This window comes from Trichoplusia ni, chromosome 19 (genome assembly GCF_003590095.1).
Source record: "Trichoplusia ni isolate ovarian cell line Hi5 chromosome 19, tn1, whole genome shotgun sequence".
NCBI classification, from domain to species: domain Eukaryota; kingdom Metazoa; phylum Arthropoda; class Insecta; order Lepidoptera; family Noctuidae; genus Trichoplusia; species Trichoplusia ni.
The window spans coordinates 2,106,723-2,178,811 of record NC_039496.1 but is presented as its reverse complement, the minus strand read 5'-3'; the positions used below and the strand labels follow the sequence as shown (position 1 = coordinate 2,178,811).

General features: G+C 34.7%; 2 protein-coding genes and 1 long non-coding RNA gene across 3 annotated transcripts; all 3 read left to right on the top strand.

The window, feature by feature from the left end:
• Positions 1-14,010: 14,010 nt before the first annotated feature.
• On the top strand, positions 14,011-19,258 carry LOC113503353. Its single transcript, XM_026885241.1, has 6 exons — positions 14,011-14,586; positions 14,909-15,215; positions 16,193-16,289; positions 16,944-17,054; positions 18,416-18,589; positions 18,966-19,258. Exons 1-6 carry the CDS (start codon positions 14,133-14,135, stop codon positions 19,017-19,019), a joined length of 1,197 nt encoding a protein of 398 aa, XP_026741042.1. The 5' UTR covers positions 14,011-14,132; the 3' UTR covers positions 19,020-19,258.
• Positions 19,259-49,896: 30,638 nt separating this feature from the next.
• Positions 49,897-50,952, top strand: LOC113503352. Its single transcript, XR_003401445.1, has 2 exons — positions 49,897-50,269; positions 50,698-50,952. It is a non-coding gene; the product is annotated as an uncharacterized LOC113503352 (long non-coding RNA).
• Positions 50,953-62,317: 11,365 nt separating this feature from the next.
• Positions 62,318-69,666, top strand: LOC113503351. The gene is made up of 6 exons (XM_026885240.1): positions 62,318-62,807; positions 63,282-63,591; positions 63,830-63,926; positions 64,792-64,899; positions 67,557-67,736; positions 69,571-69,666. The coding sequence occupies exons 1-6, from the start codon at positions 62,354-62,356 to the stop codon at positions 69,625-69,627; spliced, it is 1,206 nt and encodes a 401-aa protein (XP_026741041.1). The 5' UTR covers positions 62,318-62,353; the 3' UTR covers positions 69,628-69,666.
• Positions 69,667-72,089: the final 2,423 nt, after the last annotated feature.

Below are 72,089 nucleotides of genomic sequence, written 5' to 3'. Positions count from 1 at the left end.
TGAGAGCCGCCAAGATTACAAGTTTGTTCCGAAGATTGTCGATACAATGGTGCGCCATCGAGCGATAAAATAGTTGCGTTCCTTTGTTGTGTACACACAATAACTTAATATTGGAGTTTGGCTTTACCTAAATAAATAATGTTCGGTCAATACATTGTATCAAATAGTTTTTGTTTACTCGTTGTCAATGTTTGTCTGCACCCCATGTAATAAAACCGAAAATGCGAATGATGTATACCGTAGAACCATGCGTCAAATAAACGATATGTAGTATAATGTATAGCATCTAGACCAGGGTAGGCGAACCTTTATGCATCAACGTGCCATTTTTCTAAAAAAAAGTTTAATGGGGTCATTCGCGTGCCATCAATCAATTTTGACTTTCTGATTATTTGGAAAATAATAATTATAAATACTATCAAATTGATCGTCTTAAAATACCTAATTCTGCGACGTGCCCAAAATATTGTGTCGCGTGCCATCAATGGCACGCGTGCCATCGGTTCGCCTACCCTGATCTAGACTGTGAGTGGTAACACGATTATTGTTAGTGATGACTGAGAGTCTCCTTATTCCAAACATTATGTGAAGCTCTACGTATTTTTCCTACAGAACATTTATCGTTGAACTCCTCATACGACCTACTTTACCACAAAGGAGACATGCCAACTTCGTCAAAATCAGATAATTTCTTTTGCGTTTGGTGTAGTTAAGGCGGGCGAGGTGTCGGTACAATCGTGTTGGATCATTACTCTTTGTCAAAGTTCGCCGGTCGCTCGCCACGATCCCGTGCGCTCAATCTCCGGTGTCGGCCGAGCTCACGTAGATTGCTGCATCGCAAAACCTATTTAAACTTAAATAAGAATTGCCAAGCACTGTTTGTAGGCTCCATCTTGGTCCGTACTTTTTGACCGAGCGTTTACGTTCTGCTGAATAGTGGAGTTTAGTTTACTGAAGACTGCTAACTGGGAAACTTTGTCCTTTTCTGTAGATAACTTTGTTTAAGATATATTTAAAAGGAAGGAAGGTGAAGATAATTCTATAGTTAAGAGAGAAACGCTTCGGAAATTCCGAACTCGAAAACTATTAAAAATGCAACTGTTATATAAAAAATAACAGTTTTGGTAATTTGAAAAGAACTAGAAATTGACATCTTTCTAAAAGGTTCAATTCTGAACCCATTAAAGACCTTCATACTAGAAGCTAAACACTACATTCAGGACGTTCTGAAAAAAGCCTGTTTATGTCCAGTCTTCCTCATATTTGAAGACGGGTTAAAAGAAATACCCTTTACAAATATACTTACATACCCCAAAAGAGAGCATAACTTTCCCCAACTTATTTATACAAGACAGGTGGAGTCGGGAAAGTTTTCAGTAAGTTTCGCGGTCGTGGGTAGGTTCGACTCAAAAAGGTAATTTTATGAAAATAATATGTATTTCGATAAGGTATTGCTTATTTTTGGAGATTCTTGGAAAAGTGTTCTACTCTTAAATTATAGTTTCTTTCTATAAAGAATATCTTATCTTATATAAAATAGACGTTTTTTTTTAAAAAAATCCTTTTTGTTCAGAGAGATAAGAATTTAAACAATTAAGAGTTTATACTCGTGGCTGCTTTGATTTCTGAATGTTTGTGATACCCTAATTCAGCGTCTTTCACTAACGGAAAGGATAGTCCACAAATCGAAAGTTGCTGAATATACCATGCTTGGAGTTACATAATAATATATTGAAGGATAAAATCGGACATTAGTTTATCAGGTGAAAAATATTGAATATTATTTTCATTTTATCACATCATTAAAAATAAAAAAAACTATTAAAAGAAGCTCATGGTTAAGAAATGTATGGCAGTGGAGGCTAGTAATATCACTTGCTAGTTAAAAGTGTAGGTACGGGTAAGTGACGACACACGAGATTTAAAATCACTGTATCCCTTTTATTTTATGTTTAGGACATAAAATAAAAAATAAGACAAGTCTGATGGACTAAACGGTTTTTGTTGTCAAATGCCCTATTGATATCAGTCTTAATTTAGATCTAATATTGTTACTGCTGGTGAACAGAACACAATCGAAATAACCATCTAGGGTATATTGCAAAAACGAAGAAGAAAAGTTCAGATTTTTTCTTACAATTTGAATTAATCTTGCTGAATTGACCTTGACCCCTTGACCTCCAACATTATCGGACTACATTTACAAATTGAATAATTTAATTCGCAACAGATGTTAACTAACTGATTTGCATTCTGGCTGTATATTGAGTGTTAAAACCTCTAAAGGGATTCGTTTTATGTAATTGGATCCCAGATTACTAGGGATTGGTTTGTCACTCAGCACTGCGTGTAAAATACTCGTTAATACTATCACTGGCTATATGGGATAATTTAATTAAGTGAATTACACAAATTGTTGAAAATATAAGGAGACTGTTATGATTTTTTTGTTGAAACGAGATTTAAATAAGTCATTCTTCGGGCAATCGGCTTCTATAATACTATAAACATATAATCACAAAAGATACTAAAATAATACTTATATTTTCATAAACTATATTTTTTCATGAAACGCATTTAGTATCTACCTACTCAAAACTTAAACACTAGACAGTTTATTGTGTAAGCGATACATTTGGATGCAAACAGATATTCGATAGGTAAATATTTGTGTCACTCACGATCAATTTCCGGGTTGAATATTCCTGACAACTCGTTTCAATATTTAGGTTAACGCCAAATGTGTTGGCTGAGGTACCAGGGGGCATGGAAGTATATTGAAATTGCTCTGGGGAAACAACGTGAAATACAACAGATTTTGCAATATTTTTAATGGGACTGTCTTCCTTTGATATTTATTCAAGAATAATAAAATAAAAATATTACTGAACCTGTCGCATTGCATCCGAACAAAAATATTAACTTATTTGAATGCTGCTAAACACAAGTATAAACTAAACACGATTGGTGCAGTCAAAATAGTTACACTGTCTAAAGTACTAAATTTCCAAAAGTATCAAAATAATATTTCAATTCAATATGGATGTTAAAAGAAATGCAAGTAAAATAATTCAGGCAGTTTGTCTGAGAATTAAAGATCACGAACGGGCTCCGGACGTTTTTTTGGCGCTAAACGCGCACTTCACGCCGTGAAATATTCAGGCAGAGTGCATATTCAGTGCACATTTGCTGGGAATGTGCAATAACTGGCGGAATAAATCTGCGCGGTTCTTGCTTTCGGCACTGGATTGGCGTCGACTATCCGATACCAGGCCCATTCCGCATTTTCCGCATCGAATGTGTAAAATTATTTCCACATTTGTTTATAGGGATCCAATTTACGAGCACAAGACCAAATGAACGATAAAAGTATTTTTTATATTGAAAGCAATAAAGGCTGGACAGCTTTACACGCGGATGTCTTTTGTAGGTTCACAAACAAAAATTAAAACCGCTTTTGTGGTTATACGTGTCTACAATAGAAGGCTATATAGGATTATACATTTACTCAGATACGGATGAAAGCATGATGAACGAAATGGGCACCCAAATAAATATCGTAATCACAAGTGGCGATCTTTACGGTATCGTAAGGAATAAATTTACCTATCTTCTGGTATTACCCTATTAAGTAAGGGTATAAGAGCTTCCGAATTCCTAAAGTTATGATCGAACACACACTCCCGTGTTACTTAATGATACGTAAAATTTTACTTTACATAAATATGGCTGTCCCCGACCACTTTATGATGATGCGTGCTTGGAGTATTGCGAGCTTGCCTGTTTGGGTATTACGTCATTTACTTAGAAAAGGTAAGACTAATAAAAAACCTTTTCTAATTACCGTTTTGCTTGTGTGTATTGAACAAAAAAACTTGAAGAGTCCAAAGCAAAGTCAAGTCTCATCACAGATGCAAATAAAACGCTCTTATGTAGATCGAGTGCTACTTGGTTTACTAATCCATATACCTACTATTCTATAGACAAAACTACGTCCGTGTAAGATTAGAAAGGCAAATAGGGCATGATGTGTCCACATATTTCCACTGGAGTTGGGAAAAAGCTATTTAAAAGTTAAATTAGTTTAAAGTTTGCACATTTCGATTGCATGCTGCCTTTCCACGGAGTCGACACATTGCGCCGCAAAAATGTCAAACGGATTGAATATTTAAGTTGGCTTAAGCCTAAATGTACAGCTGAAATACTTTTCTCATTGGATGAAAGGTATTTAAATTAATATTAAAGTAACTCAGTAATATTTAATCATAAATGCTAAGTTTGGCTATTTGGAGGTAACTCAATCTCGCCGAATCAACATTAAAATGGATTAGATGGAGTTACATTTAAAGGTGAACCGATTGGGTTTGGTTTTGGTCTTCTTGCTGAAATAATGAAGCCGCAGTTTGTTTATTTACTTTCTAACCTAGCCAATCGATTACATTCTTACCTTGTGTAACTTTTTCTTAGATGGATCGCCGAATTTATGGTTTCCCACTTTCATAATTAAACATTTTACTTATTCCCCTTCTAAAAGTTTCTATGCTCCAAATAAACAATATTGGTGGTGAATAAACGACTGAAGTATTATAGTGGTATATTTGTTATTCTAAATTGGTTTTTAGTCGACTTTTAAACTGGCTTTTTGGACAAAAACACTTGAGTGAACTTTTTAAGTACCTAAACAAAGAGAGTATCTTTATCTATGTATTAGCAAAATTAATTTATACCATTTTACTCATCTTTCAATCTACATACTTACGACCAGTAGCAGCGAATTCCGAAAATGAATCAAACTGCTTTGAAATTCGAGTCCAAATTTCAAAACGAGCTCAAAATATACCCAAATTAATAGTGTAAATTCTTAGAAAGTGTTTATAATACGACTTTGTTACACGTGTAGCTAAGCTGTGATGTTCGGGATTATTTACGCTCAGCGCACACGGTGTACTAAGCCTTCACGTTTTCGCAAGAGTCCTGATTTTGCGACTTTTTAAACTGAGTTGAGCTAATTAAATTAGGCTTTATCTAAACATTTCTTGCTTTTTAACGTGAGTATTTTTGTTAAAGGTGAAGTACTATTACAATAAATTTTAGTGGTAGATACTTGTTGATTATGTTGAAGTTCATTATTGAGTAGCATCAGCTAATAAATTCGGATAGTATCAGATCTTTCAGGCTATACAATATTTAAGTATAAGGAAAAAATAGTTTAAAGGCTGAAATTTAATTGAAGACCACTTTTTTATATAGGTATTTACAGTTCGTGAATTTGAATTTGTTAATCGACTTTCATTGTTAACCACACCAACAAAATCACGAACTTTTCCAAATCTTATTCGATTCAAACTATCTTAAAATCTTCCATACATATACAAAGGGTGTTAACAAACAGTCACCACTACACTCAATATCTCAAGCGTCGTCCGGCGTTCGATTAAGCTTTCGTTTGCTTCGCCTTCAGAAGGCCGTGACACGTCCATAGTGACCCGGACATGTATCCTTCTCACGTAATACCTCCTTCAGGGTAGAGGCCGACAAGCAAACACTACACCCTATACAAGTATACCCACACTGGATTCTGCTCGCTTACCATGTCTTAAAACAGAGTGCCTAAGACCATCTATATACCTACGAGTATATAACATGTACTATAAATAGGTATCTACATATATTATTATAAAATCGTTGAAATGTGAATCGTGTTTCACGAATATTCAAGTCTCAGAACAAGCATTCGTGGGTCACAAAAATGCTTGTCGAACCTGCCACACGTCACGCACATTGAATTTCGCTTGTTGACCCTTGAAACTTGGCTTTTTGTGCATTCTAAATGATCATATTCTCCATGAACCCAATATTCATAACTACTAAACAATACAATAGATATGTATATACATTACTTTTAATCGTATGTATTCAAAAACAAGTCAAGTGAACAGAAGTAAATAGTTATATGAACACATGAGTAAACTTAAGCTGTAAACACAATAACTTAAAATTATTAGTTTTGTATTAACTTTGTTGCGAGTTTATAAGCATGACGTCATCAGTTTTATTAGCTAGAAAACTTACGACTTAGCAACAGTTGTTTATCCGACAGAACTTAATGCAACTAGTATAAGACTTCTCTTCTTATCGTTTGCTTGTTTTAGGTGCAGACAACGTTGATCTTAATAAATACATAGGTATTAATACGGTATTGTTAATTTCTTACTTAATTCAGTCTTATGTTGAGATGTATAAAAGTGTGAATCTGTTTTATTGGCTGTTTGAATATTTCAGGTACCTTATACGGCGGTGAAGCTTGTAGTATTTCAAATTATTGCTTCATGTTTGGAAATACAAAACTTTCTTCAAGAAAGGGATCTAAAGACGAGTCTATTTTGTAATAAGTATTTGTTTGTTTATTATCACCCTAATCACTTTAATGATAGAAATCAATTAGAGACTAGACTTCATAAGAAAAGAATAAAAAGAATCAATCTTGATAATCTCAAAACAATTTTTCATTTAGTGCATTTTTTAGGATTGAATATTAAAAAAAAACCGTTCTGTAAGAGCTTTTCCCTAAAAAAACAAAAGAAAAATCATTCTCGATACTTTACTAGGAATGCATACACCCACATAATGTGTATGTTAAAATCTAATGGATGGAAAGCCTCAGACCGCCGTAGGGCAGACAAAAGGGTTTGTCGGACTGGTAGCGGCTCACACCACTGTTCCCCTCCCTCTAGCCCAAGGCAAGGGACTCGTTCATCCAGTAATGAGGTTGCAAATGAGAATCATTTCATGTCTATGTTTCTGTTTGTGTACATTCATGTGCAACAAACTCGGTGGATTTTGAATGACTATAAATTAATACGATTGAATAAAAAAATATACATTGCTAGCTGATGGTATTTAAAACCGATACTTTTTCCAAACGCTTTTAATGTAATTTTGTTTTACGATATAGTTTAATTTGTAAAAACACTGAATCTCGAAAATTGATGCCGAACTACAATACTGTTACACAATACAGGCATGGAACATTTGAAGTGGAATCAGCATAAAAAGAAAGAGCATTTTTTTCCTATTTAGGATTATTACTTTACTAGCTGTTGCCCGCGACTTCGTCCCCGTGGGTAGAAGATATAAGTTATGATTTATACCTGCCCTGTTTTTTTTCACATTTTCCATTGTATCTTCGCTCCTATTAGTCGCAGCGTGATGTTTTATAGCCTAAAGCCTTCCTCGGTGAATGATCTATTCAACACAAAAATATTTTTTCAATTTGGACTTCCTGAGATAAGCGCGTTCAAAAAAACAAACAAACAAACAAACTCTTCAGCTTTATATATTAGTATAGCATTGCATTAGCATTGTCTTAGTCTTGGAATGCTCCATCTTATACTATGCGTTTTGTGTATTTACTATATTATCAGTTCAAATTCGTGCCTACCTCGTGCATGCTATTGTCAAGAGTACGCGTGACGGTAAGTGCTTATGTATGAGATGGCGACAAGTTGATAAGTAATTATTCAATTACCTCTTACGGATAATATAATAATTAAAAGTATGTTATCGAAAACGTCTTATACATATACTAAACCTGTCATTACTATTCATAAATATCGTGAATGAAGTAGGGTCGCCCAAGACCAAGTGGAAATAATGGACGGGAAAGTTTATAAACAAAGTCTTATAGAATGTTCCAGGAAATATGTAACCTCACGTATCTATGTGGTTGTGTTTTGTTTTGGTCTTTGTACCAACTAACTGTGTAAAAGGTAATAAATGTCTCATCGTGTGTATCTAAAGGTACAATTTTTTTTATGCGTTATTTTTCAAGAACTTTGAAAAGAACTTATTAAAGAACTTTGTTGCTGACCGACACCACCATTCTATAAAATAAACCAAAATGTGTATTTTTTTTTATTGTAACTCTTTTAGCTATCTACACAGAGCTTGATATTATTTTAATAAATTAACATAAACTTGTAATAAAGTAGGTAGGTACAAAAAATACAAAATCATTTTTCAAGGCACGATAAAATTGAAGAGAACATTAAAGAGTTTCACAGTTCACAGCGATTCTCTTAATCTAACTAACTTTCAACTGTAATAAAATAATATTAGTTACCCGAGTCTGGTTTAAATAACCTCGGCAAGGGATAAAGCGGAGATCAAGTCATAAATAGGCACTAAAATAATTCCGTTTAACCTAATCTAAATAATGTTTGTGGAATACTTTTGGCGCGGAACTTTTTCTCTCACCTCGGTAATTTTGGGTTCGAAAAACACTTGTGATACGTGACCCCGCACTTTATCCTTAGGGGAACCTCTCATTGATATATTGTATTGGATAGAGTTCTCAGTGGGGGCCTATCTCACCCAACTATTCTTGTGGAGTGTGTAAATCTTGTTGCTACGGAGAATTATCGCTCATTAAAGGCATTTGGAAGGTTAAAATGGTGTGTTTTGTTTCGTTTCGCCAGCTGTTTGATAGACGCTTAATTCTGATCGTCTGTCTGATCTGATCGTTCGTATAGTAGTAAATTGAGCTTTTTATATTGTTTTAGATTTTTTATTCGGTCAAGTACCTATGTATTAACGTGATTGGGTAAATAAACTATAGGATTGAGGTCTGAGAAAATTTACTCAAAATGATTGTAATTCTTGAAATACAACGACATGACATGATGTGTTAAATGAACTTAAGTAATTAAATACTACTATGGAGAGTTTGTTTCTTAATTTTTGTTTCCGCTGTTTCATTGATCTATACCAAAAATAAATATGTAATGTGTATTATAAATACTTAAACAAATCGCAAACTACCAACGTAACATGGAGATTAAATTACAAATAATATGCTCAACAAACGGTTTAGTTCTCAAGCATTTCTGCGGGCAATAATGTTAATTTATGTCTCTTTATTGTTATTCAAATAAATTGTTTTTAAGGCGTTTTATTTTATTTTAAGTGGCCATTAAATGTTGTAATCTTATTTGAAACATTCGCAGTTGACTTGTTGATTTGAATTTCTAACAATTTGCACTTTCATTTTAATTGATAATATATGCGTTATTTATAATTTATTAAAATTTATATTCGTTTTGATAAATAGTAGATACCTACGGGAAAGAGCCACAGAAAAAAATAGTACGTATAAAAAAAAACATTTTAAAGACTATTTTTTTTCTTTTACAACTATTTTCTTTTATAGTTGCGTTTCGTAATCAATCGTCCAGCCAGGTCTAGTGCACTATCGACAGTGGCTGGTGGAATTAAACCTGTATCCCGTATGTTGCGGAGTGATTTATAACTTTACAATGAATAGGCGCCCAACTGGGATGTGTCGAGATCGGAAGCCCGCTAAATATCTTGCAATTGAAATCCCTAGCCGACAACGCTCCAACTCAATCGCTTTATACCCCTTTGTGCTTTACGCTTTATAAATCAGTCTAGTTGTATACAAAAGCATTGCCGAATAAAAAAAATAGATAATCTTATTGAAACAAGAATGTTTGCTCAACAAATTTCGTAGAGGCTTTACGCTTTGTGTTCGCGTAGCTCTATCTATGGAATTCATTTTTAAGTGCACAATATTATGTTATCTTTTTCATACAAATCGCGCTTTGATCTATCGATATTGCGGCTGACAATGTTCGCGAAATTGAGTTTCAATACAGATTTATTTCTATTGTGCGGTTTTGGCAAACTCTTTGTGTGGTATATATATTGAAGTATAGATATACATATCAAGAGATATACGAATTATTATTTAAGGCTATGTTTACCACTATTGTTTACGAAATGAATATGAACAAAATAAATAAATGTATCTCTACATGTTTTAGGTACTTTACTACTATAATGTCAGGATCATAATTATTTATTTAATAACGGTTTATTCACGCGTTTCTATCGGAATAGCTCAATCAGACTCAGACCAACCGGAGTTCTTAATCATGAGTGGACGCGGCGGCAGAGTCTGCTGGCGTTACGACGAACGTTATAACCGTAACCTCTGATTGAAAACAATAAAATGTTCGAAAACTATAAAAAAAAAACATGGCAGTGACGTTATGCCCAAAATGAAAGAGATAGATTATAAATCAGACGGAGAAAGGTGGGACTGCAGCCACAGATTGAAAACAATTTGAATGTCTGCAATCCATACAAACAAAAGACACGTCATTGACGTCATTACCAAAATGAAAGAGATAGATTATAAATAAGAAAGAGATAGGTAGAACATGTCATTATCTGAAGGTGATGTCAGAAATAGTTTAAATGTTTACAAACTATTAAAACAACGATTTTAGTGACGTCATGGCTAAAACGAAATGATAATACTTTAACTTAAAACTTATTTAATGGCTCTCCATTTTTAAGTTTTACAGATAAATCTAAATTGCTATTGAAAAAATCAAAATTATTCTTCAACAACCTTTAATTTTTAAACCGAGAATAATATATATGACTGATTTTAAAACTGTGACAACAATAATAACACTATTTTACTCATTAAATAAAAAAATATTTCAAATCTTATCACAAAAGCTTGAACTGTAAATAGAGAATTAACTAAACGTTACACATTTTATCTCTTACATTGCACCAGAGATCACAATTTGCATCCAATCAATTAATCCACCGCTTGCGTTCGTTAAATCTGTTGAAAACGTGTGTACGTATAAATATCCGAATGGGTTTATTTTCCGCGTGCCCTGTTTGATCCGAAGCGCGCCAAATAGTGCCTCCACATGGCGGGCATAGGCGGCTTAGCCCCGTTCCATGGCCGCTCTAATAGATAAAATATAGACGAATACCAATAGCCACAATAGAATTTCGTTGCATAGTTTAGAAGCGGTTTTAAATACAGCTTTTGTGTTTCTAAACGAATGAATGATTTTTTAGAAACGTTATGCAACTACGCATCAGTAGACAGAAGAATTGAAACATTTATGTATGGTGTATTTTTTTCTGCTTCTAGTAACAAGGAAAATTAAACTTTTCGAATGTCCCAGATATTAATAAATTAATTTTTAATCAAACTTTTAAAGCACAAAAGCCTTTAATATAAAGCCGTTGCCGTTGTAGTAAGTGAACAATCTTAGCATCGAATTCCATTTATAATATTGCAAGTTCAATATTTCACGGAAAGGAATTTTCCATCGACATCACAAGAAGAATATTTACGTTGTTTGAGGAATCAAGTAATTAAAATAATGAGATCTTATTAAGTTCTCAGTAAAATTGAAACAATATTTGACTTGAGACGGGAAGCGAAGGCTATTATAAGGATAAATATAGGTTCAAGGAAGATTGTGAAATACAGAAGAAAAACCGTTGCTTAGTCAAGTGATCATTATTCAACTGTTAATGTTAAAGGAATCATTTAAAAAAATTAAAATCGAAAGAAGAAGTAAAGTTTTTTTTTTAAATAATGTGATGTCAACCTCATTACAAATGTCATGGTTTTTTTTTTAATGGAACGCAATGACACCCGCCCAACATACATAGTTTTCAATACAGCCCACTTGAAAACTGGGCCTAACACCAATAAAGGCGCTAAAGCTGTTTACAGTCTCTTGCCAAACTCAGTTTTGTAATCCTTGCCGGGTTGCCCTACCCGTCCTGAATACAAATTAGTTAAAGGGTAAAGGTGTATTATTGGTCAGGCAGATTTCCTTCTACGTGACCAGCCACCTTAATATAGTGCCGAATACTAAGTGTTTTTCCGTGTGACTTTGCTATGCTAAGGATACTTAGAGGTATCGTAACTGGTCAATTAAAAGACCCTACCTTTATTATACATGGTAAGGGTATGTTGTGGAGATCGTTACTAGGTTATTTAGTGTGAGATTTTATTTTGTTTTTGGAAATATTTTCGTGTAAGGAATTCAGTGTTCTAATGAGTAAAGTAATAAATAATGATTTATGTCAGGCTCATTTATTAATTGCTAATATTTAAATCCATCTCAAATATTAGTGTTCATAAAATTTTCTGTAGCATTCCGTTGCATACCTAAGTTCGAATTTAGAACTTTTGTAAATCTGGAAGTGTTTATTCACCTTTAGACTAAATTAAAATTAACTTTTGGACGTATGCATAACTGAAAAGTGACATGAAATATACTTTAAAGATATACGTCCCTTGACTATGTATTAGACGGTTATCGAAAAATGGCGTTTTTTATCTAGCACCAACTATCTATCAACGACTAAACCATCCAATAGGTAAACATTAGATACTGGTTTTGTTAGAAATGTAACCTTACATAACTCTGTTAAAGCGGAAATTTCTTTCACCTTAATAAGATGGATTGCTCCCATTACTGAGCTTATCATTTGAGCTAAGTATCAAATCTTGTCAATTGTCTTTGCGATTGAGAAAAATGACGGAGCTATGACGTCATAGGGAGGTAAAGATCAAAGTAGGTTGATCGTATTTTGCATTAAGAAATAAATGTCACATAAATTCTGGCAGTTTTTCGTTTTGTGTGTTTTTTAAGAAAAAAGTCAAATTAAACATGCCGAATGGGAAGATTCCTGTTTAAAGATAATAAAATTAAGAAATTATAAAAATAATATCGGCCTATATACGTCCCACTTCTGGCCGCAGGCCTTTTATTTATTTATTTAATACGTCTTATACAAATAAGTTCAATTGCGGATTTAATGCGAGAGGCATTCTCTACCAGTCAACTAAGAGGTGACATACAGTTTACAACATTTGGAGTTCAGATTTCTGTTTTAAAAGTAAAAGGTAAATTGAATATTCGGAATCAAAGCGGGGGCGGTAAAATCCCGTATCAAAGCTCAGAAATTATGAAACAAATTGAATTAGTCAAAACTGTCTGGGTTTTTGTGTAAAGACTTTTTTAGAACTTTTTACGAAATCGGTTCATTATTTTAAGCTTGTTGAGGTTACTTTCGATCTATTGTATACTTCTACTTAAGCCGTTAAGGAGCAGTACCTACACAAGTGATTGGACTTGAAGGAAACAGAGCAAGACTGAATGTTCTCTGTGTATAGACTAGTATAGAGTAACTACATCTGTGAATTAGTTTACTGCAGCCGAGGTGTCTGATCTATAAATGTAGGTTTCATTTATGTTCCTTAGTTTTAGAAGTTCTTTTTTAATTGGGACGTACCGCGACTTCTTTAAGAAAATCTTTTGCTGATGTGGAAGCATGAAAGTGGTATAGACGTGTATCTTTTGAACAACTACATTAAGATTGCTTAAAGAGTTAGAATGTCTGAATCTGATCGAATGTAAATATTCTAGCATATTCGAAAAAAAATCTTGCACAATCATACAAAAATACACGAACATTTTTGTAACCCACATTTTATAAAAGTATTATTATTCGTAAACGATATATATTTTTCCTTGGCTCGTCTCTCTGATGTTAACGAGACAACTGACATACTACGGCATTTTAGATCTGTTGGGAATACACGAACATACACGCTCTTCAAATTGTAAGTAGTTGTGTTCAACGCGTGGATTACACGTGTACCTACTGTTTATTTATACATACAGATTTATGTCTCCTCCATTTTCATACAATCACATCAGCTCCCGTATTGTTTAATCATTTAATTACGATACAATTTGAAACACACAAGTGCTGCAAATAATTAACTTTATTCGGGCCTTTTCAGCATGCAAAGTATTCCGTAGTAATCAGCGTTTATTGCTGCAATATTCAGTAATAAAGGATACTAATATAACGCTCTTCACATTAATTAGTCCGGTAATTAATTAATCATAAACAATATGTTACCTTCGGCGAACTTTCTCAATTTTCGGCTTATACAATGCCGGGGAGCATCATTAACAACAATGAATATTTTAATATTTTTAATTTGAACCAGCCTTATGGTACTCATTAAAGGTAACTTTCACAGTTACTTTCTATTGTTCACGTATAAAATATTACTTTCGGTAAAGGTTCTTTTTTGTTTTTATGAAACAAGTTTTTTAGCTTCAGTGTTTATTATTTTTAATGAACAGGTAGACTTCTTTGCGTAATACGGCGATCGTTTTTCATAAAGTTGTCCAACATTGTACTGTGACCACGTGTTAAATATAATTGCTTGGGAATATATTACTGGAGGTAAAGATTGGAGGAAAATGCCTAACAAAACGAAGGATTTACTGAGGAACGCGTGTCGGTACGTTTATTACGCCGGAGCTAGCAATTGTTGGTACGAAGACATTTACAAGGAAAGTAAATATTATCGGCTGTACAGTGTGATAACATTCTCTATTTACACAATCATGATTTTTCTTGAGAACCTCGCCGCTTTATTCGGGAAGTTTCCTGAAGTGGAAAAAAATTCGGCAGTCATGTTTGCCGCAATACACAATATTGTATTAACAAAAATGTTCCTGCTGCTATACCATAAAAACTCCATCAGGAAATTAAACTACGAAATGGCTACCATTGGTGAGGATTTTGAAGAGGATTATGTTATGAAGAAACAATACCGTAAGGCGAAAGTTGGTATTTCTTTGTATGTCATTTCGGTGTACTTATCTCTTACGGCGTATGGAGTGGAGAGTGCAAGGCGGTCGATTGTGGAAGGTTGGTATCAGTTACTATTGCATATTTAACTGTGGAATATTTTTTATGTAGGTATGTGAAGAAAAAACACGACGTAGCTTATCATTATGATAAAAAATCAGCACTGTGTAGTCAATATTGTAACAAAATGGGGTATGGCTTATTATTCACCCCGGCGGCGGCGGAGTCATGTTTAAACTTATGCATATTACACGTCCCCACACTTCATCATCATTATTATTACCATGCATTCAACTTAAAGTCGGTTCCACGGTATCATCCGGGTTACCAGATCAACAATAATCGTAAATTGCAATTGTTTATTTTATCCGTTCCTTTTCAGGGGCCCCTTTTTATACGGTGGTCACATATTTACCGTTTTACGATGACAATTCGGTAGCGGCATTGATTTTCCGAATATTTTTCTACATAACATGGTTATACATGATGTTGCCGATGATGTCTGCTGACTGCATGCCAATCACGCATTTGATTGCCCTGACGTACAAGTTTATAACGCTGTGCCATCATTTTGAGCGGATAAGAAAAGAGTTTGATAGCAATGTATTAGTGATGAACAAAAGAATGGCCATAGATAAACTAAAAGCTGGTTGTTTGCAAGGTATTCGGATGCATCAGAAACTTCTGTAGTAAGCTCTTTTGTTGAACTTTTGTTATTGTATTATTTAGCGCACCTATTGTTCGCCAACAAGAAATAAACAGGATTTACTGACATAATGAATGTGATTCTAGGACGGAATTGTATCTTTGTTTTTCTTTGTAATACTTTATCGAATAAATACGACTATGTAGTTATACAACAATAGAGGAAGTAAAAGGGATAGATTGTATCTCAGTTGTAAATAAGTAACCGATTGAACAAAGACACTTGTTAGATGAACAAGCGTGATGATCAAAACTTGTCTGTATGAGAAGTAGGCAATATAATGGCGTTATCTTGAAAAATTTTGACTTTGAAAAATTTTACTCTATCGAGACTCTTTCTAAAGATGGACGTAAATAAAAATATTTTTGATTAGCTGTACAAGCAAGTTCATCGGTAGGGAATTAAAAACAAATCTTTATTTATCTAAAATATGGAAGTTTTTTAAATAAAGGCAGCATTTTATTAGTTACTGCTTATTACCTCAACCAATAAAAGTGCCATCAACATCTGTCCAGACATTTCAGAGATTAGCCCAAACAAACAGACTCACGGACGATAATTGTATACAATGTTATTTCGGTGTATGCACCATACACTGACATAATAAGTACATGTATTTAAAAAAATGTATGTAATGAATCACATAACATACGGAAAATATTTTTTTAAAAGCCTTGGTTATGTCTGAGTATGATTACTAAAAGAAGCTTAGACATAACGATTATAAAATACATAAAGCCCATTAGTTGAAAGAAAAGACACAAGCACATCAAAAACATAGAAATGTAGACGAATAAAATGATAAAGACAAATTCGGTACAAAATCGTCAATCTGACAAAGTTACCGAAAAATGAAAAAAGACTTTCGTAGCAATGAAAGATCGTAGCATTTCGGTGCTACGAGAATCTTTCATTTCTTGCGTAGACTTTCGTAGATCTGATATTATATTCTTTGTTTAGTTTAGCAGACGAGATACATCGTGTTTTCGGAATAATAATGTCACTCCAAGTGTGTGAGAGTTCTGCCGTCGCTGTGTTGCTATTGCTGCGTTTGGCGGTATGTAAAATCTTTTTGACGTCTTTCATATATTATCTTACTGAATTCAGTAAAGTTTTAGATGCCTTGTAAGCATTCGAAATGTTTTGCTGGTAGCAACTAAGTTGTTAGGGTAGTTGGTTTAATGAATGTTTTAGTTCTGTTACTCAGTTTTTCTTTTAAATCTCCGCATAATTTTGTAGAGAACACAATAATAAATACAAAACACGATACTACAAAAATAAGTGTTTACTTAAAAAATCGTTAGTATTAAAATCTTGTACCTTTTAATCCCAAAGTTTCTTTATAAATTGTTCTTTATAATTGTTATTCTAAACTCACTCACATAAAACTGCAACTCTTTTTACTAAATCAGGTATTAGTTAGGTATAGAGACCAACTGAAGCATGCATCAATTGAATTAAATTGCATTATCAATTCAATAGACCTACCACTACCACTTAAAGTAAAAAAGCAATTGTGGAATAGAGAGAGCGCTGTACATCCTATAGAGCACTATCTCGTTCCCACAAGTGTATACCTCACTTTACTAGCTTGTGGTACCCACGTTTGCTACACGTACACTTACCGTTACAGTAACATGCTGTCATTAGCCTCCTCGTTCGGTCTAATTCCGCGTATTACCGCATTATGAGACGTTCCGGTTAATTCCAGTTGTCTCCGCATCTGGATCTGACTAATGCCTTCATGACGTACACGTTTGTTGGCTCGTTGTTCCTGTTGCTGGCGCTGAACTTGTGGAATGCGGGGGAAGTCACGTATCAGGTTAGTGTCATCTTAATTGTGATCGAGAAGTAAACCAGTATAAGTTGATATTTAAGTTTTGTCTTCATGTATGTGAACAATAATTAGTACAACCTGATGAGTTTATTGACTAAGACGTAGTATTGTATTTTTTTTTAATAATATGAGTTAGCTTCTATAATAGCTTCATTGAAAAAACCTGTTGCTATTTTTAAATATTAATTATCATATATTATAGCAAAAACGATAAAATCTTTGTTAATCTTAATGAAGCTTTAACTTCAAACGACTTAGCAGAATCTTAACCAAGTCGATCCAAAAGAAACCTAACACAAAATATATTGAGCTTAATACCTGAAATATCTAAGATACGTTAGATAGACTAAGCGCTTTGAAGAGAGCGAACTTAGCAGAACTAGTAATGAATAATTACGCATAGAAATAGCTTCATCTCAAGTTTAGAACAGTCTGAATAACTGTCTAAATACAGGTGCCTACCACGACGTCTTAAAGATATTAGCGGTTGTGAGAACGGGACAGAGTTATACACAGCGTAGAGCAGCATCTCTTTTCTTTACTGCTCTATTACTTTAGGAGTTGATGGTAGGCCCTCAGGTGAGTAATCCTGTCGCATTTAGTCATTTATCTTCAGTCTATTGACTCGATACGAAATGAGTCGAGGTATGTGAGTATGAGGTGAATATTATATGAATTAGAAGCGGCTTTTAGCCTGCAATGGTTTTAACGAGTAACGACCCGAGATCGGCGAGGTATTTACTATGCAAACATGTGTCTTTGTAGTGGGTACGCTTTATACAGTGATTTAAAATTAAAATGTTATTTGGCTTCTAATGACATTGGCTCAGAAACATCGTGAGCTAATTTGGATTTTAAACTTAGAATGTGGAATCGCTAGCCGAATCGAGTAAGAGAGGTGATCATGCATCACCAAGTTTTCATTATTATTTGTATCTCTTTTAATTCTCGGGATAATTTCATGAGATGAGACCCGCTCCACTTTAAAGGCATGCACGGACAGATCCAACATGCAGACGCCTTGTTGAGAACTTTAATCTATAATGTGATGGGGAACCAAGGGCTAAACACCCCTGTTCTGTGAAAAAACAGACATTTACGGCCCAAGGTAGCTATTAATATAATTGTGAAGATTAATAAAAAGGGCTATAGGTATAAGATTTTTTTATGTAGTCGTGTTCTTCGCAAGCTATGAAAAACTATTGCGCCTGCTTTAAACACATCAAAGTGGAATAAAAAAATAAGATGGGGACTCGTTATTATTGCATTTACTATTATTTTCCGTCTACAAAACTGTTAATTTGATACTTGGATTATTTTTCTAAATACACTTGGTTTCTGTTTAGGCATCTCTCCTTTCGAGTGCTATGTTCTACTCTGGCTGGCATTTGTGTGAGATGGAAAAACCGTCTCGTGGTGACATAAGATGGCTGACGCTAATCGGCTGTGCCCAGGCCAAGAAACCATTGATACTCAAAGCTTTTGGCATCCAGGATTTGTCATATGAGACTTTTGTTTCAGTAAGTATTTCAAGTAAAGAAACCTTTTTGATTTTGGTTTAATGAGCTGGCAAATGTATGAAATACAATTTAAAATATGAACTTTAGTTGTAGATAGATAACCAAAACAAAGATCTCCTCCAGCCGAGTTGGGTTTGACTTATCCTTCAAATTAATTTGCAAATTCAATTAAAATACTTTTTTTATCAAACCGTAATGGAATAATAAATCCCGTAGTGCTGCAATATTCAGATACTTTTCAATTCACTAAAATATTATAAAGTTTTCGAGTGTTTTTCTCTCCTGTGAAAACAGCCAGTTATTGTGAGTTTGGTAATTAAAATGATGAGGTGTTTCTCGGAATTGGTATAAAGTTAATACTCGAATCTGGTTTCAGGTGGCTCGAATGACGTACTCGATATTCGCGGTATTCTACCAAAGAGGCGAGTAATATTTAAAGGTAATACTGGCTGGTTTGATGGACGTCAAAAGTAATTCATAAGTGTGAAACGTAGCTTCTATGTTTTTTTCCTAATAGTAATAATTGTAGTGGATAAATTGAAAAAAAAATCAACTTACTTCGAAGATTACATTACATTAGATGTGCTTAGTAAATAACATTAATGTATCATGTATAACTATGAATAAAGTTTTCTCATTCTACGAGTATTTATGCTTACTATTTTTACATGACCATACAATCCAAGACGTTGCACAGCAAATAGAGACAGTTAGTACTTAGTTACTAATATAATTGAAACATAAAGACGGGGCCAGTTAGCAGACTATTTAACACGCTAAAGGGAACATACTCAGAATTAGTATTCCCGTCTCAAAGGGTTCACATTATGCGCCAGGGAAACTTTCAATAAATCCTTCATCGGACCTCGAGGTATTTCGAATGACAGGCGTGTGTAGCTACGCGAAAAGGTCGCATCACTAATGTATTTAAATTAGTTTAAATTCCATTAGTTTTCGAGATGTAACGCATTAGTGTAACAATGAAACGTACATTTATCGTTTGTGTCAAAATTAATTGGACCAATAATAATACATGATAAACTATTTTGATAAATGAATCGTAATTACCATGGAATTATTCGTAACCCGTATACTTACAGTAACTGTCACCGAACTAATAAATAGTTGTTTATGTGTTTGGCAGAAACACAAATCATTTTCATGTGGAAATGAAATGAAGTGAAAATATCCGGTGTTTATGAAACGTTCCAGTTAATGTCATTGGAAGGCAATTGGCTCGTGATTTGATTGGAATATTGCTGTTTTGGAGTAATTTATGATATCGAGTTTTGTTTTTAATTATCATTCAATTTTGTACTTAGCCAACTCCAAAAAAGTATTGCATTTTTTTTCGGAATCCTGTGAAAGGCGACTGTTTTTATAGGAAAAATATGACCTCAGGAAATGTGGAATTTTAGCCTCGTTATACCGTCGGTTATTTTCAACCCAAAGAGTCTTTATTGCAAGAATATGTACTTAGGATCGATTACCTTTGTGTCTTATATCTGTATTTTATTCATTAGAATAGAGTCATATCACTGGTAGAGGCGATTCTTATTTCTGTATTTAAGAAAAAAATAAACAAAAGAAGTTATAGTTCACGAATAGGATCTTCATAGCAAAATACAAAAAGACAAATGTAAAAAGAATTTTCTAAAAAATAATAATCACATTGAAGAATATCTCATCTAATGCAGTCAAGTGGATTGCGGGGTGAGTGACACTTAATATAGATTTATTAACAAAGTTTCCAAACACCTGTCGAAGCTGCGGCACTCCGTTTTAAACGAATTGTGAATTAAATTTTAATATTAATAATTCCTGAAGCAAAGTTTTGCTTTGAAAACATGTTAGATAGGAAATGATTTCTTATTCTGCCTAACCTGAAATTAATGGAGTTGTAGTCACTAGATGCTGTTTAGGAACAGTATTTAGTTATTTTAATATCAAGGCTGGCCTTTTGTTCTTTTTATTTTAATCAAATCGATGGAACCTTGTTACTCAGGATCCTTGTGCGTCCGTCTGTTGACAAATAAACTTGAAGCTAAGGGTGACAAATAAATTTGTGGTTACCCGACCACAAATTATTTGTCACCTAACCAATTTGTTTTTTTAGCCTATTTGTTCGGAAGCCTCTGTTTGGCGTGTCCGACTTACACCAGGCTGGTTTAAAATTTAATAAGTCGTTTGAAATACTTCGCAGGCCTCTAATTATCCCAGTTTTAATACTTTACCGGTTACCGAGCATAAAGGAAACCTCAAAAAGAGCGGCCTAACCTTTATTTTCAGTCCTTATTAGATGCTGTCTGATTTATATTCATTTGAAACCAACCTCCCTAGTCAAGTAACATTTCTACAGCCGTTAGCGTTAAATGACGTTTGTATGTCACGTGACATAAACCTGTCATCTCCATACAATCAAGCGTTATCTTTTAGCGTAAGCCATTGTGGAAATGTCACTAACCTAGAAGGTTTGATATTAAATAAAATAAAATTAATATGCATAATAGGTGTTTGTGTAATTCACACAGCTACCTACTAACAGACTGAAAACATACAAATGAGTTTCATTTGTAAATCCTGATTTCTTAAGTAGTCGTTTTGTAAATAACTAAACCCTATTTATTTTTTATTACATTCTTTATTTAGGCCATAATTTAATTTTATATTCAAACTTTACTTATTAAAGGCGTTATAACGATTTTAATGTTAATATTTTTCAAGACACAAAATTTCACGACCTAACTTGTTTGTTCTCTTTTAATTACCTGCTGAATAAAACCCGAGCTTCACACCAGCGCTGTACTAGCTTTTCGAAGCGCTATTCAATGCAAAATTTCCTAAAATCAATATGTTAGAGCCTCGTTAGTAACAGCACAAAGACATCGTAAATCACATGAGACAACGGAAATTTAATATCACCGGTAAAGATATAATTTTACGCTAAACTTTTGCAATAGATAGCCAAGTTTGGCTCATTGGGACCTCAGTTTTAGATCGAGCGGTTATTGAGTACCAGTTTCCACCTAAATCAATATGCTTTGAGGGAACAATACCATTGACTTGGTTACCGTTTCAATTTAAATCACAACTTATGTTGTTCTTTGGAGATCCTCTTCTAATATTAAAGCATTTGTAGTCGATGCTTTGGCTTTCGAACTAGGTTATGTTCTTTGTACTATTTGATTTGAAGACTTGCCTTTTTGTGTAGAGTCGGGATCAGATTGAGGCACCGCTGTCTGTCCGTTAATCTGTCCTTCTGACTCCAGGCTATATCTCATGATAGCTAGACAGTTGTCATTTTCAACGGAGATTTCTATTGCCGTTTCCACAACAAATATGAAAATTACAAAGGTTACTATCAAACTTATTTGACACCCAACCAATAAGTATTAAATTACCCTATTTCGCGTCCGATTCGCACTTGGCCGGTTATTATAATACTCCTAGTTGTCTTCAGAGACGTTTCATGAGTGATTGATCGTTTTAGCAGAAGAGTTTCTACATTACTGCTTAAGTACATTCTACCATTTATTCAAGTAACCGTGTCTAAATATAAACACACACAATTCACTCTTCAATTGTTCACAATTCAAATGAGAATTTTTTTTTTGTATTAGGGAAAACAAACAATTGTACAATTTGTCTTACTTGCTAGATACATAACAACTTAAATAAATGTACAATCCACGGCGTTTCCACATATTACCTTAAAATGTATAGTTAAACCTATTCGAATCTTAAAACTAGTGAATTCTTAAATCTAAGTGTTTACAAAAAGATTCACAGATGTTTATATTATTTGTTGCTGATGACGTAGTGTTTGTATAACGTTATTTTTAAATTCGTTTCTTTGTCTCTTTTTTAAATTCGAGATTTAAAAAAGAGACAAAAAAACTGTAATTTTAATTCGTGAAATAAAATAAACAATAAATACCAACTTAAACATTCCTTTATTTCAATTAAAATTCATAAGTATTTTAGCATCGTTATCAATCATTTAGACCGATTCGTATTTAAGTGCGGACTCCAAAAAGATGTGATTACGTTGACAGACATCGCGTTTGTTGCTGTGATTAATGGGCGAGTCAAAATGTTCTGTTTATTGCTTACTTTCGTTATATGGTTTTAGCGGTGGAAATTGGGAAACCGATGTGGATGAAAATGGTTCGGGAGTTCGAAAAACTGTTGCAGGTGTTTTTATTTACCAATTTGTATCACAAAATAAATACATGGTTGTATGAAAGTGTATTTTTTGTAGGATCCTGCTTTTAATATTTTTTCCACGTCATACATTATTTCATTGAAATGAAAGGATCGATGTTTATTTATACCAGATTTTTAAGACATTAAGTAAATCTCTATAATTAAAACTATATCTCGTTTGCTCGTAGTTCGTTTCTCTAATTTTTCCCTTGTTTTTTTTCACGCGATACTCTATTTTCATTCCAACAAACCTGTATACGACACCCACATGAAAAACAATCAATTATAAATTAGACTACTAATCACACTTTACCAACAAAACTTTTAAATAATAACGATGTTAACACTCTCTAAACAAATAACAAAGTTGGACAGTTTCTATTCAAAATTATCTTTCAGCAAATGTAAACTGAATGCCACAAATTTGTTCCAAAGTAGTTGACAACAAATTGAGAGATCAAAACTAACCAATGAATATCATTACTAACTGTTATAGCTCGGTATTGAATGTATACTCTGGTCAGCCCCACGGGATTTAAATCGACTCCGCTCGTTCTGAATTTTGGCACTGAATCTCACCATTATATTATCCTATAGCAACAAGTGTATATAAAAGGCAAACAATGATAGATGGCAATTTTTTTTTCGAAACAAGTTCGCGCTTTGGACGTCCCTAATTGATTGATCGTCTTTGCCAAATCTTTAAAATGATGAATAGTTGTCTGCTACTTGAACAAAGACTTGTTTTCATTTTTGCGGTAATAAAATTGAGAAGGAAAATAAAAAAGTTTGTTCTTTTCCTCCTAATACATGCTCAAAATCGCGAATAAAATTCTACTTGATCTAAGTATAGGTTTTGGTTTCTTTCGTTATTCGCTTTTGGTAAATAAAGAGTACATCATGACAAGTAATGTTTATATTCCGTAAAAAAATCATAAAGCCTGCTCGATTTTGGCGGGCCGATGACTACAAAAAGGTAAAGATACACATTGTGTTCAGTGAACCGCTCAGCGAACTGACACGTGAGCATGAATAGTGAAAATGTAGCCAGCGAACAGAAACAATCATAATGTAGCATTTGTTTTTAAAGGATACGAGAAGTAAGCTTTGAATTTGACTTTTAATTTGATTGCATGGATAGCCGAGTGGTAAAGATCATCACACTAAACCTTATGTGCGCGACATGTCGTTGATTCGATCCCAGTATAGGACAAACATTTCTGTGATCCGAGAATTCTTCTTCTGAGTCTGGGTGTCAAGTGACTATAATGTTGCCGAGATCCCCAACGACACAAAGATTTAAATCAAAGAGTCGATTTTTCAAATCTCAAAAAAAGGGATCGTCCTATTTGTAATAGGCATTTATCCAACTTCATTTGTCAAGACCCAAAATTAACCATATTTCCAGTTCTGAAAATTTTGGATGGAGCTTATAAATTGCAATTCGAAAATAAACATAACATGAGCACATTAACGGCACGCGACGCCCCACCGTGCTTATTGATCATTTAATAAAATATGGCCTTATGCCGGCCATTGTTGTACTCATAAAGGTAAGCGCATGTTATGGGAAACTGTGTAATCAAAATATGGTGTAAAGGAATTTTCAAAGTTTGTATAGACTGTTGCAATACTGTGTTTGTGTAATGACGTCATATAAAATTGTATATTACATGGTTATCATTAATTGTCATCATCGCAGAGTACCTACTCAAATTCCTTAAATAAGCGCGCAGCTCTTGAATCTGGATCTTTTTTACTGTAAAAGTGAGATGCTGCGCGCAGTGTAATATCTCTTCTCTGTCTGTCTTTACCCTGGCAACACGTACTGTTTCAATTTAATTCAAAAACGAAAGTTCTCACTGGCTCTTATTCTGGACTGGACTCTGACCACTCGGTAAGGAAAGAGAATCAAAAACAACATTTGGTAGCTCGCAGCAATATTGGAACAGCCCGAAACCGCAAGGCGAAGTATACATTTACATTACATGCAGTCTTGAGATGCAAATCAAGTTAGCTTGGCTAAAAATCCTTTGCACAACGGATTTTCAAAGACCTTAAAATGGTAAAAGCTGTGTATTAATATTAACAAACTATGTTACGCCATTATGTTGCAAAACTTTCAAGCGAATTAAATTCCGTAACGTGAACTACAAATAACATTAATTATAACTTACGTTTCAAAAATAAACTCATTACCTGCCTAACTAATTACTCAGTAGGATCTAAAGCTTGTAATGTACATTTTATCCGGGGATTTTTGGTCTTAAACCTATTAAAAAGTTGCGTCTCCTGCGGGATTAATACCGACGGTGGCAAAGCATTTTGTAAGCGCGCCACCCAGAATTTTAGTTTCATCCAAGTCAGTTTATGAGCGTTTTGTGTTTATATAGTAACTTTAAAATTTTATTTTCGAGATAATTTTCTACTTGGGAAGTGCTGTGCTTAAAATTAATTAGCTTGAGGCCTTGACGCAGGACTTTATATTGTTCGCTCGCGGAAGATGCTGTCGCTAGAATAATGTTTAGCCTTCATCGATTAACTTACTTTGTAGTGTAGTTTTATCTAAGGATATAATATATTTTTGTCCAAAACTGCATGAAAAAGCCGTTCAGGAAACTGGTAAAATGAAAAATAATTCTTGATATTGGAAAAGGTTGTTTTTCTTGCATTTGATATTTTGGGATGTACAAATGAAGGCATTCATAGTTTTCGTAAACTATTTACAGTTAGCTTTCAAGTTGTGAAAGAAGTAATTTCAGCGTGAAATTTTGATTTCGATTCATTAGCAAAAAATAATTTATTAACTTGCAGTCTCATTCAATTCTTACTAATTGATTACTTCTCTTAAATTAAATTACTCGACGGGATGAACGCTGACCTGTACAAAAATATCCAAGTATGTTCAAGTTGAAACGCACTGAGCAGAAGATATTTTAAAAGGCCATAGGAAATATGATGTACGTTTTCCCTTTATATTTATATCTTGAGTCCCTGAAGGTGTGACCTCACGTCACATTAGCACACTTTACGGCAGGTCGACACCTATAGCTCGTTAACCTCCCTATCATTCGGGGTTAAATTTTTCCATGATGTCACTAGAACTCCCGCAATTCTTCAATTAAGTGAATTATTCTCAAAGAATCTCAATCACTCTGACATATGGCACATTTTACAATGGCAGCAACACGATACGGCTTAAAATATTGGAACATCCCCGTTGAAATAAATGACTGTGTGCAAACATTTTGAAGTATTTCACCAATTTATCAAATTTGTTTTCATCTTTTCGTACCTGCGGTGATGTACCGACGTTTTTATAGGCACTCAGTTCGGTTACACTGGTAATAAGCGGTGACATTGTTAGGATGGAGGCGAAACAGATGAATATAACATATATTACACGTCGGAAACAGAAAAAGTAGATAATTTATGTGACAAATACGAAGGACTATTCCCAGGGATAGTGAGATATGGATGTCATTAATTTAAAACAAACTATGGGTCCCGAATGGATCAGGAGCTTTGACGAACGCTTGTTTGATAGAAACTCAAATCGTTATAATATTTTGGTATGTTTAAGGATTTGTTGGGTAGCGGTAAGGGAGTGATAGTATCAATCAATATAGATTTGTGGAACGAAAGGATATTCTGACCAAATAAATCCATTTCACGTAACAATAATTTAATATCAGAACGATAAGCTGGAAATGTTAGTTAATATATGATGTAACCGAGCTTTAGTTCACTAAAATCGAATAGAGAGAATAGAATCAGTTGGGGCGTAATATCAAATAACAGACTAGTTATAATGATAGGTGCTATTGGATATTGGGGCTTCAATTAATTGCGATAATTAACTCGTGCCTGAGATGTCCATGATATTTAGTGGCATTGGAATGAAAGCCGGCATGTGTGCGGGATGGTTGTGCTCGGCGTGTCCCTGGTCGGAGCCGATCGTGTGGATAATTCGCTTCTCATAACGAGTTGGCGACTATCCAACCCCCCACTGGATACGGTTATGTTAAGCTACACGCAAATTATTAATTTTGGCGAAGTCTTTATTGCTTCTCGTATTCGAGGGGGTTTTCTTTTGTTTTATATGAGTTAAGTAAAATTTTCAGCCTATTAACCACTTAGCATGGTCATGTGTATGTAACTACAAGATGTTATCGGTTTTTATTACAATTTAAAAATACGATTCTATTACTCATATTTCTTCAGTAACATATGTTTTAACAGTTTTAAACCCACGACGGTCTTTTTTATAGCCCTCGATTAAAATATAAATGTTAATGTTATGACACGCGGATATTTCGTATCATATTCGATATGCTAGTTGAAATCAGAAGAAACCTTTAAATCAGCATTGACCGATGTCTTAAATAAGATGTTGCTTTTTATCCAAACGTTATCAAAACAATATGCAATATTTCAATTTCTTTCCTCTCCGAAATCATTTAGAACGTTACAGAAGTTACGAGACTTTTCTACTTAGGTGTATTGGGAAAACCTTTTGGCGTTTTATTGAACAGACAAAAAAAAGTTTTGTTGTGCCGGACGAAGTGTGTCCAGTCGGGGCTTCGAACGTGTCCCAACAAATTGGTGCTAGCCTAATTGAATGTAGGAGGAAAAGTCGGGTCAGACACGAATGTTCCACTGCTACAGCAGATTAGTTTGGCATACCTATCTATTGCCTTTGCCCAGAATTCTGCGGGTCTAGTGTTTTAGTTTCGTGTGCTCAATTGTTGAAGTACCTATCTGGTATATCTGTTATTCAAAGGTAAGCGATAAATTTGGGTATTTCAGTACTTTTCAAGTGTTTATGAAATCGTGAAATTTTGAAGCTTTTTATAAATATGAAGAGAATATTTTACTTAAACTATTTTCAATGGACGTTACGAAAATGTGAATGTGTAATAAACCAGCATATAAATAAGTATATATATTAACAAATAAATTTCGGTTGGTCGATACGATCCTTGTAGTTATGTTGATTCAAACTAATGTGAGGGAAGAGCTTGCTCACTGCTATCTGTGTGAGAAAAGGGAAAGTCAGATGGAGTGAAAAGTACTAAGCGGTTTGCCATTACAAGTTATCACATCCAAAAATCCTCCACAAGTTTACAACGCAGCGCAAACATTTGAAACATTGGAATTTCACTTTGTGTTTCTAGTTTTCGATACATGAATGAGTCAATTAATTGCTTCGTGAATCAAAGATAACAGTTATTTGCTCATCTATCAATCTGAGTATCGTAGAGAAACAAAAGACGGATTCGAATTTTAGTATGAACTCTTCCGTCAATCCAAATAATTTATACAATGGTTGAAGTTTGTCAGTATTCGTAGGCTCGTAGCCTCGTAGCAAAAGCGTAGACTGTCTACGTCTCGAGTTACGAGCGTTACGTAGATCCTATATTGTTAGAATAAATCATCAAGCAAAGTGAGGAACGCTCGAAAAAACCAATAAGTAATTGTTATCTGCTACACATAATCCCTTATAGCCCCGTTGTACGGTCCGGTATAATACGAGAGTCCGTTCTTTAACCTCCATACATAATATCAGTGACGTAATTAGTTAGCCTTTGTTCTCTCGGAGAACTGTAATAATAATATTTTTGCAAAAGGAAACAATAACAATATAATTAGTGTTTAGATAACTATTGTGTGATATGACCGTTATAGTTGAAAGTTTACCTATTGTTGGGAATTCCAATAAATGTTTGTTGAAAATCAAATTGTTTTCCTTTGTTCTTAGCTAGCTTTTATAACGATTGTGCTGAAAGATGTTGTTTAAATTAGACTGTGTGTAATGCTTGTATTTTTTTTATTGAAATTCATATATGTACTTGTAACTACGTATGTTCTCTATAAATGTTTATAACATAATCAGAAAGCGTTGACCTTGAACGGCAGCTGTATATCATTCAGTGGAGCGTAATATACGAAGTGTGATTCGGGTTTAGAATAAAAATCCAACAAAAGAGATAAAAGGCGATAGGATCTCCTTTCACGCTGATACGATATATTGCGGATGTAAAAATAATGTTCATAGTAAATAACGAACAATGCCGGAGTATTCAAAATGTAAAAAGAAACTCTTTGTTGTATATTTTGTCAATGAAAACATACCTAAAGTATGTTTCCATTTACAACTGTGATTTATTAACAAGAATAGCAACAATTAATACGAGTCGTGATCTTTGACTGTTGATTAACTAATTTTTAGGATGATCGTCGTGTCTAAAACGGAAGGTCACCCAAATAAGCGAGCAATTTACACGAAATATAAGCGAATAAAAATATTGGGCAGTAATTTTGTAGCGTACAGTTTGCAACTATGCTGGCAATTAGCCAGGTTGTTTCTCTGCACCCAGTAGCATCTGGACACCAATAGTTATGGTCTAAACACACTTGCTCTGCGATGCGCGGCGCGGCAAATATTTTATTTATATAGAGGAAAATGTACTGTTTGACCGACGCGACGCGGCAAGAAACGTCATCGCGCCCCGAGTTGAGGCGGTAATATTTTTCGCGGATAGGAATAACAACACAAGTCAAAGAAAACTTCTAGTAAAGTTTTTCCCATGAGAATATCGTGAGGATATACAGACTGATATAAAAATAAGTCATCACGACGTGTCGCGGGTCCTGAGTCTGGGTGTCTTCGTGTATGTGAAAACCTCCGCGACACAAGGATTAAATTCCTTAATACGGGAGTCGTTAAAAAAAAGTCTCACATTAGACAAATGGTAGACGAAAAATGATTTTGCCCAAATAAATGCTTTCCAATGCAAGTGCGTTCATGCCTTTATACGCCAATGTCGCGACAGCCATTAGAAATGAATAACTGGCCGCGTAAGGGTTACATTATATATGGCTCGTTATAATTAAGCTATTAATTATTAGTTGTATTGCTGTGTTTATAGAATATCTAGATTAATAATGCGTTGTTAATACAATAACACATTACGAAGTGTGGCACATGAGGGTAATTTACATTAATTGTGCAACAATATAATGAGTCGCTAAAAATAAATATTTAAGATTTATTGCGTGATTGTAGAATCAATCTCTTAATACATAAAACCTTGAAAGAGTTTAAAATGAATAAATAAATGTTTTAAACATTTAAAAATGTTAGATCAATAATCTATACTAATATATAAAGCTGAAGAGTTTGTTTGTTTGAACGCGCTAATCTCAGGAACAGCTGTTGCCCGCGACTTTGTCTCCGTGGGTAGAAGATATAAGTTATGATTTATACCTGCCCTGTTTTTTTCACATTTTCCATTGTATCTTCGCTCCTATTAGTCGCAGCGTAATGGTATATATCCTAAAGCCTTCCTCGATGAATGGTCTATTCAACACAAAAAGAATTTTTCATTTTGGACCAATAGATCCTGAGATTAGCGCGTTCAAACAAACAAACAAACTCTTCAGCTTTATTTATTAGTATAGAGTATAGATTCGTAACTGACCCATCATACCACGTATCGGTTGTTTAAACAATAAACTATTATCAGATCATCAAACATATGTTCGTATACAAATGTTTCACTAAACCCTAAGGTCGATTTTTCAGATAGCGTCGTAACCACTAAAAAGCGATTTACTGTAAAGTAGGTACAGTAAATATAAATTAACATTTTACGTAGATGGTACGGTATTTTAAACCTAAAAGGTTAGCTACATGTTTAAATAGGACCATTTATTTAGCCTCGTGCTCGATTTTAAATCTGGTACGAGTACACAGCTGATAAAATTCAAATATTTCGCAATCTGACTAAACTATCAGTGAAATACGAAATACTAGTGATATGAAAAGCTGGTACATGGATAAAAGAGTATGTATTGCGTTCGTTTTGTACACATGAATTGATACGACTGTCTGAAAATACCAAGTTAACAGCATCGTCAATCCTAAATTTTATTTTCATTAAAATTTATTATTATTTTGTTATTGTTCTGTACAATTATAATATTTTTTGTAAACGGAATGACAGCGTGCTGCTGGGGAGTTTGTTGCGCCGTTTCTTCTCTCACAGCAAAAGCACTTAGGAAGCGGTGAAGGGTGGGCGAAACTGGGTGCTGTCCAATGTAAATGGTGCTGACCTTCAAAAAGTGCTACTTAGTATCCTAATTTGAATAAATGAATTTTGATTTTGATAAACATTTAACGGGCGTCGAGTCTTTTATTTAGGTTATTTTTTGAAATAAATTGTTTTATTTTATATTTTTGTTTTTGGTAGCTTGGTTACGTATGCAAGTATAATTTGTTGGCTATGTTTCTCAGAATATTGTGTCAGTCTTTGAGTGAAGATACCTTGTGGTTTGGCGTAATGATCGAAACAAAATTCGTACAGTATTAGTTTCACAATAAAACTAATCCAGTGACGGAAAAAACGTATTTACAAAATATATGTACACACCAAATTTTTGACCGTAACAGCGGCAGTAGAGCTCCATCAAGTTCGACTGTCTATCACGGTTCATGAGATCAAGCTTTGTCACAGATTGGCCGATAGACAGACAGACGATAAAATATTTTGGGTTATTTTTCATGGGCATCATTTAGACACTTTTTCCCAAAAGCTTCAAATTATTACTCCCATAGTCAATATTTGTACTTATAAATACTATAGTTATTTCAAAACACGTTATATCAGTTTTCAAAACGTTCTCAAGTTTACTCAAAGTTATTATTTTATATCCATTAAACGGTTAAAGTGTGCTAGAGTTGATTTATATATAGTTTGTTGTTAATAGTTAGTTATCTGAGTAAACTTTAATAGAGCGTAATTAAATTTGATTAATTAATATTGCCAGTACTTGCTAAGGTTTTAGTTCAATTAAAGAAATGTAATTTAATATATAAACTTGATATCAAAAGCTATTAGCGGCGTTGTACTTTTTGTTCTATGATGGCTGTGACATTAAAATAAAAATACGTGCGAATTCGTTTGAAATCAAAAGAAAACATTTGCAAGAGAATTTGATCACCAAATGTATTAACTTACAATTTTTTTCTTATAGCAGCTAAAAATCAAAATTAATGAGATACAGCCTAGTGGCAGACGGACTGACATAAAACAGTGATTCAGTAATAGGAACACGATTTTTACCACTTTTATGGGACCCCAATAACAGTTTTGTTCCAAAGAAGTCTAGATACTATTATATGTATTAGTTTTTTAATCTATCAGTTTTTATTGTTTTAAGTGTATATACGAGTGTGTAAAAGGTTTGTGTCCAGTTGTTACCACAAGTTGGCTGGCGATTCATAGGAAACAAATAGAATCCCATTCGTTAAATAATAATTATGTAACATTGGCACGATATTTGTTTAACCCAATTTGTAGGTCAACACACAAAGCTTTTGTTTTGTGTAACTTCGCCGAACACCGAAGCGATCGTTTCATTAAAATAATTATCAGACGAAAAATTTAAGAAAAAAAAGAAACGTTTTGAACATTCCACTTTCATTAAAACTTGAAATATTTGTATTGCGTCACAGGCCTTGCTCGGATTTTTTCTTTTGTCTAAATAAACGATCGGCGGGGCTTAATTAGACTTGGTAGCGGCTCAAGTAATTATCTCCGTAACACAATATTATTATTTTCTCGACCTTAACAAAAACATTTTTGGTAATAATAAATCATCGTTTTACCGAGACTTGGAGAGAGAATAACGATTGAGACGATTTTATGTGAGAAGTATCTAGTTTAGTGTAAGTTTTCACCGAAGTAATTTATTTCTAGCTACGTACCTACTTCGTTCTTCAACTGAGAAAATGGACCATTATTCCCTAAATCGGATTTTCTTCGATCCCATTCTTACTTGAGATTAAACTACCGAAAATATCTCTAGGTCATGAAATTGGGCAATGGGCAATAACTTTTGGTTATGATTGAGTTTTAGGCGGTATGAATTGATATTACTAGCTCGCTATCTTATATTATGCGTACATATTTATTACTAAGTATTTATCTCCTATATTTAGTACAGCTATCGGCAAATTATCACATTTTATTGGTATTATTCTGAACTTTCATCATGATTTTTACTTGATATGTCGTACAGCTTTGCCTTGATGTAGGTATCTCGTCCCAAGACCTTTACGTTATAAAAGTAGCTTAATTGCTATTTCAGATGATCTTATTCTTTACGGTGGTTCACATAAATGCAATAATAATATGGCGTCAGAGGTTTTAAAAAAACCTTGAGAAGGTTTCACATTTAAATTAAAATCATAGTGGAAGAATAGAAAATCTGACTACCAGTCTGAATAAGGGGTATCGTGTTGCCCAGGTAACTGGGTTGAGAAGGTCAGATAGTCCGAGAAACGGAACCTACCTGGGAAAAGGGAAAAGCTGATGATGAGTTTTTGTTTACTTTAGAATTCTTGCTCTCGCATAGAAGATTCTCTTCGTTAGAGCCTTAAATTAAAATAAATGTAATACCAAATTCATTATTCGAAACTAAACTAACGACAGGTGGCGGCCAAGTCATAGTTAATCGGGAATTTGTTGGAATAAGTAATGTTAACTGGCTCTGATCCAACACAGGGAATATTGGGTAACTGTCTGGAATATTGGGATCGCTTCATCACAATGAAATGTATGTAACTAAATTAAGTTCTGTATAACAATAAAGTGCATTAGATTAGTGTTTACATGTCAAATAACAAAACCTTCTTACAATTTTGTACCTAAAGGTTAAAAACTGAACCCTATTCCTGAGGCACAGCTGTCTGTCTGTTTTGCCGTCTGACCGCTCGTCTCCAGGCAATGACTTGTCTTTTGAATCATGTGATTATTTTAAAATATATTTTCTGTTGATTGTCGTATATATCGATATAACAACAAATAAAGTTCAAGGTTAGGCGATAAACTTCTTGGGTGACAAAAAATATTTTTTATCCCACCGATATCTGAAGTTTGCAGTCCGACTCGCACTTGACCTATTTTTGTCATTATTTTCAGTCTCCAAGAACCTCAACTCAGTGCTAAAGGCGTCTTCGTAATTAGTGTGTAATACACATTGAAATAAAATGTTATTACTTGTTATTTCTTTACAAGCTCGTTATATTACATTACAAACCATAATTAACTCATTCCATTATTATATAGATATCTACAACATTTGATTCTAATTTTGATGCTGTTTTTCAGAATATTTATGAAAAAGAAACCTCATCACATTTATTTCCATAACATTTCCTTTAATCAAACTATCCATTGCAAACAGCAGCTGGGTAACAATCTGGCACGCGATGCGTATAAGCGTAATGAAAATCATTCAGCTATATGCAATTAATGAAGATAAGTATGTTAAGACTAATTGGATTAGATTTGGTGCTCAATTAACGATATTATTCTGGGACTGGGAGTTTGTTCGCAGTACAGGAACGTACCGACATTACTTCTATTGCAGTTGCGCAAGCGGGACAGAGTATACACGGTGTAGTTGCATCTCTTTTCCTCATCTGCAAAACGAATACTTGAGGTTTTATGGTAGGGGGTCAGGTAAAGTTCGGATGTTTTAAAATGTATGCATGTTACGCGTTATATCACGAATATGGAAATATAATTGCGTTATCTTTTGCCCTTTGACTAATGTTAATTGTGTTAGTGTTTGCAGTGTTATTTGTATTGTATTTGGATAGAGGAAATTAGCGTTATTTTAGTTCAGTAGAATTTTTGATGTCTGGTTGTTTACTGTTTGATTGTTTTGTGGTGCTCTATTTACCTATTCAAGTATTTACTTGTTCATGATTTTTTGCGATAATTTTGTCATGTCAGCTTTGCTTGTCGTCTGATACCAACGAAAGAATCATATTAAAAACAAGATATTAAGATACTAAAATATAACGTTATTGGTTGTCTATTGCATTTGCGATCACGATTTCTATGCGGTGTCGTAATAAATCTTAGACTCTATATCAGTCTTAAATAAATACTCTACCGGTAAGCATAAACTATTAAGCAACCACAATTTATATCAAAGAATTCATATTTCACATTGTTCGGTTTCGAACAAAATGTCGCCACAAAAAACGACACCGTATTTGCCAATTTACGTTGTCGATATTTTTTCTAGGATTTCGCTCGGTATTTTTGCCGGGGTACACAGCAATAGTATTTTTAAATAAATAAACGCAATAACTAATAGTCAGCAGTGCACAGTGGTCCGTTCGGACTCTGTCTGGCAGTTGGCCAGACATAATGGCTCGACTTGGCTGTTCGGCCGCGATTATTTCAAGTAGATAAATTTTACGCTCCTTAAACGTAAGGACGTGAGAAGTGGACGGCTCTTGAGGATTGTACAAACTTGTTACTTAGGTATAACACGTTGGTAATTAACACATTTGTAGCACATTACGTTACGAGTTAATGGCGTACTTCAACGGGGTTGTGGTTTGGTGTGGGTATCTATTTTTGGAAGGGTTTAGTACATTGTAACGGACTCGGTTAAAATATCCTTAAAAATTTCACGTAAAAAGTTACAATTAAAATTGTTTTTTAAACGACTACCACATTAAGTAACGTAATCTTTCTGTCGCGGATTGTTTCTACAATATTCAAGTCACAATCATGTACAAAGTTTCCCAGACTCAGCATAAGATGAATCACACTAACGCTTTTCATACGCGGGGACAGAACACGCGATACTTTGACGTGTTCACTTCAACCATTCGCTATGTTAAAGCACTTAAAAATGAAAAAAATATCTTGGCTTTTTAGTACACTAGAGGTAAAATATAATCACTAATAAACATTCATACCTTCGTCTAGCCTGCATAAGCCGTAAAGTTAGCAGAGATTTGATTAGTACCTATCATTGGCAGTCTCCAAATACAATCTTCCAACAAATTAAGATTAGGATCACGCTCCTCTGGTAACAGGCTCTCGGTGTCCTTAATACCGTTGGTAAATGTCGGCTGGCTGAACGCCAAACACCCCGATAATTTACCTTCGAACTGCTGCATGCAAATTTAAAGCCTAATCTTTATATTCCATTTAAAATTCTAGCCTTTCAATCATTTCAATTAAAAGCGAATGGTTTTCAATTACTGCGCGATTTTTGTTTGTTACTTTTCGTTAATGTTGTTTTTTTAACTTTTTTGTTCGTGTGGATTTATAGAGGGAGTAGTTCAATAAGTAATGATGAGTAATTGAAAGTCTCGCAATACAAAGAGTTCCTTCCAAAAAAATAAAAATAAAAATATTTTGCGTTTCGATTTCGTTTCTTACGACTCATGAGATACAGCCCGGTAACGCAAAGATAGATAGACGGAGAGCTGAGCCTAAGTAAAAGGGTTCCATTTTTTGTAAAAAACCGCAAAATAGAATCAAAAAAATCCACTGGTACTAAGTCTAGTGTCATTTTAACATACTGCTTTTTCCTAAACCTAATTGAATAAACACTTATTCAATTGTACCGCTGCAACAAGAAACTCATCGCAGAAAAATCTGTGAGCTTTTACCGAGAACGAGCATTGCTTCAGACTCGCAAAGCTCATTCGCTCGGCTCAAAACTATCATGGCGTAATACACTTCGCTTCCACAGAATTCGAGGAAGCGCAATTTCATTAGTCGCAAAGAGCTCCATCGCGGGCGACGGGCGTGAAGTTGTCATTCATTAGTGTGGAGTTATGTGACCCAGCCTTCGTCACACTACTATCTACACCGAATCAAGTTACCCTTTGAGATCAACCCGATATAATTCGTACAGGGGCTCCTAGCCATTATTAACTTACGAGTCTGCAACTCCTAAATGCTAATATACGAATTCACTAGCTTTATAATTGGCTCAATTAAAACTTGCATAAATACCAAAAGTAATTTATTCAATGAGTATTTACACTAGCTCGTTGTCCGCTATAAATGTCTTTGGGGTGTTGCCAGGAACGTTGATTATTATTCCTTTAAGTTAACTACCAAACCAAAAATAGAGAAAAAAGTTTTGATGTCTTGTTAGCACTGGCTGTTATTACACGTCTCTAGTTAGGAATTTGAATTTAAATAGATTATGGTTATGAGCAAAATTATGAAAGTTTTATTACAATGCACGTACGCTTGCCGCTTCGCTTTAGGACCAGAACGTGTGCTACGTATGACAATATTAATAGTTTTAAGGAGCGCTGTCATTGCGGCGTGGTGGCAAATTAGTTAGCAAAGTCTTCATTCATTAGTACGAAGTTGTGTGGTTTAAGTTTGACGGCAGTATTCTGTATGAGACGAGTGGTACAAATTGTAATGTATTAGGGGTTTAGACGTCGGAGAGTGAAAGCTTGTGACGCGGCGTTCTGTAATTGTTTGTAGTTAGGTAGCTCCGCCCATCTGTCACGTATGTTAGTTTCAACGACTTCATGTAGGTCAGATTTTCAATAGTACAGATACAGCTTTTGTATGAGACCTACCGTTCACTTCAATTCCATGTTTTATGAGTGAAAAATGATTTTAATAAAACTATTAAATAATTTCAGCTCTTTTTTGTAATGGGTTGATTGATTCTTGCAGCAACTTTGTTTATCAAGATTTAAGATTATTTGTTGTAAGTCATGATGGCGCTTAGAATAGGTTTTGTAAACATGGATCACCTCCTTGTTTCCTTTGCGGTGGATTCGCCCTCGCTCTGACATAATGACTTTGTCGTATCCCATGACATCTACATATCGGAGTTGTTTGCTTGTTGCACTTTGTAAACTGTGAAGGTTTCACTTGTCAGACTCATAAAACCATTTTAAACAGACAGTTGTAAGAGAGTTTTACAAGTGTCCTTCGTCGTAAACGATTTATTTCTGTGTTGGCTACAAAATATGTACTTTTCTTCACTAGACATAGGGATGATTTGCATCATACAGAACATAACATTTATAGAATAAAGACTTCAGTAATATGATGAAAAATTCTTTGATGAAAAAACGATTCCTAAAAGTCCCTTTACAAAACACAAAAAGGTTTAATGTAAAAAGGTTAAATTCCATGAAAGTATCCATTAATTTATTCAAAGTTCAATATACGATCCGCACTTCAGCCGGTGCCGTCCATTTGCATCGGAATGTAATCAACTTGCTGCGCAAATATAATGGGAGTGTTTAAACGCTATACGTGTACACTCCATGAATATAAGATTTATTGCCTTTTTAGAGCTCTTGTATTGGGAAGTTTGGGTTTATTGAATTTAAGACTTATAATTAGGTACTTTGAATTGATTTTCCTTTCTTTCCACTACCAAGAGTTCCTTTTTAATTCGTAATTGTTTTAATGTATTAAGATTTTTACCACTGTCGAAAAGTGAGTAAAACTTTTAGAGTACATTGATTTAAATAATATGATGATGAGGAGAATATGCGTACAAAATGAAACTAATTATTATTTAAGTATGCACATTGAAAAAATTTAAAACGTACTCAACAAAATACCTTACACGTTAAAATCAAATTCGACTTCGGTCACCCGAGCGATAGAAATTAATGACGAAATTATTACAAATGTAGGCGCGCAGCTGTTCATATCGTAAACAGAATAATCCGCAACGGAAAACGGAAATTTACAGGTCAACGAATTTCTAATTATGTAGCAAACACCGATGTTTCCTGTGGAGTGTAGGTAGTAGGTAGTACGTGGTAGGTAGATAGGTATAGTAGGATATATAATCTGAGTCAGCGCCAATTTACTGATGTGTGCGTTTTGTGCTCACAGCCTTAATTATTGATGTTCGTACGTGTGTTCGTGATAACTGTGGATTGTGGGCGGATTTTGAGGTGGGAGTCTTTGGTAGAAAGTTATTGTAGTGATCATATGGCTTTGAGTGCCTGCATGTACTTAATGTGTTTGGCTATGAGTGCGGTTTGTAGAAAAAAACTTTCATGATGATATTTTCATAGGTATTTCATGAAGTAATTAACCTTTAGCTATTAGTATTGATGTTATGGTGTCCTTGCGGTTCTATGTATGGATTTGGAAACACGGGTGCTGGTTCGAGAATGTTTCAAAGTTGTATGTACGTTTTGAATGAGTTGGTTCTTGTAACACACTACAATTGGTACTAGAAAATAGCGTGAGGAAACCTGGATTGTATTTTATTATCGGAAAATCGCTAACCTGCAATGAGCTTGGTTGCGACCAATGCTCTTTATGCTCTGCAGTAGGACTTATTTAAGCTGAAATTATTATTATTACTTATGACCTAATAAACTCACTATCAGGACGATTAATCCGAAACCAAAATAACATTTGACCTACTTTTTTCCGTATTCACACTAGCAGAACAAACACTCTTTTAACAGGGTATTACTTGCATATTGCTATTAAATTTAACTATTCACCACTTATCTCAGTTTTGATTTACCTTTGACAGCTATAACTGCTGTCATCAGTTCGGATGTTAAGCTTTACGCACTGAGCGAGCAATTGACGGACTCGAATACGCCGTGTGATCGGTCATCCATCGAGCTATGTCCTGTATCCAGTTCAGCTTAACCGTGCAACCGATCTCGGCGGTTAAACTTCGCTAACCAATCTCTAACTGGCGATCAATCACGTTTTGCGTCTATTTAAATGGTACGAATAAATATTTGTTGTGTTACGGAAACATTATTGGTTAACAACCGCAGTTTGTTTTCGTGTACTGCACTCAAAGGGTGAAAATGAAATCTCAAAATAGAAAACTAAGGCTGCGTTGTCTGTGCGGCCGTCTGTCTTCTGAATTGGGGACATTTTCCGAGATAATGTATTTGTGTTGCTACTATTAAGAAAATATCAGCATTACCCTGCCTTTAACATAATAAATTATTAATTGTCGTCGGCACAGCATGTTTTCTTGTTCCATGCCTCTCTATCTAACAAACACATTCTCCTTGCGGCCATAATGAAGCTATTATTCTGAAAAAAAGAAAATTAAAAATTGAGGTAACCATTTTTTTGACCCTTGTACGCAGCCCTCAGCTTCGCGACTAAGACTAGCAGGTGTCCGTTTTTTATTCTGTACTCGTGTTGACACTGATCGGGTAGAGAAACGTATTACTGAACAGCACTTAGCGATGCCCGTACAAACTATTTTAACTTTATCACGATGGCTCGCAGCTCAACTAAATTACAAACTAGTCCGTCAGCAACCAAAGTGAGTTTGTTAAAAAGTTTCTATGAGATTCTGTGAAGGGTTTAAATCTTACTTCATTGTGAAGTTAATATTTTAAAAGGTAAATACTAGAACTTTTAGTTCTAAATATTAGATGTACCTACAGGCAGTTCAATGAAGCTTTGATACGTGTAACACACTAACGAAAGCTGTTTTACTCGACCACACCGATAGCCAAGTTGTTGAGGAAATCACGCCTAAAGCATTGAACGCGACGCGTCGCGGGTTTGATCCCCGTGTTGGACAAACATTTGTGTGATCCACAAGTGTAGGTTCTGAGTCTAAGTGTCTAAGAGCATGTAACTTGAATGTTTGTGAAACCGACCCCGTGACAAGGTACACCAGAAAAATAAAAAAATACGCATCATCACTGCTTTCACAAGGGTTTCCCACAGATGTCCTGCGCAAAGATGGGTTCAAATGACTATACTTATGTTGACATCTCTGGTTCACTGTGCTACTTAAGAAGTTACGTAGTTTCAAAAACAGGCCGGACCCGGCTCATTTTTCTCCGTAAGTGTGAATGTCTGGACGATTTATGCGCCTCACGCGTCGCTTGAACGTCGAGTCACGTAACATAAAAGGGTGAGGTCGTGAATCCGCCAAATTCCTGTAATAGCCGTCATCAGCACGTCAGGTGTCTGTAGAGGCTGATCACTTCATTATCATTAATTTTCAAGTCACAGAAATTTTGCTTTGCATTTGTATAATTTATATAACGGTACCAAGTATCAACCAGCCACACCACAATATTCCTCAAAAGTAGTAATCAATCAAGAAATCAGATTTAAACGCCGATTGAAACTACTATCAATGGACTGACTGGTTCCTTGTAAATCGGATTTTATGATCAGAACTCTGTTGCCGACTGTACTAGTCGATTGTTGTCCCACGGCTAAAACCTCTGTTCATATAGGGAGTCAACTAAAATAAACATTAAAAATATTTGGGTTCTACAAACATGCACACACACAACAGGATCACACAAACTCTTGTCCTAAACGACAAACAACGCGCGGAGTAGCTTTTACGACATGGTCATTTTAATATAGCTATGAAGCTATCTACATTTTTCATAAATCTTTAATATTTAAAATCATAAAATCAAGTGCGTCGAACTTTAAATGTCTGAAAATAAATTGCAAACTTTTTGAGTTAAACATCGCCTGGAGTACTGAAACGTAATTTAAATCAGTTACATCTATTTTCTTTGCATTATCTAGATGTTATAAATTTCTCGACATTATTTTACCTCGGAGCAGACCAATAAATTTAAACAGCCGAATATTTATGAACTATAATTATAAATCTTGAAAATAAATTAATTTAATTGTTCTTGAATTAGGAATCTTCTGTTCTTTTAAGTATTTAATTCTTACATATGTGTAATGGCAGTTTAATATAAACTTTTAATTTAAGTTTGTATATAACTTGATTTATGAAAAGAACATTTTTTTGTATTTCTATCCTGATTTACATACTATTTTGTTTAGTAATGCCTGATAAGACAACATAAAATTAAATATTTAACTTTCTATTATTGTATCCATACTATATATCACTTTTTGCAGATTTCGGCTAGAGCCACACGTTGGATGGTGAACAACAAAACAAGACCACGTGGCAGACCGAGGAGACAGCGGGACGAGCTTGTTTCCCTTGCCCAAAACTGGCTACTGTTATCCATAGACCGAGACAATTAGAGGAACAACCTCTGCATGGCTAAAATAAAATATACTTATAGCTTTTAAAAAAACCTAAAATAAATCCTCTGAAACTGTAAAAATATCAATAATTCATCAAAATTTCCTTACAGCTCCGATAAATTAGTAAAATGTGTAGTTATAAGGGTAATCGGACGAAGTAGCGACCACTGATGGATCACCGCCCGGCGACTCCGTTCATGATCGATCATACGATACTCCCAAGGATCCGACACCAAATTTGCTTTAGTGCTTATTTAACCAACCTATTTAATAAATAAATTATATTAATATAGACACTTAATTTTCAAGCTAAGATAGCGTTGAAGGAAGATAGCAATGCGCGATTAAACTAGAAATCATTTTTGATTTCGATTGATTGGATTCGATTATTGTGATTGCCTAAAATTTAACTGTGGCAATACAGTTTTACGTATCAAATTGTACTATAATGGTTGCCACTGTTGTCATTTTGCGCAATACATACTTATTTGGTTTTTGGACTTCGGAATTTGAGTATAATAATTAAGTATAATTTATTTATTTCCGATTTTCCAAGCTCAAAACTAAAGGAATTAAATAAAATACCTCTTTGTTCCTTTAGCTGCTTTGCACAAGGGGTGAATTTCGTCATATTTATTTTGATTGTGATTAAATACCATTTACTTGCTAGGTCGGAAATTAAATATGAATAATGTTCCTGTAAGACAGCCGTGTCATATGAATGAGAGGACTTTATTAAGCTAGTGACTTTGCATATATTGCGACAAAAACAACTGTAGACAAGGACCTATGCATAATTTAAAGTTTCAATTTATAAATTGAATGTGATTTTATTGTTATAAATTAAATTAAAAACATGATTCAAAGAAAAACTATTAAATTAACCTTGTAAATAATTGCAACAACAAAAAGCATGAAAACTGTACACGGCTCTCAAAGTTCTTTAAAAAGCACACAACACATCAAATAAATAAAACAAACTATTTACTCCGAGCGAGGTAAACTAATTCTGCAAATCGAGTTCAAAAACAACACAACAACAAAGAACAGCGATCGGATTTCAAGTAAAAAAATAACATTTAAATCAATCTAAGCGCCCTTATACAACGCGCCATTGATTTGGCACGACTCATTTATTCTGTGTATTCGAAATCGGGCTAAACCTACATATATATACATACTAGGTACCTACACACAGTCGTTCGCATGAGCACAGTTATAAATTTTACGATTTCTGCAACTTCGTGACGGCGTTCGATCAGAGTAATGTTTATTTGAATACCATTCAAGTCCGTTCCTTTACGAGGGCAGCCCCAATAATATATTTTCATTATGTTCGTTTATTTGCGGCCTTTTGACATTTACTCTATTAAATGCTCACTTTCAAATACTCATAGGACCTTAAATAAATGTCCTGTTTCATTATTTTAATAATATATGTAGGTGACATATATGTATTACTAAAAAAATGATTTTTTTTGTGATGTCTTTGCAAGTCCGTATTGATACTCTATTTATTCAGTGAAATACGCGGCAAATTTTTTATCATATGAACGTATATATATACCTATACAAGTCAAAAAAAGGACATGCTTTGTTGAATTGATTGAAAATCGTTTTTTTTTGACATCTGTTCTATTTAATTTCACAAAACGATCTTAAGTATACTATCGCAGTTTCTTCTTTTTATACCTTTGTCAAAACTTGATTACATACGAAATGAAAACAAATTATTTTAAGAAAATATATTATTCCTTCCATTTCTTAAAACATTTAATCCGAGTATTAAAGTAAGTCGATCTGAAACAAATATAGGAAGAACGTTAACAAAGTAAGTTGAGCGGGGTTTGCTCGCACGCCGCGCGCCGCTGTAATCTCGTCGGTTCCTGTTCACACCACGCCCTAACAGACGGAATTAGTCTGTTCATTGGTTTCTTGTGACCGGAGTTAGTTTTCTGTTACGAATACATGCACTAACTATATATATTATGTAAATTGAATCAATTGAATTTAAATAGGGTGTTCAGGTGTTTTATTTAAATCGATGCTTGTAGATTAAAGATTAAGTTTTTTGAACATATGTATATAGATTTAAATGATTCAACTATCATATTTGTATGGCACATTTTATACGTTTTTAGAATAGGTATTATTAAAAATATTCGTTTCTGCGACAGTGATGGTTCCGTTAAAACATGCAAAAGAAAATCAATTTTGCAGAAATACTGGTTATTTTTCAAATATATGGAAAAACGTGGCTTAGCGTCGAGCGGAAACAGAAATAGTAACAACAAACGGACAACAGAGACTCAATAATAGGGTTCCATATGGAACCCTAAACATATTCGGGTGAATGTCAACACAATTAATTTCAACAAACAATTAAAACACACATTAGAAAAGTAGCAACTTATCACAATGACTTTTGTCATACCTAAAAGTTGTATAAAAGGAAGGTACGTCACGTTCCTTTTACAAAATTAGCATTCCCATATTTCCGTCATATACCAAGACAATCGATCATCAAATACAGAAATACTTCATCGCGTGTACAATGTAAACAGTCAAGGTTTTGACTTTGAAAGTACCAGGAGAGCATGACTGCTATAGAAGTATTGAGGTCTTCTCGAAATAGGTTGAATGCAGTTTGAATATGAAAGAGTCTCTCATTCAAATGACTTGTTATGTTATAAGAATGTTGGTCGTCTGTTGTTCTGTCTCTATGTGTAGTTTACATTTCCAATATACCTACATCGGAGGAGTGCTGACTTGCAGCGAATGTGGACGGACATTTACTGCAAAAATTGGCTTTGTCAGCCACTGGAGAGCACACCAGCGAAGCTCTCAAAATTAGTCGCAGATCCAAGTCGCTGTGGCCGAAATACGCAAATCGTGCTGGATGCAATTCTACTTCATGTGGTTAGAAAACTTTTTATACAAAAACACACGAAGTAAATCAATTTGTTTAGTACCTAAAAATGCAGTTTAGTTTTCTACTTGGACGATGTCACCATCAATACAAACTAGGCAAACGAAAGTCGGACTCGCAACACAGAGGGTTCGTACAAATAGATTTAAAAATACTACGTTTTATGAGATACATTCTAGTGACGAACGGACGTACAGACAGCGCAACCTTACTGACAGGGCTTCGTTCTCACCTTCTAGTTACGGAACTTTAAAAACAAAATCCGTATCTTTATCTAAACTGCTGTCTTAGTTGCCTTAGGCTCCCGCGTATCGATCTAAGTACTTAAGCGAAGGTGACACAAGGACAACCATTATGGCCGGGTTAATGTTATAAATACTACTAAATATTCGTAATTATGCGCGATATTTAACGCTTGATGTGTATGCGGTCTTTCATGGCAATTAGCGGTGTTATATAAGTGTTATTTACCTATTTTAAAGTTTGATTGAGCGTTTCTATAAAATAGAACGTAACTGTTTCAGTTTTACAACGTAATTTACGTTGTTAAAGTAACGTGGGTAAATTAATTTTATTGTTCGGCTTAAGTTGGCTTTTGTTTTGATGTTGCCTATAAATAGCTTTTTAGTTGTTAAGTAATAGTCTGGTATTGTATTTATGTAATACAATTTGTGTTATTAGTTTTCTTAGTGATCTTGGTTAAGATTAGCCGTTTTTGGTAAGATAAGTAAAGTAAGTAAATAAAAGAAGTTTATTGTAATTTGACGTTTCATAAAATGATAATTTTGGAAATCAAAGGCATGTAATAAAATAAAACCGGACAAATGCGAGTTTAACAAAAGAAGCTAATGAAAAACATATTTGCAACAAAAAATATCAAATTATATGTATGACCGTGAGGCCGTTTTTTAACTTCGATATTTATTTCCATTATTTGTTGTTATAGCGGCAACAAAAATAATAATATCTGTTAAGATTTAAACTGTCTAGCTATGAGATGGAACCATTAGTAATGGGGTTCTATTTAACCCTTTGGTTGCTAAAAATTACGTACAAGAAATATTTTTTTTTATTGAAAAAGATTTCGTTTAAGATTTCATTTTAATAAAATAATCAATAAACATCCCTTGCCATATTATTACCGTACAAACAGTATTACAAACCTTAAATACAAAATATCTGTGTTGTTAATGTGAAAAGTTTAATAACTTTCCAAAGGGAGTCGACCGAAAGCAATTTTACACGCAATCTGTTTTCGCTGAACAAAATTATTTTTACATATTTAGAAATTATATTGACCGTGAACAAACATTATACGAGGTACGCACCTATCTCGTAATGAAATCATAGATAAGTGAAATCTGTACTTTAAATGGAGTATACTTTTAGTGGGTATTCTTTCTGGGCTGCAAATGAAGCTGACTTCTTGAAGATAAAAAGACAATTGTCAAAAACATCTCAGCTGATAAAAAATTGTATGGAAAGTAATTTTTTGACAATAAGTTAGTTGCTCTAAGGCCTATTTGAATGATCACCTCTAGGGTCACGAGGCCGATTCGTACTTGAACGTTTTTAAATTAGAAACTTATTAGTTGGTGCATGGAATTACATGGATAATATGGCTGGACTTCGCCGAATTACTTATATCTTGCATGTAACGTTTTTTTGTGAAGTATCTTGGAATGCAATTAACAAACACTTCAAGTTAGGATGTCGTAACGTAGTCGTTGACTACCCCAATATGGATTGATCCTGAATCAATTAAGTTAATAGACCAAAAATCTACTCACAATGATAGTATACAACTTAAATCAAACCTCTTTAGAACTAAGGTAAGTATTTAAGTAGAAAGAAAGTGTGTTTAAGGAAGTAACACCTCACTTAATAATAATGAAGTTGATATAGAGAGAAGAATACCGCCGGACGTTAACTGGGAAGGCAAGACTAAGACAAATCTCGTGCATTACTCGCGCGCCGATAACGGCGACGTTTCGACGTTCATATCAAACAGTGGGGAAGACTTATGAACCACATGTATAGAGTAGAAATCTGCAGAGGGATCGAAAAAGATCAGAAAATGTTTGGAAATTATTATTGTCGATTTTTGAAATGATTTTGTTTATACAGGGTGTAAGGAACACCGTGACTTTTCCGTGGGACCTGAGTTCTAGACATGATTCCAGACCCCACTGCGTTGGAATTTTTCATCGGTCTTTTCATGAAAATTGCAGTTTTTTTTCGCGTTTTTTTAATTTTATGTGTCATAAAATCATTTTTCCTACGTATTTCAATAATATTTTCATAAACAAAATCATTATTAAGCCGTTTTCACAAAAAAAGGCAATGTAAATGAAACACTAAAAACTGCTCCCGATCAGCTGATTCGTAAAGGTACTCGTCGGTCATCGCTCTCTTGCAAATCTAACCGAAAGTGACGTCAAAACCGAACCAATACTCATGAGCGACAAGCGTAAGAGATAGCGCAACTATTGCGCGCGCACTCGCACGCATTATTCGTAATCCTGCCTACTATTCCTTTAAAAAAAGCCGCGCGCTTTGTAGGCACCGCTAGCCGCCTTTGTCGACACCGCCAGCGCGTCGCCGACACCTACAGCGGTATCGGCGAGTGACGTACCTGTGACACTGGATAAAATAGTACATCGATTTTTGTTACACGGGTTCCATGTTATAAAATAGAAAATCACCTTCTCAGCGTTTATCAACTTATCGTCCTACGAAATTTATTAAAACCTTTTATTATTAACAGTTTGTTATTGTTTAGAATTCTGTAGTTCTAAAACATGTTGTTATAAACAATAATTTATTTTTTCTAAAATTAAACTCTGTTTTGTTACTAATATCCATCATCTACTAATGAAATTCCTGCCTAAAAATTTTTATCATTTTTTTTCCTACGAACTGCTGAATAATTATTCCAGTCACATAAAACAATTATGTTCTTTATAATAACTATCGTGAGACTGATTCATTATTAAATGATGTAACGGTTTACTCACGCGTATTTATCGGGGTAGCCCGACTAGTTTCGGACCCAACCGGAGTCCTTAATCATGAGCAGACGCGGCGGGATCGCGAGTCGAACGTCGTCAGTTGTCGGGCTACCCCGATAAATACGCGTGAGTAAACCGTTACATCATTTAATAATTATGTTCTTACACAAAAGTACATTTTGTGATTTATCAATTTTAAAGGTTTAAGTTAAGTACTTTATTGTCAAGAATAATTTTACGATATTCACTTCGACCTCATGTAATTTATCGATAAAGAATCATAGGTACCTAGGTCCAACACTACTCAAAGGTAAAACCGAAAGTTCGGCTTTTTTCAAAATAGTACCTATTTTTACTCAGTTTGTTCCTTACGCTAATCGAATGTGCATGTGCAATCGGGTAATTCGCGGACTAATTATCGTGTAGGCAGACAATTTTATTGTGTTAAGTGATATAAGTGCGTTTGTTGTGTGTGTATTATTTAAATTACGATCCTAGTAGCTCGATAGGTTATTTTACCGCCCGGGAAAATGGCAACATGCTAATGTGTTATGGCGAAGCACGTGGCAATGCAAGTCTCGCGATGAACATTTACTGGACGCGGTACTTTTTGCCCCGGGTTCAGCAGCAGATTTTTCGCCGCGCCAAAATTTGTGTGCACGTAGATGGCGGACATTTCGAAATTTGCGAACCTTATCTGGTTAGAAGTGAGCGAGATTAAGGTAAGAGTAGGTTTGATTTAATAATACACAAGACACAGATTGAAGTCAGAGAGTGTAAATTGATTGGTATTTTTTTGTGATTGTTTTTCGTTACATCACAACATTTTTATAAAATGCGCGCGCGTTTCGAATGTTTCGATCGTGTCGCCGAGTGTCGCCCTCCTACCACATTGCAGTTCGTGTAAGTACGTACGCTGAGCGTAAGGATCGCGCGGTAACCAATTCATTGCGTGCTCAAAAATGACTAAATCTATAAATATTAATCTCCGACGGTAGCGACTTCTTTAATATTAATTAACACGTTATTTTAAAGTCATTATGCGACTTTGGTGGTACGGTGTTCCTTACACCCTGTATTTAGAAACTAAATGCCAACGCGTGGAATAGTAACTCAAGGCGGCAATTTTTTTGGGCAGTTGTTTTAGCAAACCCACCGACAGAGAACTGAGCAAATTATTTGAAAACAGCAAAAATCCTGAAGAAAAATGATTCAATTTTCTACGATATCACTAAATTTTATCTATTAAAAATTACATTCCTGCTTAAATTTAAGAACGCGCAAGCCACGAACCCATAATAAGACATAGTTTAACAAGCGTGAGTTCTAATCTTTTCGCTCACACGAACGACAATATTAGTGAAATCCGTGAAGTAATACTTTATTTTCATCAACTTACTTTAAATATATCTAAATTGTGTCCTTTACAATATGTCTAACCAATATCAACAGAACAAAGCTTCACTGGACACTTCATCCACATAAAGTAAACAGTTTGTACATTGTCCTAAGCTCGTACCGGCGTCGCATACACATTTAAACGATTCATGCGTTACAAACACGTATCCCAAGCCCGGCCTTAAGACATACGGACAGAGTGGATCTAAAGCGAGTAGTGAATGGCCCGGCCCTCGCTAGATCAATGGGGTTTAACCTCAATTTATTGGTCAAAACGGGCGGGAGGCAGGCTCGTGTCAAATTAATCGCCTTCAATATTGCCCATAATTCTGACCATTATTGGACTTACACTCTATATGCTGAATTGAGACTACATTCATTTAAAGTTTTATTGTAGCTTCAACTTAACATTCAATTTGGATTCGTTTTGAATGGTTTAGTAGCTAAATCCTTAAGTTCAGGAAGCCCCTTAGGAACTCGAATGGCCTCATAAACGGAATAATTCCATTATATTTTACGATCAACTATTAGTTTCGTCAATCACGCTATTTTGGATGGTCATAAATGGAGTACGCTTTGCTTGAACTTGTTAAACGCAACGCTTGTCACGCTCGCAATCGACAATATCTGAATTAATTCCATGACCGTTAAGAGTAGGCTTTATTAATTTATTATGTAATTAACGTATTATGAGCCAATGTTGTTGCATTGCTGGCCCTTTTTACATTTTCTCTAGCTAAGGCAAATCAAGCCCAGACCGGAATCGAGCTGGGCTGAGCGTAACACCATCTACGCATGGGTCTGCCACGTACCTATAGTCTTTTGTTTTATTGGTGTATGCAATTTAGTCATTATACGTTTTCATATGCTGTCACAATATACATACATTTCCTTAAAACTATTACAAAATTTATAAAATATAATAATAAAATCTAAAATTTAATAATCTGAAGAAAAATACGAACAAACTAACACGACAACTTGATACCGCGCGCTGTTTTATATTTATGGAATATTCCTATCACCTGCGTGGGGCGCGCGCGCACTTTGCCGTGCGCCGGCGCCGCCGCCAGTGCCGCTCGATCAGCTGTCGAGGAACGACATCTACTAGTGCTCTGTACGGCACCCTGCCGCGTACGCCCTCGTATTAATTCTCACACTGTACTGATTTTGCTAGTGGCTCATATTCACCTTGCACCCTATCAAGGCTTAAAATTATTAATAAATATTAGAATACTTGAATATACAAGTGATTTAGTGTTAGTTCGTCCCGTACTGGGTAAGTTGTACAATTTATTATAATTATGGGTTGTCTTCAATAATGTGTGTCGCCACCGCCGCTTAAGAAAACGCTATTTGTTTTCAACTCATTGTACATACTGTTCTTGTAACATTGCTCGCTTTGGTCCGCTTATAACAGCTATTTTTGGCATCACCATGATACCCACATTTGTAAAAAAAAAAAAAGGTATCAGCTGATAATGTAAACTATCGCCAACACCAGATATTTTAGACTTCTTACTTTCTTTTACTAATTCTTATTATCATTAGTGCATTTTCGCTTGCGTACTATTTTCCTTCTTGTTACCTACTGAACCTAGACTAGCCTTCTAGTAGATGCCAACCTCTTTCTGTAAGGTGGTGAAGGCTTGCAAGGGTGGCTTAACAATATAAGCTCCTAATGCTATTTTGGAACGACGGTTCCAGGGACTTCTAAGCGGTTGAAGACCTGTGCTGAAGCTGGCTGATGGAACTGCATCCTGCATTGCTCCGCTGACTGACTGTCGCCGAGGCCATCCCGACACCCCCGACTGACACCAAACAGGAGAGTGCGGTGTTCGCAACCTTCTACGTGGTCCGACCTTTGTACCGGCCTTACTCATTGCCCTCTCATTACGTATTTACCTAGGTTACTGTTAAGTTTATGCGAACATTTTAAATATAGTTTAATTTTTATTTTTACTTGCGATCGTTTCATTTTATAATCCTGAAAGATAAAAAGGAACGTGACAATGCCAAAGGAAATTCGACCTTGTGGATGAGCAAGACATCTTTTTGGTATCAAGTAACTTCAAGGTTGATTGGATCCTCATTTTGTCTTTTTTTTGTATCGATGGTTTTAAAATAAACCTGACGAGACAATTCGGTTGAAATAATCGCATTTAGAATTGTAACTAAAACATAATTTATTTGATAATCTTATGATGTAATTAATTATTTAAATTAATTAACTCTTGTTTGAATGGAGTCGTATGTCTGTAATTGGGTGTTAAAGTATTAACATCGGGTTTGAGGTCAGTGATCAATAAATGAAACTGCAGCGCGGTGACGAACTCCGGAATTTACGATTTTAATTCGAGAGTGTTCCGATTGTGGTTCGTTTGTTTTAAATATTTACATTACACCTAAACCAACATTTAGCGGTTGGTTACAATGGTCTATCTTTTCTACTTGAAACAGTAAATATTGAAAGTCAATTGTAACGTTGGAAAATATACACACACAATGGATGGGCCATGTGGTGTGATTTGATCTTCGAAGTTAAAAAGTTATGTGTTGAAATTTAGTAACATAGCCAATAGCTGGGTAAAGGAAAAAAAAACTGGTCAAAAATGGGTCGAACTCGACATATTGAGAGTTCCGTAAAATTGGCTACGGAAAAACGAGTTTTCAAAAAAACCCGGTACACATAAAATATCATGCCATACCAAGATTCGTCACGAAAATCTACCTAAGATAAAAAAACCTTGACAAAATATAAAAATATTAATATGTCGGGTCTGTGCGAGCTTATTCTATGGCAAAACCAAGAACGGGCCACGCTTCCCAGTGACCTCGGTCACGGCCAGCCCTCAAAGATAAATGCACCTATCATTAGTTATTCAACCTAAAGATATTATACCAACGGCGAGTGATTATGGACGTAATATTTCGTCGCTGATCCTGATATTTATTAGAAGAAATTTCATCATAATTTTATGAAAAAGACTAAAATTTCACTCATTTTATGAAAACAATTTATATACGGCTACAACGTGTAGCATTCGTTAGTTAATATTCAATGTTTATTAACAATCGTAGCATTTGGTACGCTACGCGACACGGTCTACGACGTAGCATGTAGTGCTTGATTTAATCAATTGTTTTTGTTTATGATAGAGTTCCGTGTTAACAAATTTGTGCTTTAAAAATCCTTACCACGAATATAGAACATAGTCAAAATAAACAAAAAAACTGGAAAATTATTTAAAGTTAAAATTTCAAATGTGTGTCTGTTACACATTTACTCCTAAGCCAGGGAACCAATATCAAAAATATAGTTCATCAATGGAAAGCTAAACTATTAGCGACAGCTGTAACATATGTATTTCTATGTAAGTACGCAGTTAATCTCCATATTCACGCAAATGGAAGTTGAACTTTAGTGAAACTGAGCGGAAGCCGCTAGTTTAGAACAGTAATTGGACAAATCTGCTTACAAAAGCGACTTAAAACTTCCTTTAACAAAAATCTGTCATAAAGACTCATAAAGAATCAGAGAAATTCGCCTAAAGATACCGTTCAGACGGTTAATAAAGTAACTCTGTATTACCTGTGTAGTAGTTTAAGACCTAAATACTGGAACATTTTTAAAGCCCTGTAATAGGAACAGTAATGTATTTACTTAAAAAGAACAAACGTTTATGTTTTCGTGATGGATTGCTTTGAATTTCCACGCAGCGAATAAATGCGCGAGACGTTGAACGGCGGTTCAGGTTTAGTCAGTGAGAGTAGAACTGACAGCTGTTCTCTCGAGGAAATAGGCGTTCATGAGTGTTACCTACACCTAATAAAGAAGGTCAATTACTGTTAGTAATATGTGGTCACAATCCTACAATGGCTCATGACTTCCGAGATACATCGGTTTGAAACACAAAATCGATGTATGTCATACTGACCTCCTCAATATTCATGTATCCCTATAAACTGGACATAAGTTGATATCTATGCCTCTTTAACCTCACAGTATTGCGTCAACATTCAGTAATGTTTGTAGGCAGGACCAATTTGCATAATATCCCACCTACCACGAAATTTGTAATTCAATTTAGCTGTTGCCCAAAAACATAGTTTATCAAGATTATGAACATTTGTCTTTCATTATAAGATGATTTGGGAGAGAAAAAATGGTTGAGTTCATAAATTTCATACCTTCCACTTCAGTGGGGGGTCTCTTGTTGTGAAATATGAACGCTGTGTACCGGCGTGCGGACGATATTGGATTTTTTGTAACAAATATGAAGACTGTGTTCAAGAATTCCCTAGAAATGTTTTATGAACTCCGGCCCGATATATTTTTAGCGTTCCATTACCAAAGGGTAAATCCGAACCCTATTACTAAGGACACGTTGTTTGTCGGTCTGTCACCGGGCTTATCATCTCATCGCATCTCATTAAATATTAAAACTAGGAGTTGAAAATTTTAAGATGATGTCGCTATAACACGGAATGTAAGTTGTCAAATTAAGGTAAAAGTTAGTGTGATAAGTTCTATGGGTGATTAGTTTTAGCAGTAAATTTGATTTTATATAGCTTATTTGTACGGAACCCTCGGTGTCGCGAGTCCCACTCGCACTTGACCGGGTTTCGATTTATTTATCAGTGGAATTCTATTTTAGTTTGTCGTGAAGACAAAAGTCTCAAGTCTAGTATCATAATGTTATCGGCAGTGGTAATAACGCTCGTTGTGGATGCTTCAGATGTGAGTGGTTGATTCTATTTATATACCTATTAACACTATGTATACAATACCTAAGTTACAAGAAAGAAATTACGTACTATCAAGGTTATTACAAACTAGCTAAGCTTTTAAGAACTGTGTCAGCTCAAAGGCACAAGGCACAAGGCAGGGCAAAATTATTGAAGAAAACAGATGGATGGAAAGAACCTAATTTAGTGGCAAGCTATGCCTACAATCTTAAATTAAAAAGTGAAAAGTGTTATAATATAAGTCACCATAGAAAACCCACCAACTTCTGAATCTAGGTGTCTTGCTCGTGTGGCTTGAATGTTTGAGAAAACCCTGCGAAACAAGAATCAAAATTCCTTATTGACTTCAAAAATGTTTTAAGTATACTTGTAGTAAACAATTCATTGTCAACATTATTTAATTAACAAATAAACCAATAAACCAAGAGACAGTAAACAGAAAACAACTTCATAAAACATTGAGATGCGATTTATGAAGTGTCAGGGTAATAGCTAATTTCCCCGTTAAAAACCTCCCTACGGGCAAGTTTACAGAGCCTTCGCCAAACAAAGACATCTGGCAAGCATATACTTATAGTTGAACGAGCGTGACGTCACGACAACAAGGGTCCTTACACCTCTACCACTTAATGAACCCGTTGCAATTAACCGGTTAACCTAACCCCTAGGTATGTACCAGCCTTTATTAAAATGACCCATTCGAAAATATGGAACAAACACCGTTACAACAAAAATTTTAACATGTATGAAGTCGTTGAGATTAATAAGTTTAAAGTTTTATGCAAATTTTAAGGTAAATAAAAGAGTACTTTTTTATCTATTCCTAGGTATACGATTCTTAAAAGAAAAAATCACCCAGGCCAAATGTTTGTGAAAAGAGTACGATCATTTGTTTTGTATCTGAGTGCTAACTATCTTAAAGAAATATTTTATCTTGTGAAATATATAAGCATATGTTGTCTAGTCATACAACAAGCTTTGCTTAGTTTGAGGCTAGATAGCGTTGTGTGAAAGTTGTGAAATATTATAACAGATACATCCGAAATTATATAAAAGGAACAAAACGAAGACAAGATCCCATCAAATTAACCCTGCATTACAAAATCTGATCACTACAAAGAAAAAAGTTCTCTAACAAGGCCATAAAATTCGTTCGAGAGCTACAAGTGTATTCCAAAGGAAACACGAAACCATCGTCAACGAAGATTAAGTTGTCTTAAACTGCGAACAATTACGTGAGTAAAACACGGTGGCCCTTATCTTAACGTTCTTGTAGTGAGAGCCTACCACCTATAAAAGTAAATGTGTTGCGGTTGTGGAAGCGTGACAGCATGATGCAAGCTGTAGAGCGCTCTCTCTCTCACACAACTATAATAATATTACTATAAGATATGGTGGTAGGTCGTCTGACCATTACAGGAGCAAGGTCGATAGATGTCGTCGGTAAGGAAACAGACATTGTTACGATTCATTTGTGGTTTCATGGGAAATTAGTAGTGCGATAATTTAGTATTTTTTTAACTTTTAGTACAAAATAAAACTAGTACACAGGGATACATCTCAAACCTAGCATTTGCTTGTTGAATAGTCCGAGGCTTACGACGATAAGTCTTCTCATTTGTACTATTTTAGACACTATAAAGTCACACATATTAGCTGATTATTCCCCATCAAAAAATAAAAATTAATTATAACTGAATAATGTAATCACTCTTCGAGTTAATCCGACCAAAATAGATGTTTTATTGCCGACATTACACTATTACTATTGGTACCTAGGTACTCCAGATTATTTTTTTAAGCTTACTTATTAAATATACAAATACATAATTTTGAGGTTTGGAGCGGCATTGATGAGTTTTTCGGGCACAATCAAACCAGTGCACCCCAATGTTTAAAATACATGGAACGACACTCTTTAAAACACGTAGTAATGCTAGTTAGCTAGTTACTTTTATGGTATTCGTCAATATTCATAAAAAAGTTTTATGCAAATATTTTGGTGTGTAATTGGAGTAATTTATTCATTTTTTTTTGATACGGTGTATGTTCTTACAAACCATGTTCCTGTTTTAACATTAAAGGTGGGTTGTTACGATCCAGACGATGAGAAATAACTTGTTCCACTCTTGTTTATTTCCTATTTCATTACGGCTACCAAATGGTCCTAAAAGTACCGTTCAAAGCAAATACACTACACACATACAGCCTGATAAATATAGTTTACGTAACTAAATGAAGGGGTTAAAAATCAGCCGGACCCGGCTTGCTGGCAAGTATATTTTTATTCTTCCAATTTGGGCTTTTACACACGAGCCAAACGATGAATAATTCAACGGTGTTGCATGTTTCAAGCAGGGAAAAAGTTTTTTAATACGAGCATCCGTTCGCGGCCCGTGTCAAACTTTCATAATGTGGACCAAATGATGTTAATTAATAAGCGACTTAGCATGAAGCTGTGTAATCCCACCCAGCTGCGAATATTCTACAATAATAAAATATTTTGTGTAACAGCTCGACTATTTCTTGGACTAATTTGTAAATGTAATTGAGGTAGCGGTGTAAGAATTTTGATTAAAATAAATTGCTTAGTGAGCTGTTTGCAAGATGAATGAGCTGTTTCGTGGTTGTCCACAGTATAATAAATAAGTACGAATAATAGATGTGTTAATTTTAGTTAAACAACAAAATAGAAAATTACAAAGGTTACCTGCCTAAAAATATATTTATGAATGTCCGTATATATACTACACTTCTTTTTGTTCTCTTATTTTAAATATAGCGCAGACTGCGATATTTGAAATGTCATCTTCACTAAGAAGGTACCCACTGCTAGTTGCTACACAATCATCAATCTGAATCCATCAATCAATTAACAATTTACATTTTATGTAGAAACCTATAATTAACTCTAAACCATACCATTCTCTAACCCAAAAAAAAAACACGCCATAATCTCACACATAAGACTACCAAACATATATTATCTATACAGATCTACAGATAAACACATAATCACCTCGTAGGTATCTCAAACGATTTACGAACGCCCGTTAATACACCTCCCTTTTACGTGCTATTTTATTTTTGGCAGCAAAAAATGTTGAGCGCTCAATATCAAAGACTAAAAGCCTCGTCGACATTAAGTGATGTGGTGTTAATTACCGAGAAGCCTCCTTGTCTCGTTGACATAAAAAAATATCTGAGAAAACATTTTGAACTTCAGCCATATAGAAAATCGCTTGTCATGAGTCGGCGAGGTCAATTGGTATTATTCTATTTGCAGTTCCTTTCCTTGTGTACGTTTTAAGCTGGTTTTTGGTATGTAATGAGAAAAATCAGCTGTCTGTGTGTCCGTCTGTCACCAGCCAGGGTTTTACTTTGTTATAGGCACATGATTTTGATGGTGCGTAATTCGACGCAGGGATATTTCGGATTCGTATTTGGATTCGAACCAACGACTTTGATTCCATCATTAGACTTGCTGTACCGTACGTACATACATTCCTTTTGGGCTCAAATGTTTATAATGTGCACAATAAGACTGAGGCACATATATACGAGATAAAAATACCCTAGTTTAAGAATAGGCAAACAGACTGGCAGACATTCAAACTTATAACACCCCTTTTTGCGCCAGGGGTTATAAATTTATACATATAAATGTCTGTCAAATTATAGCGACGTTAAATGTATCTTTAGAACTCTTGAATAAAATAACTATACACATTTTATGAATCATCAAAATGTGATAACAAAGCTTTTACAGCAAGTTTATTAACTGTAACCTCTTTTTTGTTAACCCTGAAAAGATGTAAAAGATTTCATTTAAAAACCGCTACTAAAATTAATAGACTTATAGCTCTTTTTAACGGGGTGTCTAGACATAATGAACATAAGAATATAAGTACTCTGAATACTTCTAAACTGTATTTACGTCTACTAAAATATTTGTAATGTTACCTTAAATACTGTGTGATTATTATATGGAACTAAAGGGTTATAAAAAAGTTAAAAAAAGCTGCTTCTTTAGTTTGGATACACCAACTGTTTGATTAGAATAATACTGACATTGATGAATGAATACTGACTTTTTTAGTTCCATACCTTAAGAGTACAAAAAGAGTCCCTGTTACTTAGGGTCCGTTGTCTGTCCGTCCGTCTGTCTGTCACCGGGCTTACGCCTTAAGAACCATAATAGATAGTTCATATTTTCACAATCCGCGTTGTGAAAGTTGAACTTGATCCATTTTTCGTGGTCCGATTGTGTTGAAATTTTAACAGCATATGTTATTGAATGACAAAGCAAATGTCAAGACTAAGAGGTAGGTAGTTTTTGTTGCACTGTAGAGCAAAACTCCTGCCAACTCTTTCTATCCAGTACTAAGATGGACCAAAATGACAGACTATCTTCATAAACGACTAAATGTTGTCAGTCGTCAGTTCAAACAGGTCCAAATATATGTAATATAGTACAGTATGTTATGAAACAGCTGCAGGCTAGTGAATAGCCATTGCCAGTCAATAATCCTTGCCTGACAGACGTGCCACCTACATTTGTAGGTATATAATACTATATAACACAACACATATATCACACTGTCACAAAACGGATATTCGAGGCAGAGGTCTATATATCAATCGCCTTAAACATGTAATTGAATATTACAAATGTATTTTGCAAACCAAATATAACGTCGATTGGATAGAAACCACAGAGGGTGTCCATTTCCGAAATCCGCAGTGAGGCAATAAAGTGGTAGGCAATAAATAACTGATACAACCCCGAAGCCTGGAAGTGGTCGCTGCAGTTTGCCGTGCGATGCTTTATACATTGTAACTGTTTGCTGACCATTGAAAACGGTTTTCTTTTTTGGGGTTCTGTTTGTCTGCCCGTCCGTTTGTCACTCGGGTGTATCTCATAAACCGTTTCAGTTAACTAATTTTTATTGCTGTATGTCTGTTGCTATTCTAGAAAAAACAAATATTAATCAGCTGATAATTTAAGATCAGCGATGTGCACCTAAAGGTTGGATAGGAGTAATTTTTTTGTAAATTGTTTGCAATCCCACTCCTACCTTCTTGACCGGTTTTTTTTCTATCGTTAGTGTCGATAATCTGTTTTTTAATATTTTCATGCTCATGTTATCGAATTGTCTTTTGATTTTGTAAGGTCGCGTGGTGAAACTGCCAACAATTCCCACTGCGGTTCGATCATTGCTTAAGACATATTTGTTCAACAAATATTTACTTCATGTGTCTGCAAATCCCTTTGAGGTATAAGCTGATCGATGTAAAGACATCGAAACGAAAAAGTTCAAATATATGTAAACGAATTTACAGACACACTAAACTAAGAAATTTTAAAATAAATAGTTGTTTGAAAAAGGCAAACTAAAAAACCTCAAACTCCGGAGCGTTGCATTAAAATAAATTCAGAAGTTTCCTTCTTTACATGACTCATGATGTGAAAGCAAATTTGCTTTCAAAATTCAACAAGTTTAAAAACTATTTTGCTTTTTATAACGCTACCCTGTTGGTATTTTTATAAGTTATTTTTACTAAGGAAATTAAGGGGCAAAGTGGAGCTGCAGCAACCATATTTTTAAATTTTGAGTTACAATTAACATTTGCATATATAATCTTGTTTTAACATTAGAACTTGAGTTATGATGGTTAATTGTTTTCTAGAACACCGAGATTTATAAGATAAAATAGACAAGCAGTTTCGCTCACCATAAAGGCCTATATACTCGTACATCATCTACTCAAAGGCAATGACATAATTGAAGTATACTTCCATAACTAATGATTAACTCTTAGGTCTTTGGATATACCTAAAACAAGAAAATATCAACCTTACAGTTCCAGTATAAAATCAGATCTTTGTCTAGTATTAGTGCAATGACATATGCTGTCAAAATTTCAGCGCAATCTTACATAGGAGAGTGAATAAAATTTAACTTGTAAGATTTTGATTACAGATAGACACAACGGGACAGAAACGATTATTATTCCTATACATAGAAGAATAGAGTAATACAATCATTAAAGAAACGGTGAGCATTCTATAGATAAGCGGACGTCGATTTTGTTTTTCAGACTGAAATTATTTTCGTATTTTTTGTACAGGACCTCGTTTTCTTTTTTAAATATTTTTGGTATTGTCTAAAGAACTGAACTCATTCTTTGATGGATGGCCAGGGCATGAAGTCGTGAGAGGCAGTTTAAGATGAAGTATTGTGTAAGACTGAACACTGTTATCTTCATAATTCTTTGCGAAGCCTGGCTTGGAGCCAGCGGACAACGGAATCTGAGAAATAAGACAAATTTGGGACATGTTTTCTTTTAGAAAGGTTTATTTATTGTGACTTTTAAAACAAAAGCCTGCATATTGGCTGAATTTGTGGTTTCATTTTTGTGACAAAAAGTCACAATTTCCGATGCCATAGCATTCGGAATTCCTTGATAGTATTCTTTCGAAGTCATTCATTCTTTATCATCATTTTTCATCTCATCACATTTTAAGCTAATAAAAACAAGCATACTTATAACAATCCTCTTTCCTATTACAGTCTATTTGTTCAAGGCGTATCAAACTATTATTGTTCCTTTCCTCGCAATGCTATCGATACACCCCATTTTACTTGAAAATTACCTTCTAAAATGGGTGTGCAACAGGCGTGAAAGTGTACTAAAAATGCATTAGTCTAAGCGGAATTCGAATCAAGCATGAATTATGGATGCATTTGATTTCAATGTTTATGTGTCACTGCTCACGAACGTTTGCCTTCGTAAATGTTTGTTTTGAATGCCGATGTTTGTGCGTATCTGTAGTGTGTAGCGTCCAGTCATCTAGAATGTTGGGAACTGTAGCTGAGTTCTACGCAAGCACTTATCAGAAACTGGTGTTTAGTTTCTCCTTTGGGTTACAGAAATCTGTTTATATTGAGTTTAGTTCATCCTTATGTAAAATACGTTTGTTTGTGCTACTTAATATTTTCATGTTCAAAATATGTTTGAAAAATAAACATGTACTCGTCTACCATAAGACGTTACATGATACAATAGACAAAGCGGTATAGGTTAGGTAAAGCGAATGTCAGAAGTAGCAGGTTCGATTCAAGTGTGAGGATTTTTTTTACATTGCATTATTCGTATTTCATTGAACATGTTTTATTATTTAGCGCTAGCCTATAGAATAATAAAAAAAGACCAAAAATAATGGTCTCAAAAATATTTGACTACTAAACTAAACAAAACTTTTACATTGAACTTAGGTAAAGTAATTTAACTTAACAACAGCGTTATTTGCTGAACGAGTATGTTTTCCTCGTAGTCTAATAAAGCATTTATTATAGCCTTTTAAGTTTCCAACTCGATGTTAATACGAACTATTAGAAAAAAGTTCTTAAATAATCACTTTAACTAAGGCTGGTACAGAAGATTAACGAAGCGTTCTCGTGTTAAGCATGTGACTTTATTCGTGTTTAAAATTATTAAAGAAAAAACTTTATTATATTTCACACTAAGGTTTTAATTAATTGGCGTTAGGTTTTGATATTAAGGAGAAATAGGATTATATATTGCCCTGTGTGTGTAAATTTTATTTTCTAATACTTGAATGTTCTTTAAGACACAGAACAAATTGTGACCCAAAAAACCTCAATGTAATAAAACTAAGACAAAGTCCTACTTATCTGAATTAAAAATCGTTTATCCGACAAGAATTTGCCATGAATTCAAAATGGAAAAAAAGTATTTGGAAATGACAATATGTGTTGTGTTACTACTTTGAGGAAAAAATAAAACTTTTTTTTGTATATAAATATGTTTACTTTACTTTTTTACGGTGAAGATGCCGCCGATTCCTCACCATTCCCTTCTTATATCCTTGAACACTGTACAAATTAGCCCATTATAAGTTTTTAATTTCACACTTAACTGCTATTACCCTAATACCACAAGTCGTGTGTGATTAATGTTATCCAGGTCCCAGTACCGAGTTAGTTCAAACGTAATATTCTGATGAACATATTTCATTTACAATTTATCGCGGCTCTGGTTAATACATGCTTAAATTTAAATTAATTGGGAATGTTGTTGAATTAACCGAACGTGATATATTGATCCACTAACTCAGTTGTATTCAATGTGAAACGGACTAAAGTAATTATGCTGGATGTATTGAGTGTGCTGTTTATAATTTTAATATGAACTGATTATAATTTTGCCACGTGATTTTCGGGTTTATAGAGCGACTTTTGAACGGTACACAAATACTAAGACTAATTAAATTGTACGGTTTCTGAGTGGCGTGTGAGTTGGTCGAAAAACGATTTTCGTTTTCGTATGCGAAAGGACTAACTACGGAGACTAATACACACTTATAACGGACTTTAATTTATACACATCTAGTCAAAATTCTTGATATTTACAAAGGACTTAACATTATATTAGTAAAGTACAAAGTGCATTTATTCTCACTTTGTGTACGTAAGGTTGGCATTGAATCACGATGAAGTGTTTGTAACGTACTAAAAATAAACGAATACAATAAATCGACAGCATACGAAATTCAACCCTAGAAAACCGCTGAAGAAAAGGGACCGAGATGAAAAACTATAACATCCTCAAAACATTGTGTAAACGGGTATTCTTAATCGGCTCCGGGAATTTTTGGTACAAAGAAAACGAGATTGGGGACGACCGTCGGCTGGTTTATAGGGCATACACTGCCCTGCTGTTTTTCATATACGGTTTCATGACAGTACTGGAACTTATGGCCGCCGTGATTGGCGACTTTCCCGAAGAGGAGAAACGTGACTCAGTCAGCTTAGCCGTCAGCCACACAATAGTTATGATAAAAATATTTTCGGTTATTGCTAACAAATCGCTGATAAAAACCCTGAATCATAAAATGGTGACAGTTTGCGAGAGTTACGAAGATAGCGCGTTGATGGCGGAGAAATATAAGATCATCAAAATAAACGTTGTGGCTTTCATTGCAATGGTTTATGGGTCCGTGGCGTGCTTCGTATTTGAAGGGTTAAGGAAAGTGTTTACTGGTTGGTTTGCATTTCATTTTACTAATAAAAATTAAGGAATGCTCGAACTTTGATCGTTATTTTGAATAGCGTATTCTTAGACTTGTTCTTTATGAGTCGTTGTAGCCTATTTCCAACAACCTGGTAAATTCTTATCGCGATAAAAAAATCTTTAAAACACCTTTAATATAAGTAAAGTACCTATATAGTCTAAGTTGATTTTAGATAATATGTGTTTATTACTTTTTCATTACGTTTTATAGTTATTATGTATCGTTAAGATTTTCCAAGATATCCTTAGAATCTATTTTGCTTATATCAAGATTACTACGCTTTTAAGTTTTGGTTTATAAATATAAAATTATTATAAGATCGTTATATAAAATTCGTATTTATAAAATTATTATTATTTACAATAAATAGAGATGGCAAAATTTCATAGCATCCCAGTATTGTAATTATTTTATATTTTGATTGTAATAACTTTGATTATAGGAGCTCACTTCGTGACAGTCGTGACGTACTATCCGGTGTTTGAGGACGACTCAGCGTTAGCCACCGCTATCCGCATCGGAACCACTCTCATCCTATGCATCATGATGGTCACTATGATAATAACAGTCGACGCCTTCACAATGATAACCCTCATCATGTACAAATACAAGTTCATCACTTTAAAGCAGTACTTCGAGAACTTAAGAGAGGACTTTTTTAAATTGCTCGACGCAGGACACACTGAAATGGCCACAGAAAGGCTGGCTAATGGACTCGTCGAGGGAATAGAAATGCACAAAACCCTTTTGAAGTACGTTACTATAGAATTTTCACTTCTTTTTTAACAGACACACGTATAACACGGGTAGAAGAATTTATTTCGGATAATCATTCACTTCAATGGATACGTTGAATTGTAATCAAGGCAGACTCGAACACTTACAAATAAATGTTTTAGAACTTGAATACGCAATCAGTCCTGGAGGAATCCAACATTCATCAAGGTCGATCGAATGTCAATCGGAGCATAATTCTTTTTATCTCATCAGGTTATCGACAGACATCGACAAAGCGTTCGGCACCGTGATGGCGCTACAAGTTTGTCAAAGCTCGGGCTCGGCCGTTTCTCTCTTGCTTCAAATTGCCGTAAGTAATCGAATTGTTACGCCCCCAGTACGTTCGGGAGTTTGGGAATTTTGAAAAAGTGCGTATTATTTGTCTTGATTACGCATTCATCGTATTACACCCGCTGAATCTCTGTTTGCGCGATACCGTAGCTATGTATTTGCCGGGAATAGTCGTGATTTCATTGAGTGCGCCGATGTTCGTGTTCTTTATCCTGCTTTTGTTTCTTACGGTTATTTATTGCCGATATATTTTTACATTTTCGAGGACATTGGGTGAAGCTATAAAGAAAACTTGTTTAGGTATAATGTGGACAGAAATAAGGCAAACATTTAATACTTAAGCATTGTGTAATATGTTTTTATACAGTTCCTTTTGCAATAATTACTAAGTAACTTGAACGTGTGTAATATTTATGTGCGAGCTCAAAGGATAGCTTATAGGCTTATAAGTAACTGGTTAATCCCTGACACGTGCTTAGTTTTGGGACATCTAAATCACTCAAGTGTATCTCAACTGAATATATATTTTTCTATTTAGTTGTTTATAGATAACTTGTAGATATAGAGGAAAGCTGAAGATAAAACTCAGTGGCGTGATATGGGAGAGGGATATGCCCAGCAGTGGACTAAGACCATGATGATGATAGAAGTCTTTTTAATGACAATAAATAGTATATCTCTGATGGTTACAATGCAACTGATAAATGGAGACCAACTCTTAGTTTAATAGAATTATAATTCTTATTCGTATTGAAATACAAAATAGAATATCATTTAACATTTCTATGAAATGAGATAAGATTATTGTTATTTGCAACAGGATATTTTCCTTGTATGTACGCTGTGTTAAGTATGTAAATTAAAATATATTTTAAATTTTTCAGCTTTCAGACTTAACGTTTGTCGCAAGCATGAAGATAGTATTCTTCGTAATCGCATTGTTCTTCTTACTTGCACTGTTTCTATGCAACGCCGGGGAAATAACGTATCAGGTATTTTTATATGATACTAGCTGTTGCCCGCGACTTCGTCCGCGTGGTTAGAAGATATAAGTTATGATTTATATGTGCCCTGCTTTTTCCAGATTTTCCATTGTATCTTCGCTCCTATTGGTCGCAGCGTGATGGTATATAGCCTAAAACCTTCAACACAAAAATATTTTTTCAATTTGAACCAGTAGTTCCTGAGATTAGCGCGCCCAAACAAACAAACAAACTCTTCAGCTTTATATATTAAGTATAGAGTATAGATTTGTTAGATGTATTCGATATTTCCGTATAAGGAAAATGTAGTTCTACAATGTGTCAACAAACTATTGAGTTGAGTACGGATGTTATTATAGTTCGTGGCATCTTGCGTGAAAACAAAGCAAATATTTTGTAGCTAAGAATAACTTTCAAATTGACGTATTTTTACGAACGAGTAGGTTATATTGGGTTCTGATTCGTGGTCTATATATAAGACTAGCTGCTACCCGCGACTTCGTTCCCGTGGGTAGAAGATATAAGTTATGATTTATACCTGCCCTGGTTTTTTCCCATTTTCCATTGTACCTATCTTCGCTAATATTAGTCGCAGCGTGATGGTTTATAGCGATAGCGATGAATGGTCTATTCAACACAAAAATAATTTTTCAATTTGGCCCAGTAGTACCTGAGATTAGCGCGTTCAAACAAACAAACAAACTGCTCAGCTTTATATATTAGTATAGATTATAGAAGTATAGATTGGAATTTCTATTATGAAGTATTGTTATATCGATATATTTTTGTAATATTGAGAGGCTACCACAACCTATTAAAGTAACTGTATGGATAGCCTAGGGGTTGAGGTCATCACGCTAAACCAATCCTGCGAAGGACAAGCGTTCGTGTCATCCAATATTACTTATGCATGTCACTTGTTTTTTTTTTAATAAGACTTGCACTAGAGATATCAAGAATCTTTGAGCAGTATCGTGCGGCACTACCACGCTCGCTTCCTCTACTGTTATGGAAGGTTTTCGTGAAATTTATTACTCAAACATGCCGAATTAAATTTGTATTCTCAAATATAAAAAAAAATCAATGTAGTTTGAAGAAGTTTTCTCTGTTTCTAAGGTATTGTGCTTGCATAGTTCCATAGTTATAATATCAGCGAATATTTCTGTATTCGACCTCATACAAATTCTACCTACAAACTTCACTAATGATGATGACATTATTCGTAATGATCGCAAACCAATAATATAGCTCGTACATCAAGATTGGCGACACTAAACTCAATTTGATACAAACAATATAATTTTGGAAGAAATATGTAACATTACGAGCAAATGCGACAGCCGCTAACATTCACAGAAATGTCTGTGGAGTCAGATATAAAAATAACTTACGACATCAAAAGACTACCGCCACATCTTAAAGTCATGTTTGTGCAGTTGTGGGAAAGAGATAGCGCTATACACGGTGTAGAGCGGTGTCTCTTTTCCACAGCTACAATGATATAACTTTGAGAGGTAGCGGTAGGCCTTAAGGTCAGATCCGTGGCCATCAACATAAATCACAAGTTCTGTACCTACGCCCTTGTTATTTATTTTTACCGCGTAAAAAATGAGGTTTTATGTTTTCAGGGTGTGTCTGTATTGTTTGTTTGGTGTAGATTCAAACTGAGGTTATCCACTATCGTACTAGACTGCATACATTCTAATTGCTAACATTCTAATTGTAATTAGAATGTTGATGTTTTGTAGTGCATACGAAATTATTTTATTCGAAAAAACATTCAATTGTTTTTGGTATAAAGACCCAAAAATGTTAAAAGGAAGGTTTCATAAAAATCACGTTGATAAATAAGTACTCTAAAAAAGAGTTTACATTCACTTTAAATTACGAAACCACGTGATGAATAATGCTTGTTTTTGTACCACCTTAACCCTACAGCGGGACAGTCACGGGCTGATATAATTTATTTCATTATAACGTTCATTTGGTACAAACAGTATTTTTTCGTCGACGTTATACACTGCTCGCTACGTTCGCGTGAGAGATTTAATTTTTTACCCAGTGTCATTTGGGGTATCAAGTGGCCTCTCGGCTTGATTTATAGCGGTATGGTACATTGTAAATATTCAGACTCGCCGAATCTCTTATATAGGTACTGTGGTTTTATTGCCATTTTGGAAGTGGGTGACAGGGAAACTTTATTTATTGTAACAATGTTATAGTCGACAGCTTTATATTTCGCACTTTTTTATTATGAGCGGATAGTATTTTTGTGGAACATTCTGTAAGATAGTCAAGGTCAGAAAATATATTAATACGCGATGGTATTTTATTAATGAGAGGATAAGAAATAGAGTGATAACCAGTCTGTCTTGGGTGAGGCGTGTTCTGTAACTGGGTTAAGGAGATCAAAGAAGCAGTTACACAGTCACAAAACATTGGAACTTACCTGCATTTGCTTAGACTGGCAGCCGATCCCAACACAGTTGGCAAAAGGCTACAATGATGATGATGGGGAAAAGATGATGATTCCTAGATATAGATAGAGTTGATTGTATATCAAAACATTTTACAGACATTCATGGTGCCTTCTTCTTGTGACTTTATCCAAGATTTGAATTGAACAATATTACAGCCACAGTTACATAACCATCTCACGTTTACAGGCTTCTCAAGTATCGGAGGCGATATTTTACTGTGGCTGGCAGTCGTGCCCGCCGCGGACGAAGTCTGCACCGCGCCGCAACATCCGACAACTGGTCGTACTGGCTATCTTGCAGTCACAGCGACCTTTAGTCATGAAGGCTTTCAAGATGCTGGAGCTTACTTACGGGACCTTTATATTGGTAAGATATAAGATTATGTTATTTATAAGTCACGATTAAGAACCTCGGGCTTAAAGTTCAAGATTGAAATTTCGATTACTGTAGGCAAGTCACTGAACTGATAGAATCTCTTCCAGATATTTCATTTTTGAGCTACGGCATTCTCTTAAATGTACAGAACGGAATATAGATGGGTTTTATTTTAATTTCATAAGCAATGCATACTTTTCATTTGTGATTACTTTAAGCTTATTTTCCTACAAAAATTGCCGTCTGCCCAAGAAATCTCTGCTAGCTAGAAACCGTCCGTAAAGTTTGTATGGCCACTAAAATGCTCAGAAGTAGGTTTATAAAAAGTTATGAGTTGAGATTATGTCGTTACATCACGTTAGTGATTAATCTCACGACAATGTAATCGTAGTAAAGGAATGAAAATGTTAAGGGCCGGGTCTATTCCGGAAAGGCTATAATTATAGAGTTAAGAAGAGGTGGAGGGTCTGCTATTGCCAGAACACTAGAAATACACATAAGCAGTGAGATAGTGAGCTTTAAGAATGTGTGTGCGTTAGTCTTGGAAGCCAACTAGTTTGGCTAACTAGGTTGAACTTGAACGAGGCCACATTGTGGAATTAAAACATTGTGCCGCGAGGGTTTCACAAACACACACAACATGTGACGTGGTGACCGATACCACTCGGCTATCCTTGCACTCTCTTACATGTCTCGAAGACAATTAAGGTTGGTTCGAAACGTTTCTCTGTCTCATCCACAAACCAGAAAATCCGCAAAGGGCTTCCGATGGGCAAAAAGGCCGCGAGTGGAGTTGTATTTTCGTTCCATACTCGCATCCCACTCGACTCTACCAAATGCATTTTTAATTAAATAAAATTGCTTAATGTATAAATGGACTAAAATATCAATAGCAAATCTGCATGACACATTATACCAGCAATGGGCGGACCCTGATTATGATAATTTCAATATTCAGTGAATAGCCTAATTGTGTGTGAAGCAATATGAATGCTGTTTACAGGATATACATACGGTCATTATAAATATAGATACCTAGATGATTTTGCTAAATATGTACGGTATGGCCTCTTTGTATCGTATTTATCTCATTATATTCAATAATATAAATGTGAATGTTTGTAATGAAAGGGGAAGATAGGTTGGACTAAAATGACAGAAAAAACCTCAGCAGTTTGTTAACGGTGAATTCTTATTTGCAAGAGTGGATAGATAAGTCTTACCATTACGCAACAAATACTTCACGATGATACGCGACATTTGTTTTTTAGGTAATAGTTTCGGACTCCCGACTAGTTTCGGACCCAACCGCAGTCTTTAATCGAGAACTCACGGAGAGTGGTCGTGCGTCGAACTGTTCAAATAATTATAAATCTTCCTCATAAAGATTATTATAATTATACACATTTATTGTTTAATCAGAAACGCCCCAGGGAACTTAACTACGTGATTAAGCCGGACGCTATTAGCCCTCAAATAAAACTTAATATAACCCATTTTAATTAAATACTTATTTCTGTCACAACGACGGGCAGACTTAAAGGTTTAAAGTGGAATACATAGCTGCGTTTTGAGTCATTTCAATTTATGTTAAATGCAGAAGTGAATTTCTTCGACCGTTTTCAACCACAGCCTCAATATTTTCATTCCAACACACCAATTGGGTATAAAAAGGTTTTAATTGATAATCGCATTAAGCCTTTAAATTCCAAAAGCACATGATGTTTATTGAAATTCGTAAAACGTACATACCTATGTTAATTTGATTTATTATTTCTGGTCGTTGGATAATTATTTTATTTTAATTAATTGCTTATCGTTTCAGGTGGTGCGCGGGACGTACTCTGTTTTCGCTTTGTTTTATGCACAAAACAACCAGTAACCAATAACTCACGTAGACTCATCATTTTGAAAATGTATTTTCAATCTGTGAATGTTGAATGTAGAGAAGAAAATATTTCACACACATCGTTTTTATTAATACACGAATTCATGTTGGCGTAATTAATTATAATAATTTATAAAAGCCTTCCAACCAGATGACATTTCTACAATCGTTAACCTTAATAATTAACGCTGGAATGTATGAAACTGACATTTCGTTTCGATAAGTCACGTGATTTCGACCAAGCATCTCTTTACACTTGGGTATTTTCTTGGCGATAACGATTGTGAAAATGTCACTTGGCTAAACCTTATTCGTGTATTGAGATAGCGTACCGCAAATAAGTTAACTCAAATAGAAGAACATCGGAACTGCGGAGTACCAACTAGTGGTCTGACATGTTTGAGTATGGTAAGTGTGGAAGGGGGGACCGGGGCTAAAGTACTGCTGTGAAACAACAGGTTAGAGTCAAAAAATATTGGAATTTATTTTCTGGACGTTTCGTTATAACACACTAATATCATTTCCCTTGAGAAAATATATTTATTTGACAGTACGGATAGCCGAGTGCTTGAGGTCGCCACGCCGAACACACATTCGCGGGTTCGATCCACAAGGATTAAATGACTTCGTGCAAAAAACCCTTTTTAGTTCTAAGGGTGAAGGCAAAGCATACCAAGTCTCAAACAGATTTTCAATAAATTCCATACATTAATCGATTACCATTACCTGTAACGTATGTATAAATGTTACTGATACACAGAAGTAGCGCGTACTGCTTCAAACGTCTCACATAAGTTGCTATCTTGTTTATGTTCTTAGTTCAAATACAATCGCATTGTACTAAAATAAAAGAATGTCGATAACAGTTACTATATGGATATGCACTAAAAGACCGACTTCCATGTATAACGCACGAAGTATCTATTTGTATTTCGGGAAGGAAGTAACTACATAAAGATAAGGAGGTAACGATGACAAAAAGGAGGTAAAACCTCCTTCGAATTCAGTATTACGTAATCCCTAGTTGTAATAAACATGAAGAAATAAATCAATTCTGTATAGTCGGTTGATGTATACCAATGTTTTGTCGTTACGTGCACAACTTACGGAGTCACGCACCCATAAAAACAAGATGGCAACTCCCGATAAATCTGTTATCGTTAAGATTTCTGTATCACATACATATGCAAATCGGGAACATTTCAATGTTACGCATTGCGTGTTAGGAATAAGTTCATGAATAAATAAAATGCTGAAAGACTTACCTATGCTTAGACATACGCGTAATATTCATCGCTTTACGTAACAACGATATGCTTGCGTACTGGAGAGTATGGAAAATAAGTGTACTATAAAACAGTTAGTGCTTGGTTTTATTAGGGTTTTGTAACCATAGGATAAAAATTGGACCCTATTATATAAGCTCGGCTGTCTTTCCGTGTGTCTGCCTGCCACTAGGAATGAACCGTATGAGCGAGACAGTTGAAATTTACAAGGATGATATATGTATGTATATCTGTTGCTGCTATGACAACGAGTATAAAACTAAATACAAATAAAAATTAAAAATTAATGGCCAGTACTATTATAAATTCGATGCGAGTTTTGCTACTCTATTCTTTAAACAAAAAAGACTACCGAGTTCTTTTTTAATTATTTTAATTTTAAAGCCTTCATAAATCCATAATGGAATGCAAATAAAGTTTCAAGTACATACATTAAAATATTTATTACAAGTCCTAAGAGAATCTGAGGTAAATTTCGTTTACGTTGAAACTTGGAGGGTAGATTAAAGTTTTGCTTGTGTGATATATTACGTGCCGCGTGTCGCATATTCGCTGTTTGGGGTCCGGTTTACTATTACTCTCAATTTCTAAGCCCAAATAAATTTTCCTCTTGGCGGAAATATAAGAAAACGCATGGTAAGCCCCGAGGAAATAAAATGCGAAATGTCTTATGGTGGAGATGTACTAGAGCGTTTCCTTGTATTATAAAGTTCGTGCTATTGCTAGACGCACTTGTCGGCATAATGTATATGAGTCAGTTTATGCCTGGACAAATTCTTTTTCGACATTTAAAGAAGAGAACATTTTTTCTCAGAGAAGAGTTGTCCTTGTGTTGCGGCTTGGTTCACAAACATTCAAGTCACTCACTCGTGGATCACAGAAATGTTTGGGATTAAACCCGCGACTCGTCGCGCTCAGTGAGTTTGGCGTGGTGCCTTCAACCAGTCAGCTAACCGTGCAGTCAAATCAAGTCAAAGAAGAGTCATTAAAAAAAGGAAGGAGAATTTAATTCTGTAACATATAAATACTCATTACCAGTATACTGGTCTCATTCATTAAACGTCTGTAAATTTGAATTTAGAATACATTAAGTATACACTTTTGGCATTCGACTCCGTATTGAACGATAAAGGTCAAGGAAGTTGCATAAAGAGGCATTGGAATTGAGTG

Bases quoted from the DNA above. Each gene is read 5' to 3' on its own strand.
- LOC113503353 (XM_026885241.1), top strand. From the start codon at position 14,133: ATGCCTAACAAAACGAAGGATTTACTGAGGAACGCGTGTCGGTACGTT. The intron at 17,055-18,415 runs GTTAGTGTCATC...GTTTCTGTTTAG, and splicing joins CGGGGGAAGTCACGTATCAG to GCATCTCTCCTTTCGAGTGC. The intron at 18,590-18,965 runs GTAAGTATTTCA...ATCTGGTTTCAG, and splicing joins CATATGAGACTTTTGTTTCA to GTGGCTCGAATGACGTACTC.
- LOC113503351 (XM_026885240.1), top strand. From the start codon at position 62,354: ATGAAAAACTATAACATCCTCAAAACATTGTGTAAACGGGTATTCTTA. The intron at 63,592-63,829 runs GTACGTTACTAT...TTATCTCATCAG, and splicing joins ATGCACAAAACCCTTTTGAA to GTTATCGACAGACATCGACA. The intron at 67,737-69,570 runs GTAAGATATAAG...TTATCGTTTCAG, and splicing joins CTTACGGGACCTTTATATTG to GTGGTGCGCGGGACGTACTC.